Below are 72,089 nucleotides of genomic sequence, written 5' to 3'. Positions count from 1 at the left end.
CCAAAGGGAGAGGGTGTTACACCCTCTCTCAGAGGAAATCCTTTGTTCTGCCTTCCTGGGCCAGGGCTGCCTGGACTCCAGGAGGGCAGAAACCTGTCTGAGGGGTTGGCAGCAGCAGCAGCTGCAGTGGAGACACCGGAAAGGCAGTTTGGCAGTACCCGGGTTCTGTGCTAGAGACCCGGGGGATCATGGAATTGTCCCCCCAATGCCAGAATGGCACTGAGGTGACAATTCCATGATCTGAGACATGTTACATGGCCATGTTCGGAGTTACCATTGTGACGCTGTACATAGGTAGTGATCTATGTACAGTGCACGCGTGTAATGGGGTCCCCGCACTCACAAAGTCTGGGGAATTTGCCCTGAACAATGTGGGGGCACCTTGGCTAGTGCCCGGGTGCCCACACACTAAGTAAGTTTGCACCCAACCTTCACCAGGTGAAGGTTAGACATATAGGTGACTTATAAGTTACTTAAGTGCAGTGGTAAATGGCTGTGAAATAACGTAGACGTTATTTCACGCAGGCTGCACTGGCAGGCCTGTGTAAGAATTGTCAGAGCTCCCTATGGGCGGCAAAAGAAATGCTGCATCCCATAGGGATCTCCTGAAACCCCAATACCCTGGGTACCTCAGTACCATATACTAGGGAATTATATGGGTGTACCAGTATGCCAATGTGAATTGGTAAATTTAGGCCCATATTTATACTTTTTTAGCGCTGCATTTGCGTCATTTTTTGACGCAGAAACGGCGCAAACTTTCAAAATACAATTGTATTTTGTAAGTTTGCGCCGTTTCTGCGTCAAAAAGCGGCGCACATGCGGCGCTAAAAAAGTATAAATATGGTTATTAGTCACTAGCCTGTCAGTGACAAATTTGGAAAGCAGAGAGAGCATAACCACTGAGGTTCTGGTTAGCAGAGCCTCAGTGAGACAGTTAGACATCACACAGAGAACACATACAGGGCACATACTTATGAGCACTGGGGCCCTGCCTGGCAGGGTCCCAGTGGCACATAGACTAAAACAACATATATACAGTGAAATATGGGGGTAACATGCCAGGCAAGATGGTACTTTCCTACAGTAGGGATTTACCCTTGCTACCCCTAGCTTTAGGGAGCACTTGGTCCATTGTTCCAGGATCCAAGTTACCCTGTCCTTTTTGCTTTTTGGAGTACTTTCCTACACCACAGGAGGTGCCCAGAGCTCCTCCAGTGTGTCCCAGACCTCTGCCATCTTGGAAGCAGAGGTGTTGGGGGCACACTGGACTGCTCTGAGTGGACAGTGCCAGCAGGTGACGTCAGAGGCTCCTTCTGATAGGCTCTTACCTCTCTTGGTAGCCAATCCTCCTTCCTTGGTAGCCAAACCTCCTTTTCTGGCTAGTTAAGGTCTCTTTGGGGAATTCTTCAGATAACGAATGCAAGAGCTCACCAGAGTTCCTCTGCATCTCCCTCTTCACCTTCTACCAAAGGATTGACCGCTGACTGCTCAGGACGCCTGCAAAACCGCAACAAAGTAGCAAGACGACTACCAGCAACATTGTAGCGCCTAATCCTGCTGGCTTTCTCAACTGCTTCCAGGTGGTGCATGCTCTGGGGGTAGCCAGCCTTCACCCTGCACCAGAAGCTCCGAAGAAATCTCCTGTGGGAGTATATGGTTTGTGTTGCCCCTATACCTATGTGCTCCTATTGCAATCTATTGTAATTCTACACTGTTTGCATTACTTTTCTTGCTATTACTTACCTAATTTTGGTTTGTGTACATATATTGTGTGTATATATCTTATCCTCTTACTGAGGGTACTCACTGAGACACTTTTGGCATATTGTCATAAAAATAAAGTACCTATATTTTTAGTAACTCTGTGCATTGTGTTTTCTTATGATATTGTGCATATGATACAAGTAGTATAGTAGGAGCTTTGCATGTCTCCTAGTTCAGCCTAAGCTGCTTTTCCATAGCTACCTTCTATCAGTCTAAGCTGCTAGAAACACCTCTTCTACACTAATAAGGGATAACTGAACCTGGCACAAGGTGTAAGTACCTCTGATACCCACTACAAGCCAGGCCAGCCTCCTACACCTACCCACTATCCCTTCTTCTACAGATGATTCCCCCTTCTGAGGAAGAGGAATTTCCTCCCTGTGCAGAACCTTCACCAGATGAGCTGGCAGCAGACACTGCTGAGCCTTTGGGTGGAGGGGGGCCTGCCAGGGAAGAGCTGAGTGTGGCACAGCAAACCTCTCTCACATTAGAGGGTCTCATACAGCAAGCTGTCAAACAGCAAAATAGGGATGTCAGTGACAGCCAATGAGTATACTGGGAAGATAACCTCTTGTACACAGAGGCAAGGGACCCAAAACCTGGAGCAGCCAGGAGATTGGTCATTCCCCTGTAGTACAGAGAGTTTCTTCTAACTCTAGCACATGACATTCCTTTGGCTGTGCATTTGGGCCAGATAACAACTTGGGAAAGACTTGTTTTCGTGTTTCACTGGCCACGTATGTCAGAGGACACCAAAGATTTTTGCAAGTCTTGTGTGACCTACCAAGCCAGAGGCAAGACTGGTGGCACTCCAAAGGCCCCTCTAATTCCACTACCAGTGGTTGGGGTGCCCTTTGAAAGGGTAGGGGTTGACATAGTTGCCCCCCTTGACCCTCCGACTGCTTCAGGCAATAGATTTATCTTGGTGGTTGTGGACCATGCCACAAGATATCCTGAAGCCATACCTTTAAGGACCACTACATCCCCTGCTGCGCAAAGGCCCTCCTGGGAATCTTTTCCAGGGTGGGTTTTCCTAAAGAGGCAGTATCAGACAGAGGTAGCAACTTCATGTCTGAATACTTGAAAGCAATGTGGAAGGAGTGTGGTGTTACCTACAAGTTCACCACCCCTTACCATCCACAAACAAATGGAATGGTTGAGAGGTTTAATAAAACTCTCAAAGGAATGATAATGGGACTCCCTGAAAAACTCAGGAGGAGATGGGATCTCCTGTTACCTTGCCTCCTTTTTGCTTACAGGGAGGTACCCCAGAAAGGAGTGGGCTTCAGGCCCTTTGAACTCCTCTTTGGGCACCCTGTAAGAGGTCCACTCACTCTTGTGAAGGAGGATTGGGAACAACCTTTAAAAGCTCCTAAACAGGACATAGTGGATGATGTACTTGGCCTAAGATCCAGAATGGCTGAGTACATGAAAAAGGCCACTAAAAACCTTCAGGCTAGCCAGGAGCTGCCAAAGCAATGGCATGACCAGAAGGCTGTTCTGATCCAGTACCAACCAGGACAGAAGGTGTGGGTATTGGAGCCTGTGGCCCTAAGAGCACTCCAAGACAAATGAAGTGGACCCCATCTAAGTGTTGAGAAGAAGGGTGAGGTTACCTATTTGGTAGACCTGGGCACTACCAGGAGTCCCCTTAGGGTGATTCATGTCAACTGCCTAAAACCCTACTATGACAGGGCTGATCTCACCCTGCTCATGGAAACAGATGAGGGACAGGAAGAAGAGAGGGACCCTCTCCCGGAGCTCTTCTCCACCACTGAAGCAGATGCCTTAGTGGAGGGAGTAGTTTTGGCAGATTGTCTAACTGCAGAACAGAAAGACAACTGCATCAATCTCCTAGGACAATTTTCAGACCTCTTTTCAATTGTACCAGGTACAACATCCTGGTGTGAACACACAATTGACACTGGAGACAGCCTGCCTGTCAAAAGTAAAATGTATAGGCAGCCTGACCATGTCAGAGACTGCATTAAACAAGAGGTGCAGAAAATGTTGGATCTGGGAGTGATTGAACCTTCTGAAAGCCCATGGGCCAGTCCTGTGGTGCTTGTACCAAAGCCTCACTCAAAAGATGGAAAGAGGGAGATGAGGTTTTGTGTTGATTACAGAGGACTTAATCAGGTAACAAAAACTGATGCTCACCCTATACCCAGGGCAGATGAGCTCATTGATACACTGGCATCTGCCAAGTATCTTAGCACTTTTGATCTGACTGCAGGGTATTGGCAGATCAGATTGGCAGAAGATGCTAAACCAAAGACTGCAGTTCGACTATAGGAGGGCACTACCAATTAACGGGCCTCAAAGTGCAAGATAGGGCAGGGGAAAGTAGTTTATCTGGGCCACCTGGTAGGTGGAGAACAGATCATGGATTGGGTTCCCCCTACAACTCAGACCCAGGTGAAAACATTTTTGGGTCTCAAAGGGTACTATCAGGAGATTCATTAAAAATTATGGCTCCATAGCAGCCCCTCTTAATGATCTCACAAGCAAGAAAATGCCTATGAAGGTGTTATGGACAGCTAGCTGTCAGAAAGCTTTTGAGGAGCTCAAACAGGCCATGTGCTCTGCACCTGTCCTTAAAAGCCCATGTTACTCCAAGAAATTCATTATTCAAACTGATGCATCTGAATTAGGGGTAGGGGCAGACTTAACCCAACTGAATTCAGAGGGCCAGGATCAACCAGTTGCTTTTATCATTAGAAGGTTGACCCCTAGAGAAAAGCATTGGTCTGCCATAGAGAGGGAGGCCTTTGCTGTGGTCTGGGCACTGAAAAAGATGAGGCCATACCTGTTTGGCACTCACTTTATTGTTCAGACAGACCATAAACCTCTACTTTGGCTAAAACAAATGAAAGGTGAAAACCCTAATGTTAGAAATGGGGTTTTTGGTTGGCAGTCAGGTTACCCTCTGTCCAAGCAAGAACCCTCACTCTAGTCAGGGTAAGTCACACACAATCCAAAATTAGCCTGTGCCCACCCTCTGGTAGCTTGGCACGAGCAGTCAGGCTTAACTTAGAAGGCAATGTGTAAAGTATTTGTGCAATAAATCATACAATACCACCATATAGCACCATAAAAATACACCACACAGTGTTTAGAAAAATATATAATATTTATCAGGATAATTGTAGGTCAAAACGAATAAAGTTGCAATGTGAATTTGTAGAGGTATCACTGAAAAGTGATATGAAGTGTCTTAAGTCTTTAAAAAGCAAACAAAGTCTCTTTCAAGCACAAAGTACCTGGTTTGGAGTGGAAAATCTCCTCAGAGGGCCGCAGGAGAAGAGATACGTGGAAAAATGGTGTGTGCGTCGATTTCTCCCCAGCACACACGGACTTGCGTCGTTATTTTCCACGCGGGGAAGTCGTGCGTCGTTTTCCGGCGCGCGGACAGTCTCTTTCTGTGGAACGCGGGGATTACCAGATGTCCCGGGTCTGTGCGAGGATTTTCCTGCTTGTTTCCCGGCTGCGTGTCGTTCTGCGGGGCTGCGCGTCAAAATTTTGATCTCACGGCAGGCGTCACGTCGATTTCTCCTCTGGGGGTCGGGCGGCGTTGTCCTTGCGAAGCCGTGCGTCGAAGTTCCGGTCGTCCCGAAGGCGTTGCGTTGATCAGCGTCGGTGTGCGCCGTTTTTCTCGCCGCAGAACAAGATGTGCGTCGAAAATTTCGGCGCACGGAGCGTCCACGTGAAAAAGAGAAGTCTTTTTGGTCCTGAGACTTCAGGGAACAGGAGGCAAGCTCTATCCAAGCCCTTGGAGAGCACTTTCACAGCCAGACAAGAGTTCAGCAAGGCAGCAGGCCAACAGCAAGGCAGCAGTCCTTTGTAGAAAGCAGACAGGTGAGTACTTTGAGCAGCCAGGCAGTTCTTCTTGGCAGGATGTAGTTTCTGGTTCAGGTTTCTTCTCCAGCAAGTGTCTGATGAGGTAGGGCAGAAGCCCTGTTTTATACCCAAATGTGCCTTTGAAGTGGGGGAGACTTCAAAGAGTGGCTAAGAAGTGCACCAGGTCCCCTTTCAGTTCAATCCTGTCTGCCAGGGTCCCAGTAGAGGGTGTGGCAGTCCTTTGTGTGAGAGCAGGCCCTCCACCCTCCCAGCCCAGGAAGACCCATTCAAAATGCAGATGTATGCAAGTGAGGCTGAGTACCCTGTGTTTGGGGTGTGTCTAAGTGAATGCACAAGGAGGTGTCAACCAAGCCCAGCCAGACGTGGATTGTAAGGCACAGAAAGATTTAAGTGCAAAGAAATGCTTACTTTCTAAAAGTGGCATTTCTAGAATAGTAATATTAAATCCGACTTCACCAGTCAGCAGGATTTTGTATTACCATTCTGGCCATACTAAATATGACCTTCCTGCTCCTTTCAGACAGGCCTTGCAATGGCAAGCCTGAGACAAGGTTAATGGGGCTACTTTAGTGGGTGGCACAACCAGTGCTGCAGGTCCACTAGTAGCATTTAATCTACAGGCCCTAGGCACATATAGTGCACATTACTAGGGGCTTATAAGTAAATTAAATAGTCCAATCAGCTATGATCCAAAGTTACCATGTTTAAAAAGGGAGAGAGCATATGCACTTTAGCACTGGTTAGCAGTGGTAAAGTGCGCAGAGTCTAAAAGCCAGCAAAACAGGGTCCAAAAAGTGGAGGGAGGCAGGCAAAAAGTTAGGGGTGACCACCCTAAGGCATGTCAGGTCTAACATGTGTCCCCCCCAGCTGAAAGTGGGGAGAGCTACCTGACCTCCTGGGAGCTCTCATCGCTAAGGCGGAAGTATCTGGAGAGACCATCAGCATTGGTGTGGTCAACCCCTGGGCGATGCTCCACCGTAAAGTCCATCCCCTGTAGGGAAATGGACCACCTCAAGAGTTTTGGGTTCTCACCCCTCATCTGCATGAGCCATCTGAGGGGCCTGTGGTCTGTCTGAACTCGGAAGTGAGTCCCAAACAGGTAGGGTCTTAGCTTCTTCAATGCCCAGACCACAGTAAATGCTTCTCTCTCAATAGCACTCCACCTTTGTTCCCGTGGTAATAGTCTTCTGCTAATAAAGACTACTGGTTGGTCTGCGCCCTCCTCATTCAGCTGTGCTAGAACAGCCCCTATGCCATGCTCTGAAGCATCTGTCTGAACAATAAATTCCTGGGAGTAGTCAGGGGCCTTGAGCACGGGGGCCGTGCACATGGCTTCCTTCAGAGAATCAAAGGCTTTCTGACAAGCCTCTGTCCAATTCACCAACCTAGGTTGTTTCTTGGAAGTGAGTTCTGTCAAGGGGGACACAATGGTACCATAGCCCTTGACGAACCTGCGGTAGTATCCAGTGAGGCTCAAAAAGGCTCTCACCTCGGTCTGTGTTCTAGGTGGTTGCCAGGCCTTGATAGTTTCAATTTTGGCCTGGAGCGGCTGCACCCTTCCACCACCTACTAGGTGTCCCAAGTACACCACGGAACCCTGCCCAATCTGGCACTTACTAGCCTTGATAGTCAGGACTGCCTGTTGCAGGGCCTGAAGCACCTCCTTGAGGTGGAGCAGGTGTTCCTCCCAGCTGGAACTGTAGACAGCTATGTCGTCTAGGTAAGCTGCACAGAAGGCATCTTTACCAGCTAGGACCCCGTTAACCAACCAATGGAAGGTAGCGGGGGCATTTTTCAGCCCAAATGGCATCACCCGGAATTGGTAATGGCCATCAGGGGTGGAAAAAGCAGATCTTTCTTTATCCCCCTCAGTCAGGCCAATCTGCCAGTACCCGGAAGTAAGATCAAACGTACTCAGGAACTTGGCAGCGCCTAGCCTGTCAACGAGCTCATCAGCTTGGGGGATGGGGTGAGCATCAGTCCGGGTGACTGAATTGAGACCCCGGTAGTCCACACAGAACCGGAGTTCTGGTTTCGCACCGGGGGCAGTAGCCTTGGGAACCAATACCACAGGGCTGGCCCAGGGACTACTGGATTTCTCAATAACCCCCAAAGTCAACATCTTGGAGACCTCCTCCTTGATGCTGGCCTTCACCTTATCTGACAACCTGTAAATTTTGTTTTTTACAGGGGCACTGTCACCTGTGTCAATGTCATGCACACAGAGGTGGGTTAGTCCAGGTGTAAGGGAGAACAGGGGGGAGAACTGCTCTAACAGCTCATAGCAGTCCCCTCTCTGGGTTGGAGTCAGGGAGTCAGAGAGAATGACACCACCTACTGACCCATCCCCTTCTTTGACAGCGAGGAGGTCGGGGAGAGGTTCACTCTCCTCTTCCATGCCCTCATTGGTGACTAGGAGCATACTGACCTCAGACCTCTCAAAGTGAGGTTTGAGCCGGTTGTGATGGAGGACCCTTAGGGGTTGCCTAGGGGTCTTGAGGTCCACTAGGTAAGTGGCCTCCCCTTTACGCTCCTTGATCTCAAAGGGGCCAGTCCAGCGGTCCTGGAGAGCCCTGGGCTCTACTGGCTCCATCACCCAAACTTTGTCTCCAGGTGAGAACTCAACTAGAGTGGCCTTCTGGTCGTACCACTCCTTCATCACCTCTTGACTGGCCTCGAGGTTACTCTGGGCCTCCTTCCAGAAGCGTTGGGTTTGTTTGCGGAGGGCCAGCATGTAGCTGACCACATCCTGGGGAGTGGCCTGTGGAGCTCTCTCCCAGCCCTCCTTAAAGATGCTTAGGGTCCCCTGACAGGGTGACCATAGAGAAGCTCAAAGGGGCTGAACCCCACCCCTTTCTGGGGCACCTCTCTATAAGCAAACAACAGGCAGGGTAAGAGGACGTCCCCCTTACGCCTCATAGCCTCAGTCAGGCCCCCAATCATGCCTTTCAGGGTCTGGTTGAATCTCTCAACCAGCCCATTGGTTTGAGGATGATAAGGGGTGGTAAACCGGTAGGTCACCCCACACTCATCCCACAGGGTCTTCATGTATGCAGACATGAAGTTTGTGCCCCTGTCAGACACGACCTCCTTAGGGAATCCCACACGGGTAAATATTCCCAACAGGGCTCTGGTCACCACCTTTGCAGTCACTGTTCTCAGAGGGATTGCCTCTGGATAGCGGGTGGCATGGTCCACCAAAACCAGGATAAATCTGTTGCCCAAGGCAGTTTTGGGGTCCAAGGGACCAACAATGTCGATGCCCACCCTTTCAAAGGGTGTGCCAACGACTGGGAGTGGGAGCAGGGGAGCTTGAAGCCGTTTCCCTGCCTTCCCACTAGCCTGGCAGGTGGGGCAAGCTCTGCAGAAGTTATCTGAGGCTTTCCTCATTCTCTTGCCAATGAAAGTGGGTGTTAAGCCTGTCAAAGGTCTTGTCTTGGCCCAGGTGTCCTGCCAGGGGAATGTCGTGAGCCAGGCCTAGTAGGAATTTCCAGTAACACTGGGGGACCACCAGCCCACGGTGTGCCCCAGGACCTGGAATCCTACGCTCACTGTAAAGGAGATCATTCTCCCAGTAAATATGGTGAGCGCCAGAGGCGTCACCTGCTGCGTGGTCTGTGGCCTGCTTCCTCAGACCCTCAAGGGTGGGGCATTCTCTCTGCGCCTTGCAGAATGCTTCCCTGGTTGGCCCCCCCTCTACTTGCCAGCCAGCAAGTTCAGGTAGGTTACCCAGGGCAGCTATGTCCTCCCCGGTTGGCTCAGGGGCCTCCTCTTCCTCAGGGACCTCGTCTACCACCGTGGGAACATTGGAGGCGGGTTTCCCGCGCCCCTGGCCCCCCTCTTTGGCGGCTGTCTGGGCCATTTTTCCAGGCTCCATATGCCCTTGACTCCCTTCCCGGGCAGCCATGGACCTTGTGGTCATGCAGACCCACTAAGGTAACCCTAACATCTCCAGGTGAGATCTGAGCTCTACTTCTTTCCAAGCAGTGTGCTCAAGATCATTGCCTAACAGACAATCTACAGGCATGGCAGGACTCACAGCTACTTTCAGAGTACCAGAGACCCCCCCCCCACTCAAAGGGAACCAGAGCCACCGGTAGGTGACTCTCACGATTGTCAGCGACTATGACCTGGTGGAATGTATTAGGGACTATCTGCTCTGTTGACACCAGCTGACTCTGGATAGTAGTCATACTGGCTCCTGTGTCACGCAGAGCCTCCACCTTCTGCCCATTAATGGTGACCCACTGCCTGTACTTGGAAGTATTTCGGGGCATGTGGGCTTTGGGCACCATTTCTCTTTCTCCCAGGGATACTAGGGAAATCTCTACCTGCTCCCCAAAGCTATCTGGGTCCATCTCCCCCCCAAGCGCTACACTAGTCAACCCAGGTGTCTGTCCGGTAGTGGACGGTGCCCTTTTGGAGCACTGGGGGTCGCCTTTATAGTGACCATACTGGTAACACTCCATACATTTGGGGTTGGATTTCCCTGACCTATCATATGTCCCTGGCTTTTTCCCAAATCTGGAGAAGGAATGGTTGCCACCCCCTCCCTGGGAAGTCTTTTGGGGGCCTTTTGAGAGTTCCTTATCTGTAAGTTTATCTCCCCCCTCTTTCTTCTGTTGGGAACCCTGACCACCTTTGTGGGAGTCCCCCCCAGGTACCTTTTTGGACACTCTGGTGCTAACCCAGATGTCTGCCTCCTCAGCAAGCTTCTTGGGATCAGTCAGCTTACTATCTACCAAGTGCTGCCGCAACTCTGTATAGGTAACATTGAGTATATGCTCTCTCAGAATCAAGTCATATAGCCCTTTATAATTATCTACTTTGTTGCCCCGCACCCATCCATTCAGTGCCTTACTGGAAAAGTCAAAGAAATCTACCCATGTTTGTGTGGTTTGTTTGGTGCTGTCCCTGAACCTCTGACGGTATCCCTCAGGGGTCAGCCCAAACTTGGCAAGTAAAGTGGCTTTCTGAAGTGGGTATGTGTTTTGATCAGGTTGATCCAATGTGAGAAGTGTGTCCCTCCCCAATGGCGGTACATAACCCCACATAGCTATCCCCCATTGCCCTTCAGAAACCTCATGAGCCCTTAGTGCAACTTCATAAGCAGCTAACCATTTATCTATGTCATCTCCCACCACAATACTGGGCACCACATTTTTGGGTATACAAACCTTCTTTTCTCCAGCAGATCCTGTCTGTATGCTGCCACCATTATTGCTGGATTCAGACTGTCTTGCCTTGATCTCCAGCTCCTTGAGACTCCGTTCATGAGCCAATAATAGTTTCTTTTCAGCCAAAGCTCTTTCAGCTTCCACCTGTTTGGCTGCCCTTTCAGCTTCATCTTGAATCTGTTTGGCTGCTCTTTCAGCCTCAGCTTGCTTGGCTTCTCTCTCTGCCCTTCTTTCCTCTTGTTGAGCCTCAATTTTCAGTTTTGCCATTTGCAATTGGAACTCCCTTTCCTCTCTCCTTTCCTCCGCGGTCAGGCTTTGCACAGAGACACTGCTCCCTGGTCTGGAAGGGGGGCACAATTGCAGTGGTAACATCATCCACAGATAGCAACAAAACCTCTGAGGGGCCATTTTCTGGCTCCTCTTCTTCATCATCCTCTTCTAAATGGGCTTCTGGCCAGGCCCTCAGCGCCACTTGAAAGTCCTCCTTTTGGAGGCCCCTTGGGTGGGTACCCTCATTGCCCTGCAGAACCCTCTTAGCTGTTTGACCGTATATGTATCCAACAGGACTAGGTCAAAGTCTCCTATTTGAGACCCAGTCAGAGACATGTTGAGTGAGGATTTAGTTTTTGAAAATTGTCAGGAAAAACGAATTTGCAAAAAGAGATACAAATCAAGTTGACCTTCAACTGTGGGTAGGTAGTGAAATACTTAGCTACTGTATGTCACTGCACAAATACAAGTCCTATCCTCACCGCTGATCACCAATGTTAGAAATTGGGTTTTTGGTTGGCAGTCAGGTTACCCTCTGTCCAAGCAAGAACCCTCACTCTAGTCAGGGTAAGTCACACACAATCCAAAATTAGCCTGTGCCCACCCTCTGGTAGCTTGGCACGAGCAGTCAGGCTTAACTTAGAAGGCACTGTGTAAAGTATTTGTGCAATAAATCATACAATACCACCATATAGCACCATAAAAATACACCACACAGTGTTTAGAAAAATATATAATATTTATCAGGATAATTGTAGGTCAAAACGAATAAAGTTGCAATGTGAATTTGTAGAGGTATCACTGAAAAGTGATATGAAGTGTCTTAAGTCTTTAAAAAGCAAACAAAGTCTCTTTCAAGCACAAAGTACCTGGTTTGGAGTGGAAAATCTCCTCAGAGGGCTGCAGGAGAAGAGATACGTGGAAAAATGCTGTGTGCGTCGATTTCTCCCCAGCACACACGGACTTGCGTCGTTATTTTCCACGCGGGGAAGTCGTGCGTCGTTTTCTGGCGCGGAGCGTCCAAGTGAAAAAGAGAAGTCTTTTTGGTCCTGAGACTTCAGGGAACAGGAGGCAAGCTCTATCCAAGCCCTTAGAGAGCACTTTCACAGCCAGACAAGAGTTCAGCAAGGCAGCAGGCCAACAGCAAGGCAGCAGTCCTTTGTAGAAAAGCAGACAGGTGAGTCCTTTGAGCCGCCAGGCAGTTCTTCTTGGCAGGATGTAGTTTCTGGTTCAGGTTTCTTCTCCAGCAAGTGTCTGATGAGGTAGGGCAGAGGCCCTGTTTTATACACAAATGTGCCTTTGAAGTGGGGGAGACTTCAAAGAGTGGCTAAGAAGTGCACCAGGTCCCCTTTCAGTTCAATCCTGTCTGCCAGGGTCCCAGTAGGGGGTGTGGTAGTCCTTTGTGTGAGAGCAGGCCCTCCACCCTCCCAGCCCAGGAAGACCCATTCAAAATGCAGATGTATGCAAGTGAGGCTGAGTACCCTGTGTTTGGGGTGTGTCTAAGTGAATGCACAAGGAGCTGTCAACCAAGCCCAGCCAGACGTGGATTGTAAGGCACAGAAAGATTTAAGTGCAAAGAAATGCTTACTTTCTAAAAGTGGCATTTCTAGAATAGTAATATTAAATCCGACTTCACCAGTCAGCAGCATTTTGTATTACCATTCTGGCCATACTAAATATGACCTTCCTGCTCCTTTCAGATCAGCAGCTGCCACTTCAACAATGTATGAGGGCAGCCCCAATGTTAGCCTATGAAGGGAGCAGGCCTCACAGTAGTGTAAAAACGAATTTAGGAGTTTTACACTACCATGCCATATAACTACACAGGTACATGTCCTGCCTTTTACCTACACAGCACCCTGCTCTAGGGGTTACCTAGGGCACGCATTAGGGGTGACTTATATGTAGAAAAAGGGGAGTTCTAGGCTTGGCAAGTACTTTTAAATGCCAAGTCGAAGTGGCAGTGAAACTGCACACACAGGCCTTGCAATGGCAAGCCTGAGACAAGGTTAAGGGGGATACTTAAGTGGGTGGCACAACCAGTGCTGCAGGTCCACTAGTAGCATTTAATCTACAGGCCCTAGGCACATATAGTGCACATTACTAGGGGCTTATAAGTAAATTAAATAGTCCAATCAGCTATGATCCAAAGTTACCATGTTTAAAAAGGGAGAGAGCATATGCACTTTAGCACTGGTTAGCAGTGGTAAAGTGCGCAGAGTCTAAAAAGCCAGCAAAACAGGGTCCAAAAAGTGGAGGGAGGCAGGCAAAAAGTTAGGGGTGACCACCCTAAGGCATGTCAGGTCTAACACCTAAATTGTTGAGGTGGTCCATATCCCTACAGGGAATGGGCTATACAGTGGAACATAGACCTGGGAGTACCCACTCCAATGCAGATGAACTCTCCAGATATTTCCACTTAGACAATGAAGACTCATCAGGTCATGGCTAGTCTTATTGTCCTTCGTTTGGGGGGAGGGTTGTGTAGGAAAGTACCATCTTGCCTGGAATGTTACCCCCATATTTCACTGTATGTATATTGTTTTAGTCCTTGTGTCACTGGGATCCTGCCAGGCAGGACCCCAGTGCTCATAGTATGTGCCCTGTATGTGTTCCCTGTGTGGTGCCTAACTGTCTCACTGAGGCTCTGCTAACCAGAACCTCGGTGGTTATGCTCTCTCTGTGTGAGAAAGTAGCCTCTTTCTAGCCTTGTTACCCCCACTTTTGGCCTGTTTGTGAATGTATGTCAGGGTGTTTTCACTGTCTCACTGGGATCCTGCTAGCCAGGGCCCAGTGCTCATAGTGAAAACCCTATGTTTTCAGTATGTTTGTTATGTGTCACTGGGACCCTGCTAGTCAGGACCCCAGTGCTCATAAGTTTGTGGCCTATATGTATGTGTTCCCTGTGTAGTGCCTAACTGTCTCACTGAGGCTCTGCTAACCAGAACCTCAGTGGTTATGCTCTCTCATTTATTTCAAATTGTCACTAACAGGCTAGTGACCAATTTTACCAATTTACATTGGCTTACTGGAACACCCTTATAATTCCCTAGTATATGGTACTGAGGTACCCAGGGTATTGGGGTTCCAGGAGATCCCTATGGGCTGCAGCATTTCTTTTGCCACCCATAGGGAGCTCTGACAATTCTTACACAGGCCTGCCACTGCAGCCTGAGTGAAATAACGTCCACGTTATTTCACAGCCATTTTACACTGCACTTAAGTAACTTATAAGTCACCTATATGTCTAACCTTTACCTGGTAAAGGTTAGGTGCAAAGTTACTTAGTGTGAGGGCACCCTGGCCCTAGCCAAGGTGCCCCCACATTGTTCAGAGCCAATTCCCTGAACTTTGTGAGTGCGGGGACACCATTACACGCGTGCACTACATATAGGTCACTACCTATATGTAGCTTCACAATGGTAACTCCGAATATGGCCATGTAACATGTCTATGATCATGGAATTGCCCCCTCTATACCATCCTGGCATAGTTGGCACAATCCCATGATCCCAGTGGTCTGTAGCACAGACCCTGGTACTGCCAAACTGCCCTTCCTGGGGTTTCACTGCAGCTGCTGCTGCTGCCAACCCCTCAGACAGGCAGCTGCCCTCCTGGGGTCCAGCCAGGCCTGGCCCAGGATGGCAGAACAAAGAACTTCCTCTGAGAGAGGGTGTGACACCCTCTCCCTTTGGAAAATGGTGTGAAGGCAGGGGAGGAGTAGCCTCCCCCAGCCTCTGGAAATGCTTTCTTGGGCACAGATGTGCCCAATTCTGCATAAGCCAGTCTACACCGGTTCAGGGGACCCCTTAGCCCTGCTCTGGCGTGAAACTGGACAAAGGAAAGGGGAGTGACCACTCCCCTGACCTGCACCTCCCCTGGGAGGTGTCCAGAGCTCCTCCAGTGTGATCCAGACCTCTGCCATCTTGGAAACAGAGGTGCTGCTGGCACACTGGACTGCTCTGAGTGGCCAGTGCCACCAGGTGACGTCAGAGACTCCTTGTGATAGGCTCCTTCAGGTGTTGCTAGCCTATCCTCTCTCCTAGGTAGCCAAACCCTCTTTTCTGGCTATTTAGGGTCTCTGTCTCTGGGGAAACTTTAGATAACGAATGCAAGAGCTCAGCCGAGTTCCTCTGCATCTCTCTCTTCACCTTCTGATAAGGAATCGACTGCTGACCGCGCTGGAAGCCTGCAAACCTGCAACATAGTAGCAAAGACGACTACTGCAACTCTGTAACGCTGATCCTGCCGCCTTCTCGACTGTTTTACTGTCTGTGCATGCTGTGGGGGTAGTCTGCCTCCTCTCTGCACCAGAAGCTCCGAAGAAATCTCCTGTGGGTCGACGGAATCGTCCCCCTGCAACCGCAGGCACTAAAAAGCTGCATTACCGGTCCCTTGGGTCTCCTCTCAGCACGACGAGCGAGGTCCCTCGAATCCAGCAACTCTGTCCAAGTGGCCCCCACAGTCCAGTGACTCTTCAGTCCAAGTTTGGTGGAGGTAAGTCCTTGCCTCACCTCGCTGGGCTGCATTGCTGGGAACCGCGACTTCTGCAGCTACTCCGGCCCCTGTGCACTTCCGGCGGAAATCCTTCGTGCACAGCCAAGCCTGGGTCCACGGCACTCTAACCTGCATTGCACGACTTTCTAAGTTGGTCTCCGGCGACGTGGGACTCCTTTGTGTAACTTCGGGTGAGCACCATTTCACGCATCCTCGTAGTGCCTGTTTCTGGCACTTCTCCGGGTGCTACCTGCTGCTGAGAGAGCTCCTTGTCTTGCTCGACGTCCCCTCTCTCTCCTGGTCCAATTTGCGACCTCCTGGTCCCTCCAGGGCCACAGCAGCGTCCAAAAACGCTAACCGCACGATTTGCAGCTAGCAAGGCTTGTTGGCGTTCTTTCGGCGGGAAAACACTTCTGCACGACTCTCCACGGCGAGAGGGATCCGTCCACCAAAGGGGAAGTCTCTAGCCCTTTTCGTTCCTGCAGAAACCTCAGCTTCTTCTGTCCAGTAGAAGCTTCTTTGCACCCGCAGCTGGCATTTCCTGGGCATCTGCCCATCTCCGACTTGCTTGTGACTTTTGGACTTGGTCCCCTTGTTCCACAGGTACCCTAGATTGGAAATCCACAGTTGTTGCATTGTTGGTTTGTGTCTTTCCTGCATTATTCCTCTAACACGACTTCTTTGTCCTTAGGGGAACTTTAGTGCACTTTGCACTCACTTTTCAGGGTCTTGGGGAGGGTTATTTTTCTAACTCTCACTATTTTCTAATAGTCCCAGCGACCCTCTACAAGGTCACATAGGTTTGGGGTCCATTCGTGGTTCGCATTCCACTTTTGGAGTATATGGTTTGTGTTGCCCCTATCCCTATGTTTCCCCATTGCATCCTATTGTAACTATACATTGTTTGCACTGTTTTCTAAGACTATACTGCATATTTTTGCTATTGTGTATATATATCTTGTGTATATTTCCTATCCTCTCACTGAGGGTACACTCTAAGATACTTTGGCATATTGTCATAAAAATAAAGTACCTTTATTTTTAGTATAACTGTGTATTGTGTTTTCTTATGATATTGTGCATATGACACTAAGTGGTACTGTAGTAGCTTCACCCGTCTCCTAGTTCAGCCTAAGCTGCTCTGCTAAGCTACCATTATCTATCAGCCTAAGCTGCTAGACACCCTATACACTAATAAGGGATAACTGGGCCTGGTGCAAGGTGCAAGTACCCCTTGGTACTCACTACAAGCCAGTCCAGCCTCCTACATTGGTTGTGCAGTGGTGGGATAAGTGCTTTGAGACTACTTACCACTCTTGTCATTGTACTTTTCATAAGAGAAAAATATACAAAACAAGGTCAGTGTATATACACATAGCCAAAAAGTTTTGCATTTCCTCTTTTCACTCTTTTCTAAGTGCTGAAAAGTACTTCTAAACTTTCAAAAAAGTTCTTAAAAGTTTAAAAAGTTTTTTTTCTGCCTTTCTAAAAAGTTCTGAAAACTTTTTTCTCTTTTCCTATCACTTTAACTCTCTCTAAAAATGTCTGGCACAGGCCAAAATGTTGATCTGTCCAAACTTGCATATGATCACCTTAGCTGGAAAGGAGCAAGGAGTCTCTGCATAGAGAGAGGTTTGAGTGTAGGGAAGAATCCTTCCTTGGAACTGTTAATTAACATGCTTAGAGAACAGGATAAGGCCATAAGTGCCCCATCTGTTGAAAAAGTACCTAATAGTTCCCAATCTGATTCAGGGACTCCCCCAGGAAAAGATTCAGGAAAGAAACTTCCTAGCCTGCCCATTACTAGACAGTCTAGCATAGTTGGTAATGATGATGAGCCACAGCATACAAATAGTGTTGTCTCACATCATAGCAAAAGCATTTATTCTCACCATACTGGTAGTAATGTTTCTGTTAGCCAAGCTGTTAGGGTGACTTCTGTAAGGGACAGGTCTCCTTCTGTTCATTCCCATCATACCTCTGTATCTAGGAATGTCCCTCCCACCAACCCTGATGACAGAATGTTAGAGAGGGAACTCAATAAGTTGAGGGTGGAACAAACCAGACTGAAGCTTAAAAAGCAACAGCTGGATTTGGATAGACAGTCTTTTGAACTAGAGAAGGAAAGACAGAAGTTGGGTTTAGAAACCCATGGTGGCAGCAGCAGTATTCCCCATAGTCATCCTGGAAAAGAGCATGATTCCAGGAATCTGCACAAGATAGTTCCCCCTTATAAGGAGGGGGATGACATTAACAAGTGGTTTGCTGCACTTGAGAGGGCCTGTGTAGTACAGGATGTCCCTCAAAGGCAGTGGGCTGCTATCCTATGGCTATCATTTAGTGGAAAAGGTAGGGATAGGCTCCTTACTGTGAAAGAAAATGATGCTAATAATTTCCAAGTTCTTAAGAATGCACTCCTGGATGGTTATGGCTTAACCACTGAACAATACAGGATAAAGTTCAGAGAGACCAAAAAGGAGTCTTCACAAGACTGGGTTGATTTCATTGACCATTCAGTGAAGGCCTTGGAGGGGTGGTTACATGGCAGTAAAGTTACTGATTATGACAGCCTGTATAACTTGATCCTGAGAGAGCATATTCTTAATAATTGTGTGTCTGATTTGTTGCACCAGTACTTGGTGGACTCTGATCTGACCTCTCCCCAAGAATTGGGAAAGAAGGCAGACAAATGGGTCAGAACAAGGGTGAACAGAAAAGTTCATATAGGGGGTGACAAAGAGAACACTAAGAAGAAAGATGGTGAAAAGTCTCAAGATAAGCATGGGGATAAGGGTAAAACCAAAGATCCCACTTCAAATCTTAAACACTCTTCAGGGGGTGGGGATAAAACAAATTCTTCCTCTTCTTCTCAACCTACACAGTTTAAAAAGCCTTGGTGCTTTGTGTGTAAAAACAGAGGCCATAGGCCAGGGGATAAGTCCTGTCCAGGTAAACCCCCTGAGCCTACCACCACTAATACATCAAGCTCTAGTGCCCCTAGCAGTAGTGGTACTAGTGGCGGGACTGCTGGCAACAGTCAAGTTAAGGGTGTAGTTGGGTTCACTTTTGGGTCCATAGTAGAAACTGGGGTAGTCAGTCCCAAGACAGTTTCTGTCACACCTAGTGGCATTGGCCTTGCCACACTGGCTGCTTGTCCCCTTACAATGGATAAGTACAGGCAGACAGTTTCAATAAATGGTGTTGAGGCCTTGGCCTACAGGGACACAGGTGCCAGTATCACTTTGGTGACTGAAAACCTAGTGCACCCTGATCAACACATCATTGGACAACAGTATAAGATTATTGATGTCCATAACTCCACTAAGTTTCTTCCCTTAGCTATAATTCAGTTTAGTTGGGGTGGAGTTACTGGCCCTAAGCAGGTGGTGGTATCACCTAGCTTACCTGTAGACTGTCTCTTAGGTAATGACCTAGAGGCCTCAGGTTGGGCTGATGTAGAGTTTTATGCCCATGCAGCCATGCTGGGCATCCCAGAGGAATTGTTCCCTCTCATTTCTACTGAAATGAAAAAGCAAAGGAGAGAAGGCCTGAAAACTCAGGATCCCTCTCCAACAACAGGTAAAAGGGGTATCACAGTATCCCCTAACCACTCTACCATTCAGGATACCATTCCTGTGGTGGGAGAAACCTCTCCTGGGGTGGCACCTGTTCCAAGGGAATCATCAGTTGGCAAAACTGTACTCCCTGAGGTAGAAGTACCTCTCTGTGGGATAACTAACATTGGTGACAAAAAGAGCACCATTTTAGTTAACATGGAGCATCCCTCCAACCCTCCCAGAGAAACTTTAGTGCAGAAACCCTGCACTGCCTCACAACACTTAGGACAGCATCCCTGCCCTAGTGTGGAGCTCATAGGACAGCATCCCTGCCCTGCTCCAACCCAAGAGAAACAGCATTCCTGTTCTCTCTTCCAGCCATATGGACAAAGTTTTTGCCCAGCTATGGCTTTTCTGAGACAGCATCCCTGTCTGGCATTTCCATCACTACAAATAGGTTCAGTGGACAATTCCCACTGCTCTAAACTAAAACTTACTGATAGAAACTCTGAAAATACATCTTCACATTGTTACTTAGCTAAAAAACTTCAAACAGGGTGGTTTACATCCCCACAGGGAAGTAACCATATAGTGGATGATAAAGGGAGTAACCAGTCTATTGCAGAGCTACTCTCTACTTATCACCACTTAGACAATAAAGTCTCAACTGGCCAAGGTTAGCCTTATTGTCCTTCGTTTGGGGGGGGGGTTGTGTGAGAAAGTAGCCTCTTTCTAGCCTTGTTACCCCCACTTTTGGCCTGTTTGTGAATGTATGTCAGGGTGTTTTCACTGTCTCACTGGGATCCTGCTAGCCAGGGCCCAGTGCTCATAGTGAAAACCCTATGTTTTCAGTATGTTTGTTATGTGTCACTGGGACCCTGCTAGTCAGGACCCCAGTGCTCATAAGTTTGTGGCCTATATGTATGTGTTCCCTGTGTAGTGCCTAACTGTCTCACTGAGGCTCTGCTAACCAGAACCTCAGTGGTTATGCTCTCTCATTTATTTCAAATTGTCACTAACAGGCTAGTGACCAATTTTAACAATTTACATTGGCTTACTGGAACACCCTTATAATTCCCTAGTATATGGTACTGAGGTACCCAGGGTATTGGGGTTCCAGGAGATCCCTATGGGCTGCAGCATTTCTTTTGCCACCCATAGGGAGCTCTGACAATTCTTACACAGGCCTGCCACTGCAGCCTGAGTGAAATAACGTCCACGTTATTTCACAGCCATTTTACACTGCACTTAAGTAACTTATAAGTCACCTATATGTCTAACCTTTACCTGGTAAAGGTTAGGTGCAAAGTTACTTAGTGTGAGGGCACCCTGGCACTAGCCAAGGTGCCCCCACATTGTTCAGAGCCAATTCCCTGAACTTTGTGAGTGCGGGGACACCATTACACGCGTGCACTACATATAGGTCACTACCTATATGTAGCTTCACAATGGTAACTCCGAATATGGCCATGTAACATGTCTATGATCATGGAATTGCCCCCTCTATACCATCCTGGCATAGTTGGCACAATCCCATGATCCCAGTGGTCTGTAGCACAGACCCTGGTACTGCCAAACTGCCCTTCCTGGGGTTTCACTGCAGCTGCTGCTGCTGCCAACCCCTCAGACAGGCAGCTGCCCTCCTGGGGTCCAGCCAGGCCTGGCCCAGGATGGCAGAACAAAGAACTTCCTCTGAGAGAGGGTGTGACACCCTCTCCCTTTGGAAAATGGTGTGAAGGCAGGGGAGGAGTAGCCTCCCCCAGCCTCTGGAAATGCTTTCTTGGGCACAGATGTGCCCAATTCTGCATAAGCCAGTCTACACTGGTTCAGGGGACCCCTTAGCCCTGCTCTGGTGCGAAACTGGACAAAGGAAAGGGGAGTGACCACTCCCCTGACCTGCACCTCCCCTGGGAGGTGTCCAGAGCTCCTCCAGTGTGCTCCAGACCTCTGCCATCTTGGAAACAGAGGTGCTGCTGGCACACTGGACTGCTCTGAGTGGCCAGTGCCACCAGGTGACGTCAGAGACTCCTTGTGATAGGCTCCTTCAGGTGTTGCTAGCCTATCCTCTCTCCTAGGTAGCCAAACCCTCTTTTCTGGCTATTTAGGGTCTCTGTCTCTGGGGAAACTTTAGATAACGAATGCAAGAGCTCAGCCGAGTTCCTCTGCATCTCTCTCTTCACCTTCTGATAAGGAATCGACTGCTGACCGCGCTGGAAGCCTGCAAACCTGCAACATAGTAGCAAAGACGACTACTGCAACTCTGTAACGCTGATCCTGCCGCCTTCTCGACTGTTTTCCTGTCTGTGCATGCTGTGGGGGTAGTCTGCCTCCTCTCTGCACCAGAAGCTCCGAAGAAATCTCCCGTGGGTCGACGGAATCGTCCCCCTGCAACCGCAGGCACCAAAAAGCTGCATTACCGGTCCCTTGGGTCTCCTCTCAGCACGACGAGCGAGGTCCCTCGAATCCAGCAACTCTGTCCAAGTGGCCACCACAGTCCAGTGACTCTTCAGTCCAAGTTTGGTGGAGGTAAGTCCTTGCCTCACCTCGCTGGGCTGCATTGCTGGGAACCGCGACTTCTGCAGCTACTCCGGCCCCTGTACACTTCCGGCGGAAATCCTTTGTGCACAGCCAAGCCTGGGTCCACGGCACTCTAACCTGCATTGCACGACTTTCTAAGTTGGTCTCCGGCGACGTGGGACTCCTTTGTGTAACTTCAGGTGAGCACCATTTCACGCATCCTCGTAGTGCCTGTTTCTGGCACTTCTCCGGGTGCTACCTGCTGCTGAGAGGGCTCCTTGTCTTGCTCGACATCCCCTCTCTCTCCTGGTCCAATTTGCAACCTCCTGGTCCCTCCAGGGCCACAGCAGCGTCCAAAAACGCTAACTGCACGATTTGCAGCTAGCAAGGCTTGTTGGCGTTCTTTCGGCGGGAAAACACTTCTGCACGACTCTCCACGGCGAGAGGGATCCGTCCACCAAAGGGGAAGTCTCTAGCCCTTTTTGTTCCTGCAGAAACCTCAGCTTCTTCTGTCCAGTAGAAGCTTCTTTGCACCCGCAGCTGGCATTTCCTGGGCATCTGCCCATCTCCGACTTGCTTGTGACTTTTGGACTTGGTCCCCTTGTTCCACAGGTACCCTAGATTGGAAATCCACAGTTGTTGCATTGTTGGTTTGTGTCTTTCCTGCATTATTCCTCTAACACGACTTCTTTGTCCTTAGGGGAACTTTAGTGCACTTTGCACTCACTTTTCAGGGTCTTGGGGAGGGTTATTTTTCTAACTCTCACTATTTTCTAATAGTCCCAGCGACCCTCTACAAGGTCACATAGGTTTGGGGTCCATTCGTGGTTCGCATTCCACTTTTGGAGTATATGGTTTGTGTTGCCCCTATCCCTATGTTTCCCCATAGCATCCTATTGTAACTATACATTGTTTGCACTGTTTTCTAAGACTATACTGCATATTTTTGCTATTGTGTATATATATCTTGTGTATATTTCCTATCCTCTCACTGAGGGTACACTCTAAGATACTTTGGCATATTGTCATAAAAATAAAGTACCTTTATTTTTAGTATAACTGTGTATTGTGTTTTCTTATGATATTGTGCATATGACACTAAGTGGTACTGTAGTAGCTTCACCCGTCTCCTAGTTCAGCCTAAGCTGCTCTGCTAAGCTACCATTATCTATCAGCCTAAGCTGCTAGACACCCTATACACTAATAAGGGATAACTGGGCCTGGTGCAAGGTGCAAGTACCCCTTGGTACTCACTACAAGCCAGTCCAGCCTCCTACACTCTGCTTTCCAAATTTGTCACTGCAGGCTAGTGACAAAATTTACCAATTCACATTGGCACACTGGTACACCCAGATAATTCCCTTGTATGTGGTACTGAACTGAGGTACCCAGGGTATTGGGGTTCCAGGCGATCCCTATGGGCTGCAGCATTTCTTTTGCCACCCATAGGGAGCTCTGACCATTCTTACACAGGCCTGCCACTGCAGCCTGAGCGAAATAACGTCCACGTGTATATTACTTACCTTCTTACTGAGGGTACTCACTGAGATACTTGTGGCATATTGTCATAAAAATAAAGTACGTTTATTTTTAGTAACTCTGTGTATTGTGTTTTCTTATGATATTGTGCATATGATATAAGCTTCTAACAGCCTAAGCTGCTAGAAACACCTGTATTCTACTAATAAGGGATAGCTGGACCTGGCACAAGGTGTAAGTACCTTTGGTACCCACTACAAGCCAGGCCAGCCTCCTACAGTGGCTACACCCTCTTTGTGCCTCCTCCCTGAGGGGAGGAGAGCACATCCCTATTCCTATTGGGGGAATCATCCGAAACCAAGATCGAGGATTTCTAAAGTCATGGGTCACCTCAGCCCAGGGCACCTTAGGGACTGTCGTGACTGGTAGGTGACTCCTCCTTGTTTTTCTCATTATCTCCTCTGGACTTGCACCAAAATTGGGGGCTGTGTCCAGGGGGTGGGCATCTCCACTAGCTGGAGTGCCCTGGGGCATTGTAACACGAAGCCTGAGCCTTTGAGGCTCACTGCTAGGTGTTACAGTTACTGCAGGGGGGAGGTGTTAAGCACCTCCACCCAGTGCAGGTTTTGTTTTGGTCCTCAGAGAACACAAAGGCTCTCACCCCAGGTGGGCAGAAGCTCGTCTCAGTGGCAGGCTGGCACAGACCAGTCAGTCCTGTACTGAAGGATTGGGTAAAATACAGGGGGCATCTTCTAAGATGCCCTCTGTGTGCAAATCCAACACTGGCATCAGTGTGGGTTTATTATTCTGAAAAGTTTGATACCAAACTTCCCAGTATTAAGGGTAGCTATTATGGAGCTGTGGAGTTTGGATTTCACAAACTCCCAGACCATATTCTTAATATGGCCACACTGTACTTACAATGTCTAAGAATGGACTTAGACACTGTAGGGGCATATTGCTCATGCAGCTATGCCCTCACCTGTGGTATAGTGCACCTTGCCTTAGGGCTGTAAGGCCTGCTAGAGGGGTGACTTACCTATGCCACAGGCTGTATTTTGTGCGCATGGTATCCTAAGAGGGATGCCATGTCGACTTTGCCTTTTTCTCCCCACCAACACACACAATCTGCAATGGCAGTGTGCATGTGTTAGGTGAGGGGTCCCTTAGGGTGGCACAACACATGCTTCAGCCCTTAGAGACCTTCCCTGGTCACAGGGCCTTTGGTACCACTGGTAGCTTTTACAAGGGACTTATCTGTGTGCCAGAGGTGTGCCAATTGTAGAATCAATGGTACATTTTTAGTGAAAGAACTTTGGTGCTGGGGCCTGGTTAGCAGGGTCCCAGCACACTTCTCATTCAAGTCAGCATCAATTTCAGGCAAAAAGTGGGTGGTAACTGCAACAGGGAGCCATTTTCCTACACCGTCCATCATTTTATTTTATTTTGTAATAATCAATAGTGCCTTTACATTTTGTATTTATCTGGTCACAATCATTGTGCTTTAAAGGTAAAGGTCAAATGTTAGGCTATGTCTTGTGATGAATTCCTTCCTATTCTGTTAACATAGAGACTGGTGTTTACTTTTCTTACTCTTACTGCAAAGCGATTGGAGTTTTTAAAGTACACTATGTGACAACCTTGCTGGTGTACATGCAGTGTGAAAGAAAAGGCGGTAGAATGTCATTTTCTGTAACACACAACAACATTTAAATACCTGTACCTTTCTTAAGTGCTGATTTATTTCAGAATATATCACCAGTTAGGAAAGCAAAAAAGAAACACATTTTTGTGTAATTTTGAAGCGTGATGGCAACAAAGATTATAAAAGGATCAAAACAAAACAAGACAGTTAAATTGGGTGATGCACAAAGGATATTCACTGTAACTCGATTTCCATACATTATCATTTCTGTTCTATATACCTTTATCAGTAAAGCTATATGTCTGCAAATTCAGCAGTCAGTTGGATGGAAGATGTGCCGTCTGTTAATGAATAATGCTTTAATATTGTACTATAGACTCACGCCCCACCACGCACAGTTGTTATCAATGATGTCCTTTCAAATGTTGCAATGATGGTATCAATGATGCTACTGAACATGTAATGAGTCATGTAATAGGCTGTGCATGGTGATGGTGTGTCTTACAGTTACTTCAGGGCACGAGTTATAGTTGTTAGTGATAATTTTAACTGGTGAATTTCAGTGTTTTTTACATTTAAAACATTACGTTGTCACAAACATTTTACCTAACTATAACAGCACTTTAAACAGTGAATTTCCAAGGTATTTTAATGTAAAGCAAGATATAATTACAACTCATTACTATAACATCACTTTAACCTTGTTTATTTTCAGAGAATTTCTAGGGCTTTTTTAACATAAAGGCTTATATTTTATTATCATACATAAAGCCAATCTCCGCTGCACACAACAGAACATGAACAGCATGGGGTTAGCCACAGGGCCTGGCCTGCTGCCAGGTCCTGCCTCCAACTACCAGAGGGCGGCCAACCCCACCACACACGGTCATTACACTAAACGTTTTGCGGCCAGGCCCTGTGTCCAACCCCCGCACACAAGCAACCTCACGCCACACATCACCTTTGGGCGTGCACATCATGAGGTTGGACAGGCCCTGCGTCCAGCCCCTTGCAAGCAGCAATCCCCACGCCACACTTGGCCTTCTGGTATGCGCAGGGTGCGGTTGGTCTTGCAGGTCCTGGCCACACTCGGGCAGAAAATTGGTTTTGTTGAAGAGTTACAACACCAAAATATAACAAGTGGGCCTATTGGCTTCATTAAGGGGTGAGCATAGCAATATACATTAAGCATACATAGCATGCATATATATATATATATATATATATATATATATATATATATATATATATATATATATATATATATATATATATATATATATATATATATAAAATCATCCTTCTCCAAAAATCATTATTTTTAATCAAATGCAACATTTCAGGAATTCATACAATTCAATGTTTCATAATAGTGATTATTACAAAAAATTTTAATAAAGTTTTAATTAAAAAATCATAAAATCATCATGTCTGTGAGTCTTTTCTTAACATAGGTTTTATTATAATAAACGTTTTTGGTCTGGAAAATGTTAAAAGAAAGACCTAGAGAATTTTTTTAAATAAAACCAATGTGTCTCTTAGTCTTTCTTTTAAAAATTTTTCAGGTCACAAAAAGGAAGTAAAAAACAAAAAAAACACAAGAGGACCTTGTGCTCAAGCTGGAGACCATGAAGCTCTAGCTATGAGTGTTTTAAAAAAATATGGTAAGTTCTCCTGGGGTCATGGATTCAAAGACCCCATGAACTTATTGTTTTCTAAAAAATGTTGCTGGAAAGTTGCCGCACTCGATGAGGTTCCTCCCACAACATTGAAAGAATGCTTGATGGTCTCCCTGTGCCTTCTAGGGCCACTGTCAAGCTGTAGAAAATATGCTTAAAAATCTCATGCAGGGTATTCAGCGGCTCTCTTTCAAGGAGCAGTTAATAGTAAACGTGTGCCTCCTGCCTCTCATTATCCTTTTTAATTTTGTTCTTTTTATTTTGGATGTTCCATGCAGCTCCACTCCCCAAGCCTTTACAGGCCCTGGGGACTCCATCCCCAAGGCCATGCTCAGTTCCTTAGGGAAGGGGGTGCGCACCTCTGCAGGACTGTTTTCTACTTTATAGGTAGGGGGAACTGTGTATCCCCTCCCCCAGCTTCTGAACATTCACTAAAACTACTTCCACATTCATTGCAATGGTATGGTTTTTCCCCAGTGCATGTTCGCTGAAGTCTTTGTCGCTCTCATAATTGACTACAGTTATTCATACATTCACTGCACCTGAATGTTTTCCCCTGAGTGTGTTTGTTGATGTCTTTGTAGCTCTGATAATTGACTAAAGCACTTTGCATATTCACTGCACTTGAATGGTTTTTCTCCTGTGTATGTTTGTTGATGTTTTTGTCGATCTGATAACTGACTAAAGCTCTTCACACATTCACTGCATTTAAATGGCATTTCCCCTGTGTATGTCCGCTGATGACTTTGTAGTTTTGATAACCAACTAATGCACTTTGCACATTCACTGCACTTGAATGTTTTTTCCCCTGTGTGTCTTCTCTGATGTGTTTGGAGGTTTGATAATTGACTAAAGCTCTTCACACATTCACTGCACTGGAATGTTTTTTCCCCCGTGTGTGTTCGTTGATGAATCCTGAGATTTGAGGAATCACCAAAACGACTCCCACATTCACTGCAATCATATGGTTTTTCCCCTGTGTGTGTTCGCTGATGTCTCTGTAGTTCTACTAATCGACTAAAGCTCTTCACACATTCACTGCACTTGAATGGCTTTTCCCCTGTGTGAGTTAGCTGATGAATGCTTAATCCTGAAGAGTCAACAAAACCACTGCCACATTCACTGCACTTGAATGGTTTTTTCCCTGTGTGTGTTCGCTGATGAACCCTGAGATTTGAGAAATTACTAAACCTACTTCCACATTCATTGCAAGGGTATGGTTGTTCCCCAGTGTGTGTTCTCAGATGTGTTTGGAGGTTTGATAATTGACTAAAGCTCTTCACACATTCACTGCACTTGTATGTTTTTTCTCCGGTGTGTTTTCGTTGATGTCTTTATAGCTCTGATAATTGACTGAAGCACTTTGCACATTCACTGCACTTGAATGGTTTTTCTCCTATGTGCATTCGTTGATGTCTTTGCAGGTCTGATAATTGACTAAAGCGCTTCACACATTCACTGCACTTGAATGGTTTTTCCCCTGTGTGTGTCCGTTGATGTCTTTGTAGGTCTGATAATTGACTAAAGCTCTTCACACATTCACTGCATTTAAATGGCTTTTCCCCTGTGGGTGTTCGCTGATGAACTTGTAGCTTTGATAACCAACTAAAGCACTTTGCACATTCACTGCACTTGAATGGTTTTCCCCCCGTGTGTGTTCGCTGATGTGTTTGGAGGTTTGATAATTGACTAAAGCTCTTCACACATTCACTGCACTTGAATGGTTTTTCCCCTGTGTGTGTTCGCTGATGAATCCTGAGATTTGAGGATTCACTAAAACTACTCCCACATTTACTGCAAAGGTATAGTTTTTCACCTGTGTGTGTTCGCTGATGAATCCTGAGATTTGAGGAATCACTAAAACGACTCCCACATTCACTGCAACTGTATGGTTTTTCCCCTGTGTGTGTTCGTTGATGTCTCTGTAGTTCTACTAATCTACTAAAGCTCTTCACACATTCACTGCACTTAAATGGCTTTTCCCCTGTGTGTTTTAGCTGATGAATCCTTAATTCTGAAGAGTCAACAAAACCACTTCCACATTCACTGCACTCAAATGGTTTTTCCCCTGTGTGTGTTTGCTGACGAATCCTTAGATTTGAGGAATCACTAAACTTACTTCCACATTCATTGCAAGGGTATGGTCTTTCCCCAGTGTGTGTTCGCAGATGTGTTTGGAGGTTTGATAACTGACGAAAGCTCATCACACATTCACTGCACTTGTATGGTTTTTCTCCCGTGTGTGTTCGCTGATGATTCTTTAATGTTGAGGAACGACCAAAACTACTTCCACATTGATTGCAGTCATATGGTTTTTCCCCTGTGTGAGTTCGCTGATGTGTTTGTAGGTTTTGTAATCGACTAAAGCTCTTTACATATTCACTGCACTTGAATTGCTTCTCCCCTATGTGTGTTCGTTGATGCTCTATTAGGTGTACTGAATGACTAAAGTTCTTCCCACATTCACTGCACTTGAATGTTCTTTCTGATGTGTGGGTTTGTTGACATTGTAGGGTTGATAAGTGACTAAAGCTCTTCCCACATTCACTGCAGTTGAATGGTTTTTCTCCTCTGTCTGTTCGTTGATGGTGCTTTAATAGAGATGCAAAACTAAAGCTCTCACTAAATGTGTATGATTTTCCTTTCTTGGTTAGTGTCTGTGGGTCAGGTATATATTTGTCTGCATTCCAAGACTGTGTTTTGTGATGGGCCAACATGGCTGATAAACCACTTATGTTATTCGAACATGTCCTGTATGTGTGTGATAATTTGCACGTTTGATTTCTGATTTAACAATAACATGCAATAGTCATTAAATACTTGCAACTTTCATAATATGTATAAGGTTCTTTGTAGGTGATTGTGCCTTTAGATTGGATTATGGTTATGCACGCTTAAGGGTGAAGATTCATCTTCCTTCTGGCTGGTGCAAATTGGGACAGTCCACTGTACTCCTCTTTCATTTACCCTTCAGTTGTCTGGCTCCGCTCCGTTGTGCTTTTCTCTAGTTAGTGTGGTTTGGCCAGAAAGAGTTTACAATACACCTTGAGCACTGAATGACGGGCTGTTATCCCTTTAGAAAACAGATCACTGCTGTGACCACATCACACCGATCCCATGAACAAAGCTGGTGTTGGACACCGATTTATACAGGAGGTGGTTTGTTACAGTTGTTGCCATCATTTTCTAGAGATCATCTCTGGGGTTGCACAGCTCGGACTCTTCCAATCACTCAACGGCCCTTGAGTGCTTTTTCCAGGATCTGTCTGTTTACGTGCAGGCCACTCTGTCGCCGACTTCACTGATGTGTTCTTGAATACCGGAGCTCATTGTTGGTGACTGTTGTTTGCAGATTTGCAGTTTATCTTCATTATTCATTATGATTCTTGCATCCAAGGCTTGTTTCTGTAGGATATAAAGATATTTACAATTACTAAATGGAAACATAATGGAACGTGAATAGGCAATATTTAACTGGTTGTAAATAACATCTATTCTTTACCATCTTTGAAACTTAGCAAGAAATATTTCACCATACATGGATATTTAACTAAATGTTCTGTTGAACATGTCACATCTCATTAACTTCAGAAAGAAGGTGATTTACCAGGGTTCACAGAGCAACTCTGTAAAGAAAGGGAGGTTACGGAGCACCTACAGCTACTGGTACAGTTTTAGGTAGATGCACATGGACACAATTTCATTTAAACAAGAAAACACTGTGGAAAAAGAGAGGGATCAGGATGGGCTGTTGTTATTTCAGTAACTCTTCAGAAAGTAGATAACAAAGTTAACTATTAAAGGGGTATATAACAAAGGTAATTCTTCAGGAAAAATATAACAAAGGTAACTCTTCAGAGCTTTCCTGTTCACATTGGATCAGCTCAAATGCCAATTCCAATCTTTACCTTGCTGTTCATTACATCAACTTTAGACACTTTCAACAGCTCTCTTGGTTCAAGCATTTCTGTTTTTTTCTAACCTGGAAGATTGGAGCATCATTGTGACGTGGGTTTCCAATAGCTATAACATCTGTCCATCTCCCTTAAACTAGCATAGCTTACAGGGCCTGGTTCTGGCCCTGAAAGACAACTTAAAAAGAAAGTCTTTAGTTCTTCCAAAAGTAGATAAAGTTCTGCTAGCTGCAGCTCCTTCTAGGGCTTTTTATGTAAAACAGAATGAGGGGTTCATTGTAATGTCCACTCTTTAGATTATACAAACAGAGAGGCAAAGATTGATCCATATTATTTAATATTCAAAGATATCAGTCATTTAGTCCTTATGGAGAATCCATCACAACCAATAATTTACCTGACATATCCCTGCAACAGATGTGTGCATAATAATCTTTTTCCCCCTTTTTCTACCTTTACGTTGCTTCTGACTTAATGATGTCCTTTCAGGCCCAGGATGCTACTTTGTGACTGAATGGGCATTTGGCAGAGCGGGAGGAGGTGTCCGTTATCCACAGGTGATGCAGCATTTTTACCTTTCCATATTTCTAATATTCAAGTTTACTTCATTTCCTGTCCTTCAGCTCCCCTATGTCTGCACTCACTCTGTAGCGTTCAGTAGAAGTCAAATAATGGCCTGTAAGTCAAGAGGCCACGGTTGTCAGCCCAGGATTACCAGCTTCACTTCAGAAGCTCACATGGGAGATAGAAACAGAGAAGGTGCACAGACAGGTGCTTATGAGGTACAAACAGAGAAGGTGCACAGGTAGGTGCTTGTGAGTTACAAACAGAGGAGGTGCACAGGCCAGTGCTTGTGAGGTACAAACAAGCACTTGTGAGGTACAAACAAGCACTGGTGCACAGGCCAGTACTTGTGAGGTATAAACAGAGGAGGTGCACAGGTAGGTGCTTGTGAGGTACAAACCGAGGAGGTGCACAGGTAGGTGCTTGTGAGGTACAAAGAGAGGAGGTGCACAGGCCAGTGCTTATGAGGTACAAACAGAGGAGGTGCACAGGCCAGTGCTTGTGAGGTACAAACAGAGGAGGTGCACAGGTAGGTGCTTATGAGGTACAAACAGAGGAGCTGCACAGGTAGGTGCTTATGAGGTACAAACAGAGGAGGTGCACAGGCCAGTGCTTGCGAGGTACAAACAGAGGAGGTGCACAGGTAGGTGCTTATGAGGTACAAACAGAGGAGGTACACAGGCCAGTGCTTGTGAGGTACAAACAGAGGAGGTGCACAGGCCAGTGCTTATGAGGTACAAACAGAGGAGGTGCACAGGTAGGTGCTTATGAGGTACAAACAGAGGAGGTGCACAGGCCAGTGCTTGTGAGGTACAAACACTTTGACAACTCACCCAGGTCCAACAGACTCAGATGCAACTTTTGAGGGTGAGGACTCTGCCTACCAAGCTGTACCTCTGCATCCACTGGCTGTCAGACATTTTGGCGCTGGGCTCTCAAGGGTGCAGGCTTCTCAGCTTTTATTGCTATGTGGCTGTAACAGGGAGTCACGCAACTGAGTCTTGGAGTCACCTATCCTATCTGAATATTGTAGACAACCTTTCCACAAGTGGGCCACCACCAACACAGTGCTTTCTTTGCCAGTCCAAGGTGTCACAGACACAGTCCAGTCTTTGGTGTTGCATCTTGTTGCTGGGTCCTGAGAACAGCAGGATGGTCTTTCTTCGGTCCTCTCTCTAGTACGGATGTGATCTAAGGTCTGGGTGCCAGGCGTGCTACTTTTATGCCTACTACTAGCCTTAGGGGATGTGGTGACTAACTAGCTGATTGACTACCAAAGTCCCTCCCGCCTGATGAAGCCCACTCCAATCATGAGATGACCCTTTTCCTGTTGTGTGGAGCGCCTTAGCACAGCCCAGAGGTGTGGCAACCTAGGGGAAGCAACACCATTGAAAAAACGGTTTGATAATGGCTTCTCTCTCTCTGCCCGAGTTGCCAGCCAGCAGCTTTTCCATGTGTGACCAACATTTGCCCTTCAAAGGCAACTTCCTCTTTGAAGATCGGCCTTTGGGCGCACACCTACTGTGGTCATCCTGCCAGGAGAGGTCACACCTCTTTCCTCGGCAGGTCATTTGATCCTCTGCCTGAGAGACGTTCTCACATCTCTTCAGGAGGCAGGAGGCTGTCTTGAGGACAGCAGCTTTTGTGCAACATTAAACAGCCACAAAAAAAACTTCCTGACAGCGCATCGTTCAGGAAAATACATCACTAGGACACATCACACTTCAAACACCTGCCTCATCGCTCACCAGCTCATAAAGGTACCTCGGAAGTGAACATGTCTATGTCCAGCTCCACAGCCCAAGCCTGTGCTCCAGTTGCCCAATAAAGGTGAACCTCAATCGCTCTGGATCACCCAGGTTGGTAGAGAAATACGAGCTTCTCGCAGACTGACTGGAGAAATGTAATTTAATCGATGTCTGACACTTTTATTTAACAAGGGGGGGTGGAGTGTAGCATATTGACGCGACGTGCACTAGGGCCCTGGTGGGTCTAGGCAGACTCTAACCAGTAACTTTGTAAGATGTTGGGGAAGTGTTAGGGTGTGGTCTAGGAAGTGTGGCATAACGGGCAGTGTGTGACTGGAGGTTGGTGAATAACTGTGTACACAACACTCAAGCAAAAGAGGTACAGCACAGAAGGAGCTTTGGAGGCCTCCTTCACACAAAACAGAAGAAACACTGTACGTCTCCTTCACAAAACATGCACTTCTTGAGTTTTTGGCTCCACATTTATACAAAACACGAAAAGCATGAGCTACAGAAGTGCAAGTCTCACACCTACAAAATGGGAAGACTACAGACAGCAGCAGAGCACACCTGCCTTACAAAACATGAACAGAGTGGGCTGCACCCACCCAGAAATTCATTGAAGGTGTAGCTGTACACCACTGCCCAGAGGCCTCTCGCAAATGCTGAAAACGTTACCAATCTGTGATTTTACCCAAAAAGCTTTTCAAGTCAGGATTTTTAATCCCATGCCCAGAATAGCAAAAAACAACACTACAAGTTCCAGACTGCAAAGTAATGTTGCCTAAAACTCTACATTTGGTTGCATGCCAAGGTACAACGGAGTGCAAGAACAAAAAGAGTGGACTGGGAAGCATCCCTGGGTAATTACCAGTGGCTGAAATGAACTCAAACATTCCACCCACCATTTTCTGTATTGCTAAATATGCCACGTATGCCCAGACATGGGTCCCATACTTGCTGAACCATTGGAATCAAGCTACATCCTACAGTCAAGGCTCAAATAGGCTGAAATCGGTCTTTGGTTGCTTATGTTGTGGTTAAGAAAGGACCTGGCCTGACCTTTCAGGCTCCACTGCTCCTATTGGAAGGAGTCTAATCCTGGTTAGCACATATCTGCTTCCTCTCTGAGGTGGCATGGTGGGCCAAAAAATGATGGACCAGGATGCAGACCCAAATAATTACCAGTGGCTTAGATTAGTTCCTCAACATCCCTGGAAATGGCATCACATCCCTTTAAGCCTACTGATGTCCATAACATTCTAGAAAATTATGTCACACTACAATGGGCACAGAGGGAGATGACATCAGCAAAACTACATGAGAAGACATAGATGAAAGACTTTTGAGGACTGACTCACTGGCACTTCCTTTCCTTTCCTCCTAAGTACAAGTGTTAGGAGCTCCAGTAGCTTCAGAGAGGCAGACAAGGTACGATATGGCGTTTCTCTTTCAACTGAAGAGCCAGGCAAAGACCAGCCTGTACAGCCGGCTCTCGCTTCAAAGAAATGGAAGAGATAGCACTGCAGCCCTGTCAAGCTGTGCAGATATTTCTTCCGCTCTCTTCAAAAGCCCTGGTACGGACCGGGATGCATAACTTGTTATTCCTCTTGCATGGCTGAGTCGGGCCCTGGGGAGGGCCAGGATGCTGTGCCGGGGCCTGGTGAGGACAAGGATGCTGTACCTAAGTTCTGGTGAGGACCGGGACATGTGTTGGGGCCTGGTGATTACCAGGGTGTGAGCCATGGCCTGAGGGGTCCAGGATGCTCAGTCAGGGCCTGCGGGGTCCAGGACGTGAGCCCAGGCCTGGTGAGGACCAGCATGTGAGCCGGGGCCTGGTGAGGACCGGCATGTAAGCTGGGGCCTGTGAGCCGGGACCTGGTGAGGACCAGCATGTGAGCCGGGGAATGGTCAGGACAAGCATGTGCTGCATTGACCTCTCACAGGAGCTCTCGATGTGGCATAGGTGCCAAGTTTCCAGATTGCTGATGAGTGAAATTTCTATAATTTCAGTGAACATATGAATGACTTTCTACAGCCAAATGTGTGACACTTTAAGTGCCACTGCGAGACAAGCAATGAAGTCCAAGTAAACATGAATACAATAGAAATGCCTTGCTTTTGAGTAATGAGAAGCTGTAAAAATATCTTCGAAGTTGATGCAAAACCCTGGAAGTTAAGGTCATTAACCTATTTGATAATGCCAGACAATCCCAAATATTTTGTAGGAAATTAAAAGTTAGTGTAGTGTAAACTTCAAATTCCCATTGGAGTGACCTGTGCCACTGTGTGCAGAGCATCCCACACACACCCTCCATGATGCTGCTCACTCCATCTCTGCTGGAAGACCCATGAGAGGCAGCACCCCACATACAACCTGCAAGATGCTGCTGGCTACTCACGCCATCTCTGCTGGAAGACACATAATGGGCAGCACCACATATACACCCTGCGATGATGCCGCTCACTCCATCTCTGCTGGAATGCCCATGATGGGCATCACCCACACACTCTGCATGATGCCCACTTCATCTCTGCTGGAAGACCCATGATGGGCAGCACCTACACACACTGCATGATGCTCACTCCATCCCGGCTAGAAGATCCATGATGGGCAGCACTCACACACACCCTGCATGATTCTCACTTCCTCTCTACTGGAAGACACATGATGGGCAGCACCCACACACACCCTGCATGATGCTCACTTCATCTCTGCTGGAAAAGCCATGATGGGCAGCACCCCACATGCACCCTGCATGATGTCCACTTCATCTCTACTGGAAGACCCATGATGGGCAGCACCCACACACTGCATGACGCCCACTCCATTTCTGCTTGGAAGACCCATGATGGGCAGTGCCCCACACACACTCTGCATGATGCCCACCCCATCTCTGCTGAAGGGCCCATGTTGGGCATCACCCACACACATCCTGCACGTGCATGATGCCCACTCCATTTCTGCTGGAAGGCCCATGATGGGCAGCACCCCACATACGTTTTCCATGATGCACATCCGATCTCTCCTGGAAAAGCCATTATGGGCAGCGTCCCATATACACCCTGTGATGCTCATGCCATCCTGCTGGAAGGCCCAGTTTGTGATTGGAGGTCAGGGGTGGAGTCTGTTGATAACATCCTGCCCCACGGCTGCTGCACTCCCTGGCCTCCCCCTCTTCAGCACAGACTCCTCCCCAGCACAGGCTGCCACCATTAACATGTAAGTGTCCCACTAACGCATAGGAACCAGTCCAACATGGGCCTGCAGTGCTAGGCAGCAGCACTGAAGGGTTGTGCCCTCTGATCATTAAACATATCTCAGTCCCCACCCTCCTCAGCACAGGCTGCCTCCCCAAGCACAGATTGACATCATTAACATGTAAGTGTCCAACATGGCACTGCAGCGCTAGGCAGCACCACTGAAGGTTTGTGTCCTCAGATCATTAAACATGTCTCTGTTGCCCCCAGGCCCTGAGACTTCTTCACTGCAGCCTAGTATGGGAGGTTAAGCACATGCTGCTGAGATCAGATGGACACAGTGCAGAGTCTGCATACAGGAAGTGCATCACTCACCTGAACTCTGACCCTCCACAAGTGCCTGGGAGTGTGCCTTCCAGGCTAGGCGCTTTGTGGTGAGCTGCAGGGGCAGTTCAAGACTGTCACTTCACATGCAGAGAGCCAGGGCACAGACTAGGCGCTGCTTTTTAAAGCGACTCCTGGTCCCAGTGATCTGACTCAGCCCTGAGCCTGGTGAAGGATTCTCATTAAGGACAGAGGAGCCCAGAGTTCATTACACCCCATAGAGCGCCTCTGACTCCACCCTCGGCATTGAGCCGCTATGCACAGGACCCGAAGAGAGACACTGCTCCCCTGGACCTGCCCAGAGGCGCTAGATGCAAGACTCTGGATCAAACCGGAGGCGATTTAATACCAGACTCTAGGCGCTACACACAGGACACATGTTAATCACTCAGAATAAAGAAATGACAGAAATGTCCGGATCCTTTATGCATGAATAATGCTTGGACTAACAACTGTATTTTCAGCTAACTTTAGGGTTTACTGCTAAAACACATAAACCTAACATACTCAAACCGATTTAACAATCATGCACAAGAGAATATTCATAGCTGATTGTGGTGTGTGGGTGCTTTATGCAACATTGATGGTTCTGTAACAGCGCCAGAGAACAGTGCCGAAAAGCATGAGAAGTGGAAGTAGCACATTGTGAGTTCTAACTCTCCGTGTTAATTCTTGAAGTGAATGACATTTGCCTCCCAAGATCTGACGCGGGAGAAGTTATTTCATCATCACATGCATCTGTAAGTGCACCCACCATAGTGCTACTTCCCCAGTGGCGTTCAACATCTGGAGCCTTGGGCGTTTGGACGGCTCATCACTGACTACGTAAATGATTCATTGTTAGATTAATTGCAGGTAAATATATTTTATGAGTTTCTTATTTTGAGAAAATCATTTAACCAAATCCTGACTGGTACAAGGATAGAATCGGTGCAAGATGGCAAAATTATTAATAGGAGAAAAAGATTTTGAAAGGTTTTTGGGCAAAATTATTGATAGGAGAAAAGGATGTTGAAAAGTTTAGTTCTTAGTAAGTTTCTGAAGGCTTGACAGTTAAGTAAAATATTAATCTTGAGCAGTAAAGGATTCCAGGTCTTAGAAGCTAGAATCCAGAACTATAGACTTCCTGCTATACTTTTCTGGAACCTTGGCACTGGATCTGAAATCTGGATTGAGAAGAAAAGGAACACAAATGATATTCAGGTTTGCGTTTACAAGCAAACAGGAACCCTCATTTTTTTAAACTCTGCTGGTGAATGAAATGACTTAAAAAGTATGTGCTGCCTCGTGAGTAAAGAATGAAAGTTTGTTCAGACTTTCTCAGACCACAGATAAGACTGCAGCTTTCTGAATTATCTTAAATTTGCTTTTGTGTTGCTGAAGCCATCAAATATACAGTGTTCTCAAAGCCCAGCCTTGCGTAGAGGAGAGCGTTCACTGCCAAAATATTCATGTGAGAAGAAAGAAAAAGGAAACATCTTCAATAGCCAAAGATGGTAGAAACAGGGGAGTTCCACTGAATTAATTTTAATAAAGTGTTGAGTCCCTGCTGCTGACCACCATCACCATCTCCTAGTAGTAGTAGTTTGGGACTAGGTCCCTTTCAGAACTTGGAAATGAAACTGATACTTGCTGTTAAATACCAGAATGAGCACTGTACATCTATATCGCCAGAGCTCTGTCTGTCCTGGCATGTTTTGCATTGAAGGTTTTGTAAACCAATGAAAGTCCAGTTCTCAATACCTGTGAGTAAAGAGAGACCACTGTCACTCACTCCCAGAAACTGCATCAGATGGTGGGGCCTGAAGGAGAGGTACTGGAATCAGCAGAATTGCAGACGCTGCAACCATTGCCCCAGATAGCAGGATATCTGGAATCGATCACAACCCCTGCCTTAGATGCTAAGGCCCAGGAAGCGCTTGATGCGGAGATAACATTGGAGGAAGTCCAAGCTACCATGTCCATACTTAAATCTAATAAGACCCGAGGTCTCAACAGAATTCCTGCAGAATTCTAAAAGGAATATATGGACCTCCTGGGACCCCATCTCCTGAACATGTTCTTGGAAGCAGGCCAGATGGGGGCTCTTCCCCCTGACCTCATGCGGGCATCCATAATAGTGATACACAAAGACGGTAAACCCAGGAAACACTGTAGTTCCTAGCACCCAATTTCCCTGTTGAATACTGAGGTAAAAATACCGGCCACGATTTTAGCTACTAGGCTTATACAAGTAACCAATCAGGCTTTATGCCTCTAAGGTCTACCCACTACAATCTAAGATGCACACATAACTTGCTACATGAAATAAAAGATCAGCCAGATCCACATCTTTTGTTAACACTCAACACTGCAGAATTGTAAGAGTAAGATTGCTATATCTGGCCCCAGTAGCTTTCGTCAGGGTAAATGGAGTGATGCCCTCAGAATTTTTGATTGGTAGGGGTACGAGACAGGGGTCTCCCTTTTCCCCCTTCCTGTTCACCCTTACTATAGAATCATTGGCTTGTAGGGTCCACAACCACCTGGACATCAGGGGATTTCACATCACGGGCGAGGCGGCCTTCAGGAGGAGAACGCACTATACACAGACAATGTCCACCTTTACAGCATCCAACCCTCTATGTATCTCTCTTTGCTTTTCCAGCTGTTGGAGGAATATGGGGCTGCTCGGGATATTGCGTTAACTGGGATAACTCCTTACTATATCTTCCGCAGAAAGGGGCTGTGGTTCCCCCTCTCCCACATTGGTTGACTCATACTACACTGGGGTTTAAATACCTGATAATATTTCTAACGCTACATAAAGGGGTATGTTTTGAACATAACTTTTGGCGAGTTATTCGTACCTGCAGAGGGGACATGGAGAGATGGCGGTGACTGCCCCTTACACTGCTAGGGAGGGCAGCTTTGTGTAAGATGGTATCATTACCCAAGCTACTTTATGCCCTCCAACAAGCATACTACCTGATCCCCCCTGAGACCTTCACAAGTAATAGAGGGGCACCTACGAACCTTGTTATGGGATAGTAAACGCCCAGGGTGGCTCGGTACATGCATACCTCAAATGTACCGGGGCACACATCGTCTTCCTACAGGAAACGCACACTGGTAAGGGGGAAGACCATAGATAACAGAGACACTGGCAGGGTCAGAACTACTGCATGACCTACTTTGCCTATATGAGGGAGGCTACGTGAGGTGGTCGTGGATTAGACCCCAGGGCCTCTTCAAATGCATGGATACCATAGCACAGGGGCGCTACTTGTTTGTGGAAGGGATCTTATATGACACAGCTATATTACTAGGAAGTGTCTACTCACCAAATACAGACCAGTTGCAATTCCTGTCAGAGCTGGCGGTGCAACTGGTTCGCTGATTTCAACTCCCATGGATAATTGATGGCAATTTTAACTGTGTGTTAGACACTGAGCTCGGCCAGTCCCACCCACCACTACCTCTCCAATACCCTGAACACTCAGTCAAATTCTAGAAGGTTGGGCTCAAAGAGCCGTTTGTTACTTTGGCAACGTCAATTAACCCTACTGGCTGAATGCTGTAGATCTATATTTTTATGTATTAATCCCAGTCTTTGTGATCTAGCAATTGATGGTGCCAGCCCTACAAGGGGAGGCCTCCTGTTCGGAGATCCTTTTGTAAAAGAAGTAACTAGATTTGTCAACATAGTTACTTCTTTGGATAAGGCTCAGTCAGCTCTGAACATAGTTTTCCAACCCGACCTTTTCACTAGGGCTGGGAGGGGCCCTTTGTCCTACCAGACTATACAAAGGATTTCCCCGTCGCAGAAGCACCGGGAATGACAATCAAAGGAGCGCTCTCTTCTTTTAGTCCAGAAGTCGGGGTCACAGAGGACACTTTCCACATGGAAACGTTTGTGTAAATTCAGCAACTCTTTCTTTCAAGAAGGTAAGGGCCAGATGTAGGTACAAAAAAATTAGCGACTCGCAATTTGCGAGCATGTGCGACTCGCAATTTGCGTGTCGCTAACTGGAATGCAGGTAGAAAGTGCGCAGACAAATTGCGACTCGCACCTGGAGTCGCACCGCAGATAGCGAGTCCGCTGTTTGCGAAGTCGCTTTTTGCGACCGCGCAAAAAACGGACTCGCAATTTGCGAGTGGGTGTCGCAAATAGCGACTGTGCTGAAAATTGAAAGCAGGTGCTGCAGAACACTCCAGAACACTCAGGAAAACACTTCCTGGCACATGATGATGACATCACAGCCAGGAAGTTTACAAATACACCTGGGAGGAGGGAGGACCACACCCTTTTTTAACTGCAGCACAGCTAACAGAGTACCAGCAACCATGGCTGACACTCCCAGGAAGAGAAAGCTCAAGTTTTCAGAGAAGGAGCTGGAGGTGCTCACAGATGAGTGCTGTCAGCACCATGATGAGCTTTTTGGGAAGGCAACCCTCAATGTGCCAGACTCTGACAAAAAAGAATTTGGCAGGAAATCCAGGAGAAGGTAAACTCCCTGGGGGTCAGCCACAGGAGTGTGGATGAACTAAAGAAGAGGTGGTAGGACCTCCGCTCCCGGACCAAGGAGAGGGTGGCAGAAAGGCTCCGGGAGATGAGAGGCACAGGAGGGGGACCATCTTCCATACCACCACCCACACCCCTGGAGGAAGGGGTTGAGGAGACCCTGGAGCAGAGGCTGTTACTGGAATTGGAGACCTGGACAACCGGTGAGTACCATGCGATATGCCTGTACCCCCATCAATGCCATACCTCCACCATGTACACAGGGGCATGCACAACCAAGATAGCTCAATTTCACAGTAGCAAACACCAGAATGATGCATTATGGGCAATGTAGTCAAGTAGGCACTTCATAAGCAAATGTTTATTAGGAAGTGTTTAACAGATAGTAGACACTGACAGTGTTTTCCCCATGTCCCACAGGTCTCCCACAAGACACCCCCACCAGCCAAAGTAGCCAGGTGCCAATGGTCAGCCAGTCCCAAGAGGAGACAACAGGACCAGCCATCACTCACACCTGCACCACCAACACCATCCCCTCTCTGGCAACACCTGTTGCAACAGTGGTCTTGGAGCCTGCACCAGGTACAATCCGGAGTGCCACATCAGACATCACAGGGACTCCACCGCTGCGCAGGTGACGCAGAATGAGGAGAGCAGGGCAGCAGGCAGAGTCAGGTCTTTCATCCACAACACCAACGGAGGCCCAGCTGCTACGGAGTCAGCGCCTGCAAAATCAACAGTTAAGGCGGATTAGTGGGGTTCTGCAGCGCCTCAAGAGGAACCATGCCAACAGCATGAAGCAGGTGCATGCATAACTGGAGGTCATTGGGAACAACACTGGTGACCTAGCCCTGTCAATGCGCGAACTGGTGGCTGGACTGCTAACGCAGAGTGAGGGTGCGCAGCTGCTCCAAAGGCTGGACAGGATGGCCTCCTCTATTGTCAGACTGGCAGTGAACACAACTGGGCTGTCAAGGAGAACAGTCAGCCTCCAGGTTGACATGGGCCACTTTGCGGGTGATGTGGCACGGGGACTGGGCCGGATCACCCATGCAATAGACCTTATGGAGGCACAGCAGGTGTCCAGGGGTACAGGTGACACCCCACAAGACAGTGAGGAGGGCTCACTGTCAGCAGTGTGTCTGCTGGTGACACCAGGGTGCTACGGAGTGGGAGTACAAGGCAGAGCACTGCTGAGCAACCTGGTACCAGCCAGGCTGGCCGAGCCCGCCGTAGGCTGTGAGCTAAACACTGTCCCTGATGTTGGGGCACATGATGGCAATGTGTCCCATGCCAGGTGGTCATTTGAAGTTCCTGAACAGTTTTTACTTGTATATAGTTTGGTTTTTGCACATATTAAATCATTTGTTCATTACACTTAACACATGGAGGGCCATATTTATACTTTTCGACGCACAACTGCGCCAACGCAGTTGTGCGTCAAAAAATTTAACGCCGGCTAATGCCAATGGCGGAGCTGCCTGGTGTGCGTAAAAAAAAATGACTTACACCAGGCAGCGCCGGCGTAGGGGAATATGGAGCTTGGGTGTCAAAAAATGGGGCAAGTCAGGCTGAGGCAAAATTTTCGCCTCAACCCGAATTGCGCCGTTTTTTTTTACTCCCAACCCCCATTGAAATGACTCCTGTCTTCGCAAAGACAGGAGTCATGCCCCCTTGCCCAATGGTCATGCCCAGGTGACTTATGTCCCCTGGGCATGGTCATTGGGCATAGTGGCATGTAGGGGGGCACAAATCAGGCCCCCCTATGCCACAATTTTTTTTTTTTTAAATACTTACCTGAACTTACCTTAACTTCCCTGGGATGGGTCCCTCCATCCTTGGGCGTCCTCCTGGGGTGGGCAAGGGTGGCAGGGGGTGTCCCTGGGGGCAGGGGAGGGCACCTCTGGGCTCCTTCCGAGCCCACAGGTCCCTTAACGCCTGCCCTGAGCAGGCGTTAAAAAATGACGCAAACGCGGCTGGACGTCATTTTTTTTGACCCGCCCACTCCCGGGCGTCATTTTTGCCCGGGAGTATAAATACGACGCACATACCTCGGAGTCATTTTTTACTAGGGAACGCCTACCTTGCATATCATTAACGCAAGGAAGGTGTCCACGCTAAAAAATGACGCAAACTCCATGAACTTTGACGCTAGACGCGTCTAACGCCAGAGTATAAATATGGAGTTCGTTTTGCGTCGGATTTGCGTAAAAAAAAACAACGCAAATCCGGCGCAAACAGAGTATAAATATGGCCCGGAGTGTTTGTTCTATTGGTGAGTATGGTAGAAGTTGGCACGTACCTTCCAAAGTATTGGGTTGCAATGTGTTCCCGTCTCAGTCTGCCTTGATTTGCGATGCTCCTATCCCCATGATGGCGATGTGGTTGCTCTTGCTCTTCTTCCTCCGAATCTGGGTCTGCAGGGGTGAGAGGTAGGCCACGTCGGGTGGCAATGTTGTGCAGGATAGCGCATGCAACAACTATTTTGAAAGCCGTTATGGGGGTATACTGGAGGGCACCTCCACTTCGGTGGAGGCATCTGAACCGTGCTTTCAGCAGTCCGAAGGTTCTTTCAATCAAGTTCCTGGTCCTCTTATGTGCACTGTTGTATCGCCTCTCACATTCATTGCTGGGTGTTAAGTAAGGAGTCAGTATCCATGGCCGTAGTGCATATGCACTGTCACCTGTTGGGCACAAAACGTACACTGTTAGCAAGTCGTGGTTGGTTTGCAAATTGATCTGTGTGCATGTCTACAAGGTGCATGCAGCTCTACCTAGGAGGTATCCGTCTCCAAACTCCCCACGTTCCAGGCATTGGTGTATCCCACTGTGCCTAAAAATGTAGGAGTCATGAGTACTGCCTGGAAATTTAGCAACCATGTCAGTGATGACATAATGGGCGTCACATACCACCTGAATATTGAGTGAGTGGGTACACTTTCTATTGCGGAACAGATATTCCAGGTTTGCAGGAGGGCAGATTTGAATATGTGTCCCATCTACACACCCTATGACATGGGGAAAGTTGGCAATTCGGTAAAAGTCTAACTTGGTGCTGTTAATTTCTGCCTCATTCCTGGGTAGGTATATGTATCGGGACATGTGTGTGAGTAAGGCATCTAGGAATACCCTGAGGAACCTTGATAGTGCACTTTGGGATACCCCACCTGCCACAGCAATGACCCCCTGATAGCTCCCCGAGGCCAAGAGGTGCAGTGAGCATAGCACTTGCACATGCGTAGGGATGGCGCAGCCGCACAGAGTCTGGCGTTCTAGCTGTGGTTTGAGTAAATCTATTAAATCTAGTAAAGCTGCGCTGCTAAGTCTGTATTTGTCATATATTTCCTCCTCAGTTTGCTGGAAAAGAGTCTGCCTTGTTCTGTATATCTTCTCCTGTCTGTGGCCCCTCCTCCTCCTCCTCTGCTGTGCTGCGTAGACTCTCCTCCTCACTGCTATCAGGTTTATCTTCGCCATCTTGAGTGACCCAGATGCCTTCTGGGTCCCCTTTTATACTTTGGTAATGGTTACCACCTGCTCTGAGTTAGTGGTAAATGGGACATGCAAACTGGGCTTTTTGCGACTAGTCGCAATTTGCGAGTTGCTATTGCATATGGTTTGCGACTCGCAAATTGCGACTTCCTATTAGCGGGTCGCAATATGGGGTTGCAAATTTTGCGAGTTGGTAACGTCTCGCATCGCATTTTGCGAGTCGGAAATGGGATTTTTGCATCCCATTTCCGAATTTGCAGAGTCGCAAATAGCGATTCGTGCAATTTGCGACTCGCAAAAGTTTGCTACATCTGGCCCTTAGTTATCAATTCTCTTCCCTCCTAGGTTTAGGGCGTAGAATTCGTCATTTTTTACACAATCATGAAATAATTACAAAAGAAGGATGGGTTCTTCAAACAAATAGCATTGAGACAAAAGCATAAGATTTGAATGACTGCATTCCTTTTCGGGCACATCTACCATTTTGCTGGCATGCCCGAACAATAAGGACAATCAAACCTTGCTAACAGTGAACAATCATACTGCGGCAGGCAGTAGAAGCAATATCTCCAGCCATTTCTCCTAGTATTTTCTCTGTATTTAATTCAGGGTTCCAAGATTTTCTTGTGTTTTGTAGGGCAGAGTCTAACGTCATATGCAACTTTTTCCTTAAGCACACGCCAATCCATATTCGACTACCAATATTTTTCTAACTTGGTGTGGGATTCCTTTTGTGTGGTAAGTGTTGCACAAATACTTTACACAGTGCCTCCTATTAAAGTCTGACTTCTCTGTGCCAAGCTACCAGAGGATTGACCACAGGTTAACTTATGGTTGACTTGTGCCTCACCCTGATAAGGACTGTGGTCGCAGCATGACCAGGGCTCGCACCCCAGCTAACAAACAACCCAATTTCTTACATGCCAAACCATAATAACCACACTAATATCACAATTACCCCAGTCCGCTCCTTGTCCAGAGGGTATATAACCTGTTATTTAATGTCTCACCCTCTCTTCCAGGAGGCCATCCTCCTTCACTTGTATCACTGTGGCTGTGTCTTGCAGCAATCACTCTGGTGCTGTGGTGCCATAACTGCTCTGTTTGGTAGCCGGCCTCTACCACACCCAAGGCCTTTCTTACCAAAAGATTGCCCATGCAACAAGCCTGCTTTATATCTGGCAGAGTTATTCACCCATCATGCATTCCATGTGTCAATGAATCTACAGCAGCTTGTGGAGGATCCTCGTTGCATCAAGCCTCTAGAAACAAATCTCAGGTGCCCAGTATGACACATTCTGAAGTATGGATACCTCGCAGACATGAGGGGAAAGCAATCACCAGTGCTGAACATCTCTCTGGAACTCAGAGAAGGCGTTGCATTGATTACACTCATACGATTCTTCCACATTTTTACTGACGTAGAAGACCCGATATGTGTATCTGTTACTTGCTGGGACGGGAGAGGGATAGCCTGCTCTTTCATCCTAGGTTCAAAGAGGATATAGTGCTATTTATGCGAATTAATGCTGAATCCAGGTTTATTTCCCATATTGACAATACATGTGGCGAGGTCTGAGATGACTGGAAGGATCCTGTCTGCGTACAGTTATATTGTCCCATTGTGGGCTCTATCAATGCATCTACTGTTATCTAGTTTGGTAAAGTTTCTTCTATTACTGCAAAGAGCAACAGACAGAGGGGACATCCCAGACTGGATCTCATTCCTAGAGCGAATGATTCTGACAGGAGCCCAATCACTTGTCCTTGAGTCATTTGGGCAATTTACAGGAGTTTGACCCAGAACAGAAACTGAATTCTGAGGTGCATTTGATAAGGGTCTTGGTGTTGGGATTCCAGAATATAGCGCTCACTTAAGTGGTTCATTAGAGATAAAAAAGTCAGGGACTAATAGAAGAGCCAGGTTGTCAGCTTCTTGTGGATTAGTGAGAAGTGGTGAGGAGGTTCTGATGCGTAACTGCACGCATTAGGAGTGATGTAGAAGGGCCGACCACCAGAGCTGGGTCTGAGTGTGGAAAGGTAATACCCTAATGATGACAAGATATGGGCCAGGTGTAGAGTGTCACGCAGTGTTCAATTTCTATTCAATGTCGACTTTAGGAGGAAGAGCTATCACTGTGTTCTTGCAATGAGTCTAGATATGTTGGATCAATTCAACACAATTTATCCTTATGAGTTTATTAGATACTGGTCTGTGCTTCGAGGCAGTTGTTTCTTTCATCCACTTACTGATGGTTGATTTATTACCTTTCTTCACTATATATAATTGATTAAGGAGATGGGCTGGTTAGCACTGTGAGTAAATTCTTGGTATGTTTAAATACATGCCACACGTCACAGAGCTCATGGTGCCTGTGTGAGAGCATGTGACATCAAATGAATTCAGAAACAGTCACATGTACATGACCTGATGAAACATTTTAGGCAATTGAGTCAGATTCCCAATGTGTTCCCTGTACATGTGTATTATACTTATCAATGACTTTCATAGACCAACTGTTAGAGAGCACCATCCGGCTGAAGCCTCTGTGTCTGCTGCATTTGCAATAGTATGAATGAGCTCTGTGTGTTCAATTGGAATGTGTGCCGTCTTTCTCAATGCTAAGATCCAATAACTATGGATTCCTTTCTGAGGGCCTGGGAAATGATAGGAATGGGGAGGTGACAAAAAACAAAACGCCATGGTATCAGAATTTCCTAGGAGGACCTTACCTCCAGGAATTATAATGGCCCCTTCAGAGCCATGCTGTAAGAAAGATAAAGAAATGATAAAGTCAAAAATCTAAGTGTGCTTTTTTATTAATAAAAGTGCGTATTTGTTTATTGGCAATCTTGTGTGTGGGGGTGTTTAGAAAGATGAGTGGGTAACTACGTGCATAAGTCAATGGGTAACTAAATGGATGAATGAGTGAGTGCAGCGATAGATGTATGAATGCACACCTAAGTGATAATATAGACAAATGAAGAAGTGGACAATGTGAATGAATGGGTGAGTGGATAGATGAAAGGTTGACTATATGAAATGATGAATGAATGAGTAAATTGATGAATGGATCATTTGCAAACTCAGAGTTCATAGATCAATGACTCAGAATGGATGAGAGAGCAGATAAATGAATGATTAAGCAAGTGCTTGTGTGCACGGATACTACATACTGCAGTAAACACCACTGCATACACTGTCTCTGTAAACAAACCTCATAGTATAGTACAAAGCAGTGCAGTGGAAATAGAATCCTCATAGTGCAGTAAGGTGAAGTGTGTGCACAGATTCTTCATACTGCAGTAAGATGTGGTGCAGTGCATACAGATTTCTCATAGTGCAGTGAAGATGCAATGCAGTGGAACAGACTCCTCATAGTGTAGTAGGATGCAGTGTAGTGCAAGCTTCTTATAGTGTAGTAAGATGCAGTGTAGTATGCAAAGTTTCTAATAAATAGTGCAGCAGGATGAAGTGCATTGTGCACAGATGTCTCATAGTGCTGTAACATGCAGTGCATCTTTCTCACAGTGTAGAAAGATACAATGCAGTGGCACAGATTCATCACAGTGCAGTAAAATGCAGTGCAGTGCACATATTCCTCATAGTGCGGTAAGATGCAATGCAGTGCACAGAATCCTCACACTGTAGTAAGATGCAGAACAGCATGCACACATTCCTCATAGTGCAGTAGCACAGATTCCTCACAGTGCAGTAAAATGCAGTGCAGTGCACATATTCCTCATAGTGCGGTAAGATGCAATGCAGTGCACAGAATCCTCACACTGTAGTAAGATGCAGTACAACATTGTAGGAAAGTACCATCTTGCCTGGCATGTTACCCCCATTTTTCACTGTATATATGTTGTTTTAGTTGTATGTGTCACTGGGACCCTGCCAGCCAGGGCCCCAGTGCTCATAAGTGCGCCTGAATGTGTTACTTGTGTTATGACTAACTGTCTCACTGAGGCTCTGCTAACCAGAACCTCAGTGGTTATGCTCTCTCATTTCTTTCAAATTGTCACTAACAGGCTAGTGACCAATTTTACCAATTTACATTGGCTTACTGGAACACCCTTATAATTCCCTAGTATATGGTACTGAGGTACCCAGGGTATTGGGGTTCCAGGAGATCCCTATGGGCTGCAGCATTTCTTTTGCCACCCATAGGGAGCTCTGACAATTCTTACACAGGCCTGCCACTGCAGCCTGAGTGAAATAACGTCCACGTTATTTCACAGCCATTTTACACTGCACTTAAGTAACTTATAAGTCACCTATATGTCTAACCTTTACCTGGTAAAGGTTAGGTGCAAAGTTACTTAGTGTGAGGGCACCCTGGCACTAGCCAAGGTGCCCCCACATTGTTCAGGGCCAATTCCCCGGACTTTGTGAGTGCGGGGACACCATTACACGCGTGCACTACATATAGGTCACTACCTATATGTTGCTTCACAATGGTAACTCCGAATATGGCCATGTAACATGTCTATGAGCATGGAATTGCCCCCTCTATGCCATCCTGGCATAGTTGGCACAATCCCATGATCCCAGTGGTCTGTAGCACAGACCCTGGTACTGCCAAACTGCCTTTCCCGGGGTTTCACTGCAGCTGCTGCTGCTGCCAACCCCTCAGACAGGTTTCTGCCCTCCTGGGGTCCAGCCAGGCTTGGCCCAAGATGGCAGAACAAAGGACTTCCTCTGAGAGAGGGTGTTACACCCTCTCCCTTTGGAAAATGGTGTGAAGGCAGGGGAGGAGTAGCCTCCCCCAGCCTCTGGAAATACTTTCATGGGCACACATGGTGCCCATTTTTGCATAAGCCAGTCTACACCGGTTCAGGGACCCCTTAGCCCTGCTCTGGCGCAAAACTGGACAAAGGAAAGGGGAGTGACCACTCCCCTGACCTGCACCTCCCCTGGGAGGTGCCCAGAGCTCCTCCAGTGTGCTCCAGACCTCTGCCATCTTGGAAACAGAGGTGCTGCTGGCACACTGGACTGCTCTGAGTGGCCAGTGCCACCAGGTGACGTCAGAGACTCCTTCTGATAGGCTCCTTCAGGTGTTGCTAGCCTATCCTCTCTCCTAGGTAGCCAACCCCTCTTTTCTGGCTATTTAGGGTCTCTGTCTCTGGGGATTCCTTAGATAACGAATGCAAGAGCTCATCCGAGTTCCTCTGCATCTCTCTCTTCACCTTCTGCCAAGGAATCGACTGCTGACCGCGCTGGAAGCCTGCAAAACTGCAACAAAGTAGCAAAGACAACTACTGCAACTCTGTAACGCTGATCCTGCCGCCTTCTTGACTGTTTTCCTGGTGGTGCATGCTGTGGGGGTAGTCTGCCTCCTCTCTGCACTAGATGCTCCGAAGAAATCTCCTGTGGGTCGACGGAATCGTCCCCCTGCAACCGCAGGCACCAAAGAACTGCATCACCGGTACCCTGGGTCTCCTCTCAGCACGACGAGCGAGGTTCCTTGAATCCAGCAACTCTGTCCAAGTGACTCCTACAGTCCAGTGACTCTTCAGTCCAAGTTTGGTGGAGGTAAGTCCTTGCCTCCCCACGCCAGACTGCATTGCTGGGAACCGCGACTTTTGCAGCTACTCCGACCTCCGTGCACTTCCAGCGGAAATCCTTTGTGCACAGTCCAGCCTGGGTCCACGGCACTCTAACCTGCATTGCACGACTTCCTAAGTTGTCCTCCGGCGACGTGGGACTCCTTTGTGCGACTTCGGGTGAGCACCATTTCATGCATCTTCGTAGTGCCTGTTCCGGCACTTCTGCGGGTGATGCCTGCTTCTGAGAGGGCTCATTGTCTTGCTCGATGCCCCCTCTGTCCCCAGACGCAATTGGCGACATCCTGGTCCCTCCTGGGCCACAGCAGCATCCAAAAACCCTAACCGCACGATTTGCAGCTAGCAAGGCTTGTTGGCGGTCTTTCTTCAGGAAAACACTTCTGCACGACTTTCCACGGCTTGGGGGATCCATCCTCCAAAGGGGAAGTCTCTAGCCCTTGTCGTTCTTGCAGAAACCTACGCTTCTACTGTCCAGTAGCAGCATCTTTGCACCCACAGCTGGCATTTCCTGGGCATCTGCCCATCTCCGACTTGCTTGTGACTTTTGGACTTGGTCCCCTTGTTCCACAGGTACCCTAGACTGGAAATCCATCGTTGTTGCATTGCTGGTTTGTGTCTTTCCTGCAGAATTCCCCTATCACGACTTCTATGTCCTTTGGGGAACTTTAGTGCACTTTGCACTCACTTTTCAGGGTCTTGGGGTGGGCTATTTTTCTAACCCTCACTATTTTCTAATAGTCCCAGCGACCCTCTACAAGGTCACATAGGTTTGGGGTCCATTCGTGGTTCGCATTCCACTTTTGGAGTATATGGTTTGTGTTGCCCCTATCCCTATGTGTCCCCATTGCATCCTATTGTAACTATACATTGTTTGCATTGCTTTCTATTGCTATTACTGCATAATTTTGGTATTGTGTACATATATCTTGTGTATATTTGCTATCCTCATACTGAGGGTACACTCTGAGATACTTTGGCATATTGTCATAAAAATAAAGTACCTTTATTTTTAGTATATCTGTGTATTGTGTTTTCTTATGATATTGTGCATATGACACTAGTGGTACTGTAGGAGCTTCACTCGTCTCCTAGTTCAGCCTAAGCTGCTCTGCTAAGCTACCATTATCTATCAGCCTATGCTGCTAGACACCCTATACACTAATAAGGGATAACTGGGCCTGGTGCAAGGTGTAAGTACCCCTTGGTACCCACTACAAACCAGTCCATTCCCTGTAGGGATATGGACCACCTCAATAATTTAGGATTTTCACCTTTCATTTGTTTTAGCCAAAGTAGAGGTTTGTGGTCTGTCTGAACAATGAAGTGAGTGCCAAACAGGTATGGCCTCAACTTCTTCAGAGCCCAGACCACAGCAAAGGCCTCCCTCTCTATGGCAGACCAACGCTTTTCTCTAGGGGTCAACCTCCTACTAATAAAAGCAACAGGTTGATCCTGGCCCTCAGAATTAAGTTGTGATAGGACTGCCCCTACTCCTAATTCAGATGCATTCAGATGCATCAGTTTGGACATATAATTTTTTAGAGTAACAAGGGCTTTTCAGGACAGGTGCAGAGCACATGGCCTGCTTCAGCTCCTCAAAAGCTTTCTGACAGTTTGCTGTCCATAATACCTTTTTAGGCATTTTCTTGGATGTGAGGTCATTAATGGAGCCATAGTTCTTAATGAACCTCCTGTAATACCCAGTGAGGCCTAGGAAGGCTCTCACCTGAGTCTGAGTAGTAGGGGGAATCCAATCTATAATAGTTTGGATTTTCCCCTGAAGTGGTGCAATCTGTTCCCCGCCAACAAGGTGTCCCAGATAAACCACCTTCCCCTGCCCTATCTGGCACTTTGAAGCCTTGATAGTGAGGCCTGCCTTTTGCAGGGCCTCTAAAACTTTCCATAGGTGGACCAGGTGATCATCCCAGCTGGAGCTAAAGACAGCTATATCGTCCAAATATGCTGCACTAAAAGCTTCCAGCAATGTACAGTCACAATAGATTGCAATGAGAGCACATAGGTATAGGGGCAACACAAACCATATACTCTAGAAGTGGAATGCGAACCACAAATGGACCCCAAACATATGTGAGCTTGTAGAGGGTCGCTGGGACTGTAAGAAAACAGTGAGGGTTAGAAAAATAGCCCACCCCAAGACCCTGAAAAGTAGGTGTAAAGTGCACCTATGTTCCCCAGAGAGCACAGAAGTCGTGATAGGGGAATTCTGCAAGGAAGACCAACACCAGCAATGCAACAACGATGGATTTCCAGACAAGAGTACCTGTGGAACAAGGGGACCAAGTCCAAGAGTCACACTCAAGTCGGGAGTGTGCAGATGCCCGAGAAATGCCAGCTGAGGTTGCAAAGAAGCTGCCACCAAATGGTAGAAGCTGTGGATTCTGCAAGAACGAAGAGGACTAGGAACTTCCCCTTTGGAGGATGGATGTCCCACGTCGTGAAGAAGCTTGCAGAGGTGTTTCCATGCAGAAAGACTACAAACAAGCCTTGCTAGCTGCAAGGGTCGCGGTTAGGGCTTTTGGATGCTGCTGTGGCCTAGGAGGGACCAGGATGTCACCAATTGCGTGAGGAGACAGAGGGGGCGTCCAGCAAGACAAAGAGCCCACTCAGAAGCAAGCAGCACCTGCAGAAGTGCCGGAACATGCACTACGAAGAAGAGTGAACCGGAGCTCACCCGAAGTCACAAAAGAAGGTCCCACGACGCCGGAGGACAACTCAGGAGGTCGTGCACTGCAGGTTAGAGTGTCGGGGACCCAGGCTTGGCTGTGCACAAAGGAAATCCTGGAAGAGTGCACAGGAGCTGGAGCAGCTGCAAATCACGCAGTAGCCAGCAATGCAGTCTAGCGTGGGGAGGCAAGGACTTACCTCCACCAAACTTGGACTGAAGAGTCACTGGACTGTGGGAGTCACTTGGACAGAGTTGCTGAGTTCCAGGGACCACGCTCGTCGTGCTGAGAGGGGACCCAGAGGACCGGTGATGCAGTCTTTTGGTGCCTGCGGTTGCAGGGGGAAGATTCCATCGACCCACGGGAGATTTCTTCAGAGCTTCTAGTGCAGAGAGGAGGCAGACTACCCCCACAGCATGCACCACCAGGAAAACAGTCGAGAAGGCGGCTGGATCAGCGATACAAGGTTGCAGTAGTCGTCTTTGCTACTTTGTTGCGGTTTTGCAGGCATCCAGAGCAGTCAGCGGTCGATTCCTTGGCAGAAGGTGAAGAGAGAGATGCAGAGGAACTCTGATGAGCTCTTGCATTCGTTATCCCCAAAGCAGAGACCCTAAAGAGCCAGAAAAGGAGGTCTGGCTACTTAGGAAGGAGGATAGGCTAGCAACACAGGTAAGAGCCTATCAAAAGGAGTCTCTGACGTCACCTGCTGGCACTGGCCACTCAGAGCAGTCCAGTGTGCCAGCAGCACCTCTGTTTCCAAGATGGCAGAGGTCTGGAGCACACTGGAGGAGCTCTGGGCACCTCCCAGGGGAGGTGCAGGTCAGGGGAGTGGTCACTCCCCTTTCCTTTGTCCAGTTTCGCGCCAGGGCAGGGCTGGGGGATCCCTGAACCAGTGTAGACTGGCTTATGCAGAGATGGGCACCATCTGTGCCCATCAAAGCATTTCCAGAGGCTGGGGGAGGCTACTCCTCCCCAGCCCTGACACCTTTTTCCAAAGGGAGAGGGTGTAACACCCTCTCTCTGAGGAAGTCCTTTGTTCTGCCTTCCTGGGCCAAGCCTGGCTGGACCCCAGGAGGGCAGAAACCTGTCTGAGGGGTTGGCAGCAGCAGCAGCTGCAGTGAAACCCCGGGAAAGGTAGTTTGGCAGTACCCGGGTCTGTGCTAGAGACTCGGGGGATCATGGAATTGTCTCCCCAATGCCAGAATGGCATTGGGGTGACAATTCCATGATCTTAGACATGTTACATGGCCATGTTCGGAGTTACCATTGTGACGCTGTACATAGGTAGTGACCTATGTACAGTGCACGCGTGTAATGGTGTCCCCGCACTCACAAAGTCCGGGGAATTTGCCCTGAACAATGTGGGGGCACCTTGGCTAGTGCCAGGGTGCCCACACACTAAGTAACTTAGCACCCAACCTTTACCAGGTAAAGGTTAGACATATAGATGACTTATAAGTTACCTAAGTGCAGTGGTAAATGGCTGTGAAATAACGTGGATGTTATTTCACTCAGGCTGCAAGGGCAGGCCTGTGTAAGAATTGTCAGAGCTCCCTATGGGTGGCAAAAGAAATGCTGCAGCCCATAGGGATCTCCTGGAACCCCAATACCCGGATACCTCAGTACCATATACTAGGGAATTATAAGGGTGTTCCAGTATGCCAATGTGAATTGGTGAAATTGGTCACTAGCCTGTTATTGACAATTTGGAAAGCAAAGAGAGAGCATAACCACTGAGGTTCTGGTTAGCAGAGCCTCAGTGAGACAATTAGTCATCACACAGGGAACACATACAGGGCACACTTATGAGCACTGGGGCCCTGGCTGGCAGGGTCCCAGTGACACATACAACTAAAACAACATATATACAGTGAAATATGGGGGTAACGTGCCAGGCAAGATGGTACTTTCCTCCATACACACAGACTTCTCATAGTGCTGTAAGATGCAGTATAGTGGACAAATTCATCATAGTGCAGTAAGATGCAGTGCAGTGTGTACAAATTCCTCATAGTGCAGTAAGATGTAGTGCACCATGCACATATATCTCAGTGCAGTAAGATGCAGTGCAGTGGGCACAGATTTCTCACAGTGCAGTAAGATGAAGTGCCAGATTCCCCATAGTGCTGTAGTGTGCATTGCAGCAAGCACAGATTCCTCATAGAGCAATAAGATTCTGTTACAGTGCACAGAGTCCTCACAGCGCAGTAAGACGCAGTACAGTGCACATATTCCTCACAGTGCAATACGATGCAGTGCAGCATGCACAGATTCCTCATAGTGCAGTAAGATGCAGTGCACAGATTCCTCACAATGCAGTAAGATGAAGTGCAGTGCACAGATTCCTCACAGTGCAGTAAGATGCAGTGCAGATTCCTCACAGTGCAGTAAGATGCAGTGCAGTTCACAAATTCCTCACAGTACAGTAAGATGCAGTGCACAGATCTCTCATAGTGCAGTAAGATGCAGTGCACAGATCTCTCAGTGCAGTAAGATGCAGTGGTCAGATTCCTCCCAGTGAAGTAAGATGCAGTGCACAGATTCCTCAGTGCAGTAAGATGCAGTGCACAGATTCCTCACGGTGAAGTAAGATGCAGTGCAGCGTACACAGATTCCTCATAGAGCAGTAAGATGCAGTGCACAGATTCTTCACAGTGCAGTAAAATGCAGTGCACAGATCCCTCACAGTGCCGTAAGATGCAGTGCACAGATTCATCAGTGCAGTAAGATGCAGTGCACAGATTCCTCACGGTGAAGTAAGATGCAGTGCAGCGTACACAGATTCCTAATAGTGCAGTAAGATGCAGTTCACAGAATTCTCATAGTGCAGTAAGAGGCAGTACTGTGCACAGATTCCTCTCAGTGTGGTAAGATGCAGTGTACGGATCCCTCAGTGCAGTAAGCTGCAGTGCACAGATTCCTCACATTGCAGTAAGATGCAGTGCACAGATCCCTCAGTGCAGTAAGATGCAGTGCACAGATCCCTCTGTGCAGTAAGATGCAGTGCACAGATCACCTCTTTAACACAAATTATGACCACAAACAGCCCCAGGGCCGGAAGGAAAGCCCCCCAGAGGTCCCCGGATAGAAGAGCCCAGCTCAGCCCGGCTCCTGGCAGAGATTTCCTCCAGGATAATTCAGTCTGTTTCTACAAACACAGCAGAAGGTGCTGACAATCTCCTACCTGAGCAGGAACCTGTGCAGACATTTCCAGGCTCTCTCCTCCCCCTAGGGCTGGGGGGTGGGGGGTAGGTGCAGATTTGGGGTCTGAGGGGGGGTCTGTGAGGGTCTGAAGATGAAGATAACCGCACAGACAGACAGGGGGTCCCTCCTCCCCTGCAACAGGCTGAATACAGAAGGATAGGCCGTAAGTGCAGTGAACATCCGGTGCTAATGCTGACACTGCCGCTGCTGACCCGGAAAGTGACACCTTTACTCTGCCATCCCACCTTATCACGTACTCCTTTTCCGCACATGCGCAGACTACACCAGTCACCGGAAGTAGACACACTATTTCTCGCACGCGCACAGACAGTCCCAAACATGCTGTAATTGATAAACACTACTCTCTCGCACATGCGTAGACTACCCTTGTCACCGACGTGAGTGTCTGCTCCTCGCACATGCGCAGACTTCCTCAGTTGCCGGAAGTGGACTGACATTACTCTCGTGCACATGCGCTGACTGCCCCAGTGGTCGGAGGATGAAAAGGATCCCTTGTTTGGGCCTCAAGTCGCAGGACACGGAAAAGGTCAAAGACGCAAACACCAGACATCAGCCCCCTCCAGAGCTTCAGACCAGACATAAGATGCCCCCGTAAGGAAGAGGCAGAAAACTCAAGAAATGAAAAGAAAAACACGATAAGACCACATTTGTTATTTATACAAAATAAAAAACTGAACCAGAAACCAAGGGAGCAGGAACATTCCCAGAGGAAATCAGTGCCTTCCTTGCAGGACTGCCACTCACTCCCTGCCCTGCCACTCACATCCTGCACTGCCTCTCACACCCTGCACTGCCACTCCCTCCCTGCACTGCCACTCACTCCCCGCACTGCCACTAACTGTACTGCCCTGCCACTCACACCCTGCACTGCCACTCACTCACTCCCTGCCCTGCCACTCAATCCCTGCACTGCCACTCACTCACTCCCTTCCTGTACTGCAACTCACTCCCTGCACTGGCTCTCACTGCACTGCCACTCACTCCCTGCACTGCCACTCACTGTTCTGCCACTCGCTTCCTGCACTGCTGCTCAATCCCTGCACTGCCACTCACTCCCTGTACTGCCTCTCACTGTACTGCCACTCACTCCCTCCACTGCCTCTCACTGCCGCACTCCCTCTCACTCACTGCCCTGCCACTCAATCCCTGCACTGCCACTCACTCCCTTCCTGTACTGCCACTCAATCCCTGCACTGCTACTCACTCACTCCCTGCACTGCCACTCACTCACTGTACTGCCCCTCACTTCCTGCACTGCCACTCACTCCCTGCTCTGCCTCTCACTCACTGTACTGCCACTCACTCCCTGCACTGCCACTCACTCACTGCCCTGCCACTCATTCCTTGCAATGCCTCTCACTCACTGTACTGAAATAGGTCTGGCAAATTAGTGCACACACAAGGCGAGTGCAGCATTCAAATAATACTATGCAGCATTATACCCCATTCCCACTGGTTCTAGTGATGTGGCTATGGATGAATTAAAAATGGTGTGGACTTCTCACAGACACCCCAGGGGCACACTGAAGAAATTAATAAGAAATAAATTAGGCCATCATGGTTCAGGAGGTAAGAAGCTCTGTTTTCACTTTAACGAGGAGTATTTATGCCAAGTAGAAATGGCCTGCCAAATAGATTTTTTGCAGATTATGAAGCACATTTGATCCCCAATTAAATACATTATACAAATCTTCCATGAATCGAGGTTGTCTTCCCCTATCCATGAGTGAGACACTAATAGCCCAAATGCGATCCATTACGCATACATTCTTACTGCCATCTGCCAATATTAAGTGCAAAGTGTAAAATACTAGTGGAGAGACTGATGGCAAGTACAACTAAACTGATACATGAGGATCAAAACGGGTTTATCCTACAGTGAAGCACCTCCTTAAACATGCGTATATGTTACTAATACCGGGCCCTACAGTCCTGGCCTCGCTCCAGGAGTCTGGCACTCAAACTTCAACAGTTCTTTAGTATGCTCAATTTGAAATACATGATCAGGGAGTTTGGAAAATGTGGCTTGGAGCATTAGCTGACTGAATGGGATATGCTCCAATACGCTAGGCCAACAGTGAGATTTAATGGGCATATTATATCTGCAATGTATTAAGTAGCTCTAATGTCACTTTAACCCTTGTTTTTTCAGTGAATTTCTGTTTTTTTAATATATAGATATCCATCACCATCTGCAACGGGCATTGGGTTTAGGGCCTGGCCTAGGGCATTCACCCACTTTTTTTTTAAATGTTAAGGCCTGCAGGGGGAGCACCTCTGGCTCTCCACCCACCACCATAGTGGGAGCTAGCATTTGATTTTTGAAAGCGGGTGCCCACCAGGGAAACCCACATTTTCTTATTCGTTGGGAAGTGTGTGTGGGGGTAACCCCAGGGCAGGTACCCATAGAAGTCCCCCTCAATTGTTCATACAATTCATTGTTAAACACAAAGAAGTTCTTAGTAGGTCACCATTGAATCATCTTTAATAGCATATCCGACTAGCCCTGTGGAAATGTTTTACTTCTCTGATGCTGTCTTCATGACATATTCTGGTGCATAAGGATGATACATCCCAGGTCATCAAGAGCATATCACGTTCCCTGTTGATGTCATAAATCAGGAATTCAGAAGTGTCCTTTACATAATAAGTTCAGCCTCTACCAGTGTCCTAAGAGAGCTATCTATATAGTTTGATGTGCTCCAAATTGATTTTTCTGTTCCGCTATATTAGGCCTCCCTAGGGCAACCTGATAAGTTAAAAATAAGCAATTTCAGACACTCTGTCTTCAGGAATCTGAATTCATCATAGCTAATCTGTCCTTGATCCCTTTATCCCATTAAATCATTAGTGTAATCTTGTTTTTCATTCAGGTAATATGCCTTCACATGTTTTTTATGGCACTCAGTATTTGAAAGTTGACTATATGATTCCTGCATATACAGCTCAATCGGTCATAGCACTGCAGTCCCACCTTTGTCAGCCTACCTTATGACACAATCTTTGTTGTCTCTCAATTTAGTGCTGGTCTGTTTATAATTATTCACTGCACTGTTGACATGTGACCAATCTTTTCCTGGTTGTTTTGATTTGCAAACTGCAAAGTTCTCTAATCACTGTTTCTGAAAACACACCTGTGCTATCATGTGAAATAATGTGTGCAAAGAGTGGTCCAGGTCTAAAAGTGGTACCCCCTTCTTCCGTAACTTATATATTCTCACTCTGACATGTCATTTCTTCAATAATACTCCCAGTGTTGCTTGAACATTTATTCTCCAGTTCCAATAGTTCTTTCAGTAGGTGTAAATCAGCAAATTGCTGGATCCATTATCAGTGCAGTCTCTCAGTACTTTACACAAATTATTAGCATTATTTTTATGAATCTTCATGAACTCGAGTTCCTAATATATTTATACAGATCTATTTGAGTCTGAATATGATGAAATTCTGACTTTTCTCAAAATGATAGTCCCAGAGTTAGTACTTTTATTTCAGTGCGTTCATCTTCAGTTAAATTCATTTCTGTTTTGTCATCACTGGCTATTTCTTGTTCCTCATAGTTATCCAAGTTTGCCTGCTCTTTCCTTCTTCTGCCTTGGTCCCCTCTTCTTTGTATATATTTGCTTGTATTGTATTATATGTAGCTATATTATGGATGTATATATTTGCTTGTACTGTATTATATTGCATTTGCTTGTACTGCATTATATGTGACTGTAGTACAGATGTATATATTTGCTTGTGTTGTATTACGTGTCTGTAGTACAGATGTGTATATTTGCTTGTATTGTATTATATGTGTCTATAGTACAGATGTGTATATTTGCTTGTATTGTATTATAGGTGTCTATTGTACAGATGTATATATTTGCCTGTACTATATTATATGTCTCTGTAGTACAGATGTATATATTTGCTTGTACTGTATTATATGTGTCTATAGAACAGATGTATCTATTTGCTTGTATTGTATTATGTGTCTGTAGTACAGATGTATATATCTTTGCCTGTACTATATTATATGTGTCTGTAGTACAGATGTATATATTTGCTTGTATTGTATTATGTGTCTGTAGTACAGATGTATATATTTGCTTGTATTGTATTATGTGTCTGTAGTACAGATGTATACATTTGCTTGTATTGTATTATATGTGTCTGTAGTACATATGTATATATTTGCTTGCATTGTATTATATGTGTCTGTAGTACAGATGTATATATTTGCGTGTACTGTAATATATGTGCACATGCGTACATAGATACTGCTGAAGTCACAAGGGCACCTGGCCTTACTAGCATTCTGGTATATCAGTTTCAAACGTGCCCAGGGTTTTAGACAACATTTCAATTATGTTCCTCAAAATACTTTCTCTTCAGAACTTATTCTAGATTCTTGGTGTGACTCTTTGATACATCGATATTTAAAAAGAAAAATCAAAAAGAGATGAAAAACTGTGGCCTCGTCGCTCTTCTTGGTAGTGATGCTCAAATCTTTTCCAAAATTGAATGAACCTAAAGGATGGTTGAAGTCACTGGGATTTCCCCCCTTTTCGCAGTAACATACCCCACCACTGACTATATATTGACTTTTGCAATGCTGCAATGTAAGTACACAAAACGTATTAAGGCTGACAAACTTTATACATGCTTCAAAGACCGTACTACTGTATTCAAAAAGTTGCTTGAGTTAGGCTTTGAAAGAAACTACATAGCTGAGATAATACTCGTCCATTGTTAATTCTTCGTACAGATCACCATATTGACACTTGGATATGGGGACGATTAGGGCTTAATAATCGACTGACCAAACATAAACATATTATTCTGTTTGTGGTGTAAAGCAGTGAAGTATCCTTGCTCCCTGTTTTGGGCTCTATTCTTCTGATTTGTCCAACAGACTCTCAAAAAAGTTGCAAGTTCTCTCCGTAGGTGAGGGGGTAAAAACATAAGAATGTTATAATACTCTTTGTTAGGTCTTGTGAGAAATATCAACTGGAACAGTGCAACAAGCTGAATGATTTTACAGATAATTTAACCAAAATTAACACAGTGGTATTTGGTTCTTGATTTTCTTTTATATTCAAGTTTTTTCTGCAAACTTCATCTTTCATACATACCAGCTCAGATGCTTACCCAGTGATGAAGTTGTCCTCATCCATAACACGATCTCTTCCTATCTCAGCGACATAATAATTCCACTAGTTATGCCAATCTCAAATTATATAAAACTCAGACGTGCCAAGCTATAAAACGTAAAAAAAATATGCCCTGGTAAACTAAATCTGATTATTTTGTTCCTCTCTATTGCAACCACAGCACTTCTTACTACTTAGAAATGGCATTGTGTTTTGCAATGCATGGAGGAAAAGTTTGTACTTATTCCAGTCGGTTAAACAATGCAAACTTCAGAATTTGAACAATTGAAAGCACGTTTTCTGGCTGGAGCTACAGTCAATGCCTGTTTCCAACAGGTGAATGTGATCTATTTCTTCGCCTACTGCCAGGTGTGGTTTAGGGGATGTCAACACTCTGCCCATCACTCAGATTCCATTCAAGATGCAGGTACAACGTGTGGTAATTATAAACTCATTCACCCTGAGACGAGGCCTGCTGCATAATGCCAGGTTATAAACTCATTCACTCTGAGCCGAGGCCCGCTGCATAATGCCAGGTTATAAACTCATTCACTCTGAGCCGAGGCCTGCTGCATCATGCCAGGTTAGCTAAATATCCGAGTGGAGTTATGTTACTCCTGCCTCATAAAGTTACTTAATGAGTACCTGGAGATTACATACCAATAGGATTTCATTTTTTAGAACTACTGTCTCGAGAGGTGTATGGAAATAGAACAACGGCCAGAAATTATATATAGAACTATGGGTTCTCTAATAACAAAAGTGAGTCTCTAGCTTAAGTATTGTGTATTTGTCCAGATCTGATGTTGGAATTGAAAACGCTACTGAAACTTGTTTTCCTTGAAAATATTCTACACACCATAACATGTGCCTTGTATTGATGAACCAAATAATATGCTTTAAAGAAGAGTTACTGAATGTGTCCTTTTGGCCTTATGTGAACGTCAACACAGTATGTGAATAAATCAGATTCTTAGCAGTCCTGAGACTGCGATTAGTTTCTTTTATTTTCCGTAGTCACTGGGCCGGTCTCTTTATTGTTCGTGTGTCCAATTAGCTGATGACCTTGACTGCTTAATGTTAGTGGCTGTAGAAATGTGAGTGAGTGACAGTGTCACGCTGGAGTCAAGCTCGACAGGTACTTGCTTCCCCACTGCTTCTGCCAAGCTTGTTCCTTTGGCTGTGCTTTGGCTACGTAACAGATAGTACCAGTGGGAATATCTCTTTCATCAACTCAACTGCATGACAAATGATTAATGATAACAACATAATTTATCGTTTGATTCATTAACTATATTAGAATAAAGACAAATTCTAGGCCAGGAAAACTGGTGGATCATAAAACAGAAATGTCTATTTCTTAATTAGAAACATGTAGGTCATCAGCTAATTGGACACACGAACAATAAAGAGACCGGCCCTGTGACTACGGAAAATAAAAGAAACTGCAAAACCGCAACAAAGTAGCAAGACGACTACCAGCAACATTGTATCGCCTCATCCTGACGGCTTTCTCGACTGTTTCCTGGTGGTGCATGCTCTGAGGGCTGTCTGCCTTCACCCTGCACTGGAAGCCAGGAAGAAATCTCCCATGGGTTGACGGAACCTATTGTGCACACAGCTCTGTGATTGTTGCCCTGTGCAGACGATAGGTGAGTATGTGCCTGTCCACCAGTGTAGCCAAGTCTACAAGGGGTCTGTACACAGGTGTTTGCCTCCTCTTCCTAGTCCTCCACAGTGGTTGAAACCTAAGGGACCCACAAATGAGATGGGAATGACAACAGGAACTTTGGACACACTACATCAGTGTGCACAGAGCATGTTTGTATGTTGGACACTGGAATTGTCCAGGTGTGTACATTCAACACCAATGACGCACTTTTAATTCAGTAAATGTGTACTGGCATTAGAAAATGGCAATCGCCTGTCTTCTATGCAGGGACAGGTGGAAGAGACCTCACTCTACCGGCGTTAGGCGTCATGGTGGGAGGCGGTCTGCACCGTCGTGCTATTCCTCATTGTCTAACATGAGGCTCTAGGGAGTGCAGGAACCAATGATGATCAACGCCGGCGGTGAAGGTGTACACTGCCGGAGACGTGACTGCCATTTGCTGTCTATCACTTCACTTGATTCCTGACTTTCCACAGGACTACATATCCACTGTGTGTGTTGCTGTCTAGAAGCTGTCATGGCTCGGGCTACAGGGGAAAGGGCTCCAGCCTTCACGGCAGAGGTGCTGGAGAGGCTTGGGATGGGGTCCTACCCCTGTATGGCCAGCTTTATGGGCCTCCAGACCAACAGATGAGTACATAATGGGTACATTGTATGTGACATGGAGATGTGTGTGTGTGCTGGCAGTGTGTCACTTGGGGGGGTTTGGCTGATAGCAGTGTTAATGCTGGTACGGGTCCTGTGTATGCCTGTTGTGGGGGAAATGCAGTAAGTAGGCCATATGTGTGATAGGCTGGACAGTCTGGTTCATGGTGTCCCTCTGTCTGTGTCTCCTCTGCAGGTCAGCGCCCACCAGAAGAAGGGGTTGTGGCGTGCCATCGCCAAGGACGTGCGGACCCTGGGGGTCAACCTACATCTGACCAAGGACCTTCTTACCTTCAGGAATCATCTCAAGACCTGGCTTTTCAAGCAGTGCCTTGAGACCCTACAGGGTGAGTAGCGTGCTTAACAAATAACTGATTGATTGATTGATTGATAGCAGGTAGAGCACCCACTGCAGGAAACAGTGTGAGGACCTGAGATGCTGGGTCCGGAAGACCGCGGAGGCCCAGCTGGGGATGGCCTCCCAATGAGGGAGGGATTCCCATCGGAACCTGACCCCCCCTGATGGCCCGCATACTGGCGGTGGCCTACCCAGAGCTGGAAGGGTGCTTGAGGGCATCACAGCAGCCACAAGGGGGTGAGTACAGTGTGTGTGAAAACAATTGTTGTCAGGCATGGGATTTGGGTGTAGGGTTTTAGTCAGTGGATGCCCCATTATGCCAGCTCAGACATTGCTGTGTGGTCCAGCTTAGCTTTATTGGGTGGATTGCATGTTTTTGATTTGCTAGGTAGCTGGCTTTGATTGGCAGAGAGGGCTTAGTTGGTCCAAGTTGGTGTGCAGATGGCAGTATTTGGCTCCTACCTGCTGTGGTATGCCACTGTGGTCCATACCTCCCATTCTCAGTCTCAATTTGTGTCATTGATGTGTATGCCATCTGTGGTGTTGGTGCTGTGATTGACCATGTGCTCCCTTTCTTTCTCCCCCCTCTCCTTTTGTCTTCCTGTCCATGTGTGCATTAACATCATTTGGTGAAGGAAGAGGGGCACTGGTTAGTGAGGGAGCTGCAGCCCAACGGACCCAGGAGGCAGAGTCCACTGACGTCGAGGGGACGAGTGGGAAGGAAGGCGAGGGGAGCACCACGAAGGGACAGGAGCTGATACCTCTGACCCTGATTCCTCCTCCGATGGGAGCTCTCTGGTGGTGGCAGACCCCTCTGGAACCACCCCAGCTACAGGTTCTACTGCCACCCACCCTACCAGCATCACCCTCCCAGTAGCACACCACCGAGTTGCCCGTGTCCGCACACCAGGAGGGTGGGTATCTCCTTCGTCCCGGGCACCTCAGGACCTGCCCCAGACAGCCCTGCTGCACTCAGTGAGGAGGCTATTGACCTCCTGAGATCTATCTCAGTAGGGCAGTCAACCATAGTCAATGCCATCTAGGGGCTGGCATCCCAGATGCAGCAATGCAATGCCTTCCTGGAGGGCATTCACGGTGGCTTGGCGCCCCTACAGAGATAGTTTCAGGCTCTGGCCTCGTCACTGACAGCAGCCAGTGTTCCTGTTTCTTTCATCCCCCCCTCCAACTACCACTTCCCAGTCACAGTCTCCTCATCCCAAACCCATCCCACGCACACATTCAGACAAGCATGCACACAAAACATCACACAAGACTCGCACAGACAAACACAGGCAGCACACTTCAGTCCACAAGCACTCACACAGTTGCACATATAACATCATCCACTGCCTCCACTGTCTCCTCCTCCGTCACACTCACATCCGCACCCACACCTGCATGCACTGCATCAGCAGTTCCTTAACCTGCCACCTGCACAGTCTTGCTCACAGTCACCACAACAGCAGACCCACAGGCATGCACCCCACACACCACATGCGCAGTCACCACAACCACCACCACCTCATGCAGCACACCCACCTCACTTGCAGACACCTCAACATCCGTCCACATGTCCTGTTTGACCTCCCCCTGTCTGCCCCCCTTCAAAGACACACAAACGCTTGCATTCAGACCCCCAACAGCCATCCACCTCACACACGCAAACTGACCATGCACCTACACCCAGTCCAGCACACCTTCTCCTCCTACAACCACTCCTTCTACCTCCACTCCCATCCCTCCTCCCACATCCCTCCCCATTGGCCCTAAGACGTTTTTCCTTTCCTGCCTTGACCTCTTCCCTCCCCCTCCCCCCCGACCTGCCCGTAAGAGGACGGTTCCACCTCTCCAGACCAGTACCTAAAGCACCCACAATAGCCCTGTTCCACCCCCAAAAACTTCTGCTGCCACAAAGAGGCACATGAGTGCGATGCCGCCCCCCACACCAAGGACACTCCTCTGCCCCCAAAACAGAGAGCAAAAGTGCCATCCCCTCCCAAACAGACAACCAGGACCATGGAGCCACCTCCAAATCCTAGGGGCAAGGAGACCCCTCCCAAAACAAACACCAGGGAGGCCCCTCCCAAGATTAAGGCCAAGGAGGCCCCTCCCAATACTAAGGCCAAGGAGGCCCTTCCCAAAACTAAGGCCAGAGAGCCCCCTCTAGAACCAGTGGGCAAGGAGCCCCTCTATCACCAGAGAGCAAGGAGCCCCCTCTATCACAAAGGGCAAGGAGCCCTCTCCAGAACCAGTGGGCAGGAAGCCCCTTCCAGGGCCAGTGGACAGGAAGCACCCTCCAGAACCAGTGGGCAAGGAGCCGCCTCGAGAGGCAGTGGGTAGGAAGCCCCCTTCAGAACAAGTGAGCAAGGACCCTCTCCAGAGACAGTGGGCAGGAAGCCCCCTCCAGAACCAGTGGGCAAGTATTCCCCTCCAGAACCAGTGGGCAGGAAGCCCCCTCCAGAGACAGTGAGCAGGAAGCCCCCTCCAGAACAAGTGGCCAAGGGGCCCCCTCCAGAGACAGTGGGCAGAAACCCTCCTCCAGAACCAGTGGGCAAGGAGCTCTCCTCCAGAGACAGTGGGCAGGAAGCCTACTCCAGAACCAGTGGGAGGGAAGCCCCCTCCAGACCAAGTGGGCAAGGAGCCCCCTCCAGAGACAGTGGCCAAGAAGCCCCCTCCAGAACCAGTGGGCAAGGAGCACCCTCAAGAGACAGTGAGCAGGAAGCCCCCTCCAGAACCAGTTGGCAAGGAGCCCCCTCCAGAACCAGTAGGCAGGAAGCCCCCTCCAGAACCAGTGGGCAAGGACCCCTTCCAGAGACAGTGGGCAGGAAGCCCCCTCCAGAACCAGTGGGCAAGGAGCCCCCTCCAAAGAGAGTGGACAAGAAGCCCTCTCCAGAACCAGTGGGCAAGGAGCCCCCTCCAGAACCAGTGGACAGGAAGCCCCCTCCAGAGACAGTGGTCAGGAAGCCCCCTCCAGAACCAGTGGCCAAGGAGCCCCCTCCAGAGACAGTGGGCAGGAAGCCCCCTCCAGAAACAGTGGGCAGGAAGCCACCTCCAGAACCAGTGGGCAAGGAGCCTGCTCCAGAGACAGTGGGCAGCGAGCCCTCTCCAGAAGCAGTGGGCAGGAAGCCCCCTCTAGAACCAGGGGGCAGGAAGCTCCCCCAGAACCAGTGGGGAAGGAGCCCCCTCCAGAGACCGTGGGCAGGAACCCCCCTCCAGAACATTGGGCAGGAATTCCCCTCCAGAACCAGTGGGCAAGGAGCCCCCTCCAGAGACAGTAGGCAGGAAGCCCCATCCAGAACCAGCGGGCAAGGACCCCCCTCCAGATGAGAAGTCCCCCCACCTGGCCCACCCCACCATGCCCCTTAAGGTGTCTGCCCATAGCCAACACGATGCCCCTGAACAGTGGAGTCCAGATGTTGTCAGGAGTCAAGTTGGGGTTGAAACATTGAACTGGCCTTTGGGCCTGCATGTAAATATGCAGTTGTGTATGTTTTTGCATTTGGCCTCTCATCCAACATGGTTACAGTGGTTGAAACAAAGGTATATGTCCTGGCTTCCTTTGCTCCTGGGTCCTGTTACTGTCGATTTACTCTGCAGCTGGTTCCGGGTATGTGGTGTGTGTGCGTTGAGCCTGTGTGTGTCACTCTCCCCTCCCTCCCTCCTTTGTGTGCTAGGCGGCTGTACTCACCACCATCATATTCGTCGGCGTTGGTGCTTCCGGACGGCCATGGGGTGGTACAGCATAGGGAAGACTCGCAGTTCTGGTTCCATGGCGGCCACGGACTCCTATGTGTCCCTGGAGATGAGTGTCTCCTTTTATATGATGTGTTTCCACTAGGCTTTTGGTGGCATTGCTAACGGCCCGGAAATCCTGGTGGTGTGCTATGTCATAATATGGTGGGTGCATCCTTGTGGTATTAACGCACTGGCGGCTGGGGTGGTACAGTGGCTGTCTATAGGAGGAAATACCGCCATGGTCATAATTTGGCGGTCATTACCGCCAGTCTGTTGGCGGTGGTACCGTCACATTAACACTGGTGGTCAAAAGACTGCCAGGGTCATAATGACCCCCATAACCTTCATATACTTAGTTATATACATAACCACAGAATACATAACCTTCAAATACTTAGGCATATGCATAATCACCAAATATATAACCTTCAAATACTTAGGCATATATATAACCACCGAATACATAACCTTCAAATACTTAGGCATATACATAATCACCGAAGACATATACATAATCACTGAATACATAACCTTGAAATACTTCAGCCTATACATAACCACCTAATACATAACCTTCAAATACTTAAGCATATAAAATATCACCAAATATATACCCTTCAAATACTTAGGGGGTCATTACAACCCTGGCGGACGGTGTTAAAGGTGCGGTAATACCGCAAACAGGCTGGCGGACAAAAAAAGGGAATTATGACAGTGGCGGAAACCACCAACATAGACAGCCACTTTAACACTCCGACTGCCACGGCAGTACAGACAAGCAGCGCGGCGGTCACTGCCAACAGACAGGCGAAAGACAATGTTCCACCCACAGTATCACAACCCGCCAATCCGCCACCTTTTCCGGGACGGATTCACTGTGGATAAAAACACAGCGGAAACAGCTTTTACAATGGGAAAACGCTCACCTTAACACACTCCACGAGGAAGGAGGACACTATGGAGCCGGAACTACAAATACTCCCTGCCCTTGTCTTCCTGCTCGTCTACGAACACCAGCAACGGCGGTGCCGAAGACAACGGTGAGTTCTGCACCTACGACATAGGGGAGGCAAAAGTCAGGGGGACACACACGCAGCACCCCCACCCTCGCACATTACAACACACACACCAATGCATTTCCAAACATCACAGTAACAACCCACAACCCCCCCGGAAGAATGCAAAGACAAAAGGAAATCAGTTCAAACATTGGAATGTATCAAAATACAGTTACCAAATATATACAGATATATATACACATTCTAAATTTTATACATTACGAGAAGTAGTGCAGGTATGCACATATCAATGTCCGTGCACCACTGGGCCCAAAATGCATGGGCGAGGCCCACACTAGATACCTGTCCACAAACGGAGAGAACACTGCAGGGGCATCTGATAGAAATACAACAGGCACCTCAGGGGGAAGGCAAGGGGGGGCACCTCAGCCAGATTACAGCACCACGCCAGATCCACGACGGGGCTCCATGCCCATTGATGTATCCTGGGGAGTGCAAAGCCACAGTCTCTCAAGTCTCTACAGTGGGTGGCTTGCCCACTGTTCAATCCTGGGGAGTGCAAAGCCACAGTCTCTCAAGTCTCTACAGTGGGTGGGTTGCCCACTGTTCAATCCTGGGGAGGGCAAAGCCACAGTCTCTCAAGTCTCTACAGTGGGTGGGTTGCCCACTGTTCAATCCTGGAGAGTGCAAAGCCACAGTCTCTCAAGTCTCTACAGTGGGTGGCTTGCCCACTGCGCCATCCTGGGGAGTGCAAAGCCACAGTCTCTCAAGTGGATAACAGTCTCCACTGGTTCTGGAGGAGGACTGGTGCCCAGAGTGCTTCATCCTGGGAAGGACAGACGGAGTGGATGCTGTTCTCCACTGGTTCTGGAGGGGGAATGGTGCCCAGAATGCATCAGGCTCCCCGTGACGGTTCCTGTTCCGTCACTGTCCCAGCTGCACATGGGATAACGATGCTTGAAGTGGCAGTGTTTTCCCTGTCCAGCGGTGCTTTGCCATGGCGGTCTCTGACCTGTTCAGCGGTGCTTTGCCCTGTTCAGCGGTCTTCACCATGGCGGTCTTTTCCTGTTCAGCGGTGCTTTGCCATGGCGGTCTCTGACCTGTTCAGCGGTGCTTTGCCCTGTTCAGCGGTGCTTTGCCCTGTTCAGCGGTCTTCTCCATGGCGGTCTCTGACCTGTTCAGCGGTGCTTTGCACTGTTCAGCGGTCTTCACCATGGCGGTCTTTTCCCTGTTCAGCAGTGCTTTGCCATGGCGGTCTCTGACCTGTTCAGCGGTGCTTTGCCCTGTTCAGCGGTCTTCACCATGGCGGTCTTTTCCCTGTTCAGCGGTGCTTTCCCATGGGGGTCTCTGACCTGTGCAATGGTGTGTGGCATGACGGTCCGACATTGCCCAGCGGGGCTGTGGCTGCCGGGGCCCTCCTGGGCACTGACTCCGGCGGTTGTCTCCTGACCAGTGACGATACTGCTGCGCTCCTGGGCACTGACTCCGGCGGTGATCTCCTGACCAGTGACGATACAGCTGCCCTCCTGGGCACTGACTCCGGCGGTGGTCTCCTGACCAGTGACGATACTCCTGCCCTCCTGGGCACTGACTCCGGCGGTGGTCTCCTGACCAGTGACGATACTGCTGCCCTCCTGGGCACTGACTCCGGCGGTGGTCTCCTGACCAGTGACGATACTGCTGCCCTCCTGGGCACTGACTCTGGTGGTGGTCTCCTGACCAGTGACAACAGTGCTGGCTGTGGCATCCTGGCCGCCAGGGAGGATGGCGCCCTTCTCCACTGTGCTGCTCTTCCCAGACTGTGCAGACTTCCTCTGGCCCTTCACCACCTTTGGAGGAGTCACAGCTGACTCAGTACTCCCCCTGGGACCCTTGTGAGCAGGTTTTCCGCCAGGAGTCTTCACCCTGTCCCATCTGCCACTTTCCAATTTGAGGTGCTTTACAGGGGGTGGACTGGCAGTGCTTTGGCTCCGTGTCACACTGGCTGCCCTGCTGGCCGGTGCACTCCACACACCTTTGACATGCACCACTGGTACTGGACTTTTTTTGGCTGAGGTGCTACTACAGGACCGAACAATTGGAGGGGTGGGGGTGGGGGCAAAGAGGTCAACGTTGCTGAGGAAGAGTTGCTGACAAAGACTGGGATGGGTAGCTGGAGGGGGTCTGGGAGTGGAGGAAGAGGAGGTGGTTGTAGGAGGTGTAACTTTAGGTGATTTGGGTGCAGGTGCAGGTACTGGAGGCTGTCGTGAGGTGGATGGATGTTGGGTGTGTTTGTGGCCGCGTTTGTGTACTTTGGGAGGGGGCGTCACAGACACACTGGGAGTGGACACAGGGGACGTGTAAATGGTAGTGGGGGTGGTGAGTGCAGGTGAGCGGGGTGTGGTTCTGGGTGTTCTGGTGCGAGTCCTAGTGCCTGTAGATGTAGTGCATGCAGGTGAGAGTGTAGACGACACTGGAAGGGCGGAGGGAGACGACGACGAGGGGGACACAGTGGAGGCAGTGGATGTTGCTGTGTCTGTATGTGGGTGATGCTTGTGTGAGTGCCTGTGGGTTGTGTGGTGCTTATGTTTGACTGAGCCACTTGTGTGTGTTGAGGTGTATGCATGCTTGTCTGATGGTGTGCTTGGGATAGGCTGGGGTACAGGGGATTGGGTCTGGGTGGAGGAAGTTGGAGGGGGGAGGCTAGACACAGGGGCAATGGCTGCCATCAGTGCTGAGGCCAGAGATTGCAGGGTTCGATGAAGGGCAGCCTGACCAGAATGAATGCCCTCCAGGAAAGTATTACCGTGTTGCAACTCCCTTTCTACACCCTGGATGGCATTCACAATGGTAGACTGCCCAACAATGAGTGACCTGAGGAGGTCAATGGCCTCCTCACTGAGGGCAGCAGGGGTGACAGGGGCAGGGGCTGAGGTGCCTGGGGCGAAGGTGATGCCCACCCTCCTGAGTGAGCGGGCACGGAGCGAAGGCTGAGGGGCTGCTGGGAGGGTGGTGCTGGTAGGGGAGGTGGCGGCTGTACCTGAAGAAGTGGGGGGCACAGATGGTGCCGCCACCACAAGGGAGCTACCATCGGCAGAAAAGTCTGTGTCGCTGTTTGGTGATCTGGTGACCGACGTGAAGCTCCCCTCGCCCTCCGTCCCACTGGTGTATTCAGAGTCTGTGGTGTGGCCCTCCATGGCCATGTGGGATGCAGCTCCCTCGTGCTCCGGTGCCACTGTACCAACGCCTGATGATGCTGATGCACAAAAGAACAGGGAGAGCACAAAAAGAGGGGGGGGGACGACAGAAGAAATACAGGTTAAGTGCATGGCTTACCGCTACCGTTGGCGGACAATACAGACACAGCAGCCCCCTGCACTACGCCGTGCTCTTGGCCTCTACAGATGCAATTCCTGGGATCTGGGCTACATGGCTATGGTGGACATCTGCACACATAGATGCCACTGGGGCATGTATACCTGTACTTGGCACTCTACTGAGGTGGGGTGGAGTGCCACATGCCCTGCATTACGGAGGGGCCTAGCCTACGTAACTCGCCCTGGCCTAGGGAAACCCACAGCCCCCCCCTCACCCAGAGCCCTCCACTGCGCGCAAAGTCCCCAGAATGAGAGTGTACTCACCCCCTTGTGTCTGCTGTGATGCCCTCAAGCGCCCATCCAACTCAGTGTAGGCCACCACCAGGATCCGGTACATCAGGAGGGTCATGGTGCGACGGGCACCCCTCCCACGTTGGGAGGCCATCCCCAGCTGAGCCTCCGCCGTCTTCTTGCTCCAGCGGCGAATGTCCTCCCA

At 48.0% G+C, this 72,089-nt stretch overlaps 1 protein-coding gene and 1 long non-coding RNA gene across 2 annotated transcripts; both read right to left on the bottom strand.

Moving 5' to 3' along the window:
• Positions 1-26,209: 26,209 nt before the first annotated feature.
• Positions 26,210-29,851, bottom strand: LOC138287253 (zinc finger protein 271-like). Its single transcript, XM_069227613.1, has one exon. The coding sequence runs from the start codon at positions 29,164-29,166 to the stop codon at positions 27,784-27,786; it is 1,383 nt and encodes a 460-aa protein (XP_069083714.1). The 5' UTR covers positions 29,167-29,851; the 3' UTR covers positions 26,210-27,783.
• Positions 29,852-41,141: 11,290 nt separating this feature from the next.
• Positions 41,142-55,886, bottom strand: LOC138287255 (uncharacterized). Its single transcript, XR_011202180.1, has 3 exons — positions 55,690-55,886; positions 43,067-43,448; positions 41,142-41,489 (listed from the first exon to the last, which is right to left on the bottom strand). It is a non-coding gene; the product is annotated as an uncharacterized lncRNA (long non-coding RNA).
• Between the last annotated feature and the right edge of the window lie 16,203 nt (positions 55,887-72,089).

Source organism: Pleurodeles waltl, chromosome 4_1 (assembly GCF_031143425.1).
Source record: "Pleurodeles waltl isolate 20211129_DDA chromosome 4_1, aPleWal1.hap1.20221129, whole genome shotgun sequence".
In the NCBI taxonomy this organism is placed as follows: Eukaryota; Metazoa; Chordata; class Amphibia; order Caudata; family Salamandridae; genus Pleurodeles; species Pleurodeles waltl.
This window is presented reverse-complemented; position numbering and strand designations above follow the sequence as displayed.

Bases quoted from the DNA above. Each gene is read 5' to 3' on its own strand.
- LOC138287253 (XM_069227613.1), bottom strand. From the start codon at position 29,166: ATGTTGGCCCATCACAAAACACAGTCTTGGAATGCAGACAAATATATA.